The 72089-nt window shown below is 42.0% G+C and overlaps 1 pseudogene and 4 gene segments (V, D, J or C); all 5 read left to right on the plus strand.

The window, feature by feature from the left end:
* Nucleotides 1–348, plus strand: part of LOC133067073 (T cell receptor alpha variable 14/delta variable 4-like) — a 574-nt gene extending 226 nt beyond the window's left edge. Inside the window, 1 exon segment of the V gene segment in view lies at nt 29–348. Coding sequence covers nt 29–348 — 320 coding nt within the window.
* A 6504-nt stretch (nt 349–6852) lies between these two features.
* On the plus strand, nt 6853–7552 carry LOC133067074 (T cell receptor alpha variable 18-like). The segment is given in 2 exon segments: nt 6853–6999; nt 7128–7552. Coding segments are annotated over 2 exon segments (471 nt in total).
* Nucleotides 7553–21769: 14217 nt separating this feature from the next.
* Nucleotides 21770–29736, plus strand: LOC133067401 (T cell receptor alpha variable 19-like). The segment is given in 3 exon segments: nt 21770–22042; nt 22325–22519; nt 29684–29736. Coding segments are annotated over 3 exon segments (426 nt in total).
* A 19379-nt stretch (nt 29737–49115) lies between these two features.
* LOC133067075 (T cell receptor alpha variable 18-like) lies at nt 49116–49882 on the plus strand (annotated as a pseudogene).
* An 11142-nt stretch (nt 49883–61024) lies between these two features.
* LOC133067076 (T cell receptor alpha variable 18-like) lies at nt 61025–62404 on the plus strand. The segment is given in 4 exon segments: nt 61025–61252; nt 61380–61691; nt 62156–62201; nt 62302–62404. Coding segments are annotated over 4 exon segments (507 nt in total).
* The last annotated feature ends 9685 nt before the right edge of the window (nt 62405–72089 follow it).

Here is a 72089-nt window from a genome sequence, read left to right on the forward strand (position 1 = left end):
TTCTGATTCTATTTTTTTTTCCCTTTAGGACCCATTATTGCCCAGAAGGTAACTCAAGACCCAGAACCAATGTTAGTACAGGAGAAGGAGGCTGTGACCCTGGACTGCACATATGACGCCAGTGATTTAAGTTATAGTTTATTCTGGTACAAGCAGCCCAGCAGTGGGGCAGTGATTTTTCTCCTTCGTCAGGATTCTCATAGCAAGGAAAATGCCACAGAAGGTCGCTACTCATTGAATTTCCAGAAAGCAAGCAAATCCATCACACTTGTCATCTCAGCTTCACAGCTGGAGGACTCTGCAGTGTATTTCTGTGCACTGAGAGAGCCCACAATGAGACGCACGTAGGAGGGGCTTGTACCAAAACCTAGGGCTCTGCTCCACCTGCTGTAGGGGCCAGGGCAGGGAATTGGCAGCACAGATGGAAGTGGCTAGGATGACAGTACAGGTGTAGGGTTGGAGGGAAGACGCTCACCCTGAGAAAATACCTCTCTAGGTTCATAGACCGTGTTCAGAGCTATCATCAAAAGCACCTTTATTCCTGAGTCATTGTCTTGAAGGTAGACATGTAGCATTTTTAGCCAAAGATCAGAAAGAAAGAACAGCCACATAAGATATTTGCCATTTGGTGATCAGATTGAGCTAGAAGAATTGGCTAAGGAAGTTCAGAAACATATGATGAAAACATCAGTAAAAGTAGGTGTGAATTGTTGGTTTTTCAGTTCAATTTTTCAATAAATATTTATGGATTATATATTGTGTGGATGAAGAAAAATTCTCCTCTACCCTCTTTGTGTCCCTGGTTAGGCCTAAGAATTAAACTGACCTAAGGCAGATTAGAGGAGAAAAGCATGCAAATTTTGTTAAATTTGTACATGTACATGGGAGCCTTCACAAGAAAATGAAGACCTGAAGAAGCACCCAGAGCAGGGATAGTTTTTATACTTGTGTATGAAGAAACAATAGATCTGTGAAGAAATGACAAGACCATGGGCTAGTGATAGTCCACTTACCCCCTGTGTATCCCCATCTTTCCTGAATACAAAGAGCCTTGGTGCCATTATAGAATCTCTCTTCAAAAAAAGAATTCATTTAATGCTTTTAGGCAGAAAAAAAGGATCCTTTCCTGCATTTACTCAAAATAATTTTTATGTCAAAGAGGCATAATTTGGGTTAACATATTCTGGATTCCTTCAATTATGTTATAGGCATTGTTTTCAATAATGAAGGTCCTCTCAGAATGATGTCTCTTTTTATAGACCACACTGTTTTATAGTATTTCTGAATTAGTTTGATTTAGGTCTGTTTGGTGTGAGTCCATGGTACTCATATTTACTTTCTAAGGTGACTACTAGGCAACTTTTCTCAGTTTGTAAAGGACTTTTAGTATTTTTCTTTATATTTTAGTTTTTACCTTATCTTCAAACAAATTTCTCTATATATATTCCTACATGTTCATGTCTCTATGCATAATTAATTTAATTTTCTTTTTTATTTTTAATTTTCTTCCAAGTACAAAAATGTTATTTAGATTAAATAACTATAGTATGTAACTCAAGAAATTAGTATGAACAATAAAACAAAATAAAAGAAATCAAAGTGAAGGAATTAAAGATAAAGCAGAAATTGACTGATCACAGGAAAATAATAAAGTCAATAATAAAACCATAATCTGACATTTTGAAAAAGATTATTTTAATACTTGGAAGTGTATTAACAGATGGATTTGATCTGGAAAGATTCCCTTTCAACCTGGCATGATTCACATGAATCATGTGAATTAACATCTCACGGAAATATACCTTTTTTCCCTCTCATTTTTATCAACACAGCATGGATCCCGGTGAGAAATTTCAGTATAGTATTCATTAATTCTTAGTTTTCTGGTAAGCACTGGGAAAACACTAGTTGTCAAGACAGATGTGATTTCCGCTTTTATGGAGCTCATGTCCCAGGGGGCTGAGTGGTATCCAGTACCGGATAGCAGGCAAAAAGGACATCACAGCACAGACTGTGTGGCCTTAAGCAGGTGTTCACTGTGACTTTCTGTTTCCTCATCTGTGACGTGTGGAGGTTCGTTATGAAGCTGCTGTTGAGTTAACGTTAGTCGCTTAGTCGTGTGCAACTCCTCTGCGGCCCGTGGGCTGGAGCCCATAGGCTCCTCTGTGCATGGAAGTCCGCAGGCAAGAATACTCGAGTGAGCTGCCACTTTTTCCTCCAGGGGGTCTTCCCGACCAAGGGACTGAACCTAGGTCTCCTGTATTGCAGACAGATATTTTTTCCGTCTGCGCCACCAGGGAAGTCCTTTCCAAAATTTTACTGACCTCACAGGGGTACTTAGTTCACTATCCTTTTTGAATTCTTAATTATTCACCCCTCCCTTAGTTAAGAAAGGACTATTAGATGTTGTAGAAGTTATCAAAATGCTTCTCACATTGTCTCACAGTGTTAGAGTGATAAAAAGCCAAGGGTGCAGGAAGAGAGTAGAGTGACACGGGAAGTCACCGACCTTTAACGCATCAGAAATACTGTTCTATCAGAAATACTGTCGCTGGACGGGAGAGGGAGGAGGGAAAGGGAGAGAAATGCAGGCAGGGGGGAAGGCAGGCACCGACTTTGTTCTTTCATCCTGAACACTTTTGTATACATTTGATATTATCCTTAATAAAATGATGAATTGAAATTAGCCAGATTCAAACCCTGTCATCTTCATCACAGCACGACTTCTGAGGTACTCCTTAGCCTCTCTGTGCATCAGTTTCTTAACATGTAAAATGGCAATAATAGAACCTACTTCTTGGACTTAAGAATCAAAATCATCTATATATCTCTATCTGTTTAAAATCATTACAAAATTAAATTTTATATACATACTTGCCTGTGTGTTTTATATAAATAAAATTTTAAGCACAGGTATATATTATGGCATCTTGATACAGCAAGGATCACTCACTGATGACCATTATTAATATAAAAGGCTGAGTTTCTTTCAGTACCTACATCAGATTTTCATTCATGTCATTTTTTTACAACACAAAATTTCTCTTTATTTTTCAAGAAAGGAACCAAAGCTCAGTGAAAAGCCAGGGCCATGCTGGCACTGCTAGAAATGTCGCCTGTGGTCAATGTTCCCACCCTCAGCAGCCCCTCCGGACAAGCCCCTGGTCCTGACAGAGAAGAGCAGGTGACTTATGTTCAACATAAAAGTGCCCTTCTCAGGGCCAGGCAGGGCCACTTTAATTCCCCTGACTATATAACTGAAGGCATATTCTCCCGTATTTGTTGACAGATCAATGAAAAAATGCTCTAAGACATGATCAATATTCACTACAGCCTTCAAACTGATTTGGTTTCAGCCTTGCACACAGTTAATAAACATTCAGCAAAGTTCCACGTGTCAAGATAAAAGATAATGAAGAAATGACATTTTTTCACCTGAAAAAAAAATATTGCTATTGGATAACTTGTGAGACACAATATCTCTGTAAGTTAAGGAGGGATTATTCCTGTTTTTATTTTAAACACTTTTTCAATATATCTGAAACATGATTGATTGATGAATTAATTTTCCCTGAGATGATGTGATCACTGGCAAAGAGGATATTCCCATCCTGTATCCAGTTTGAAGGCAGACTGCCATTGGAGTGGAGTGAGTTTTTCACATGCTCCAAGAAACTAGGAGAAAGTATCACCCCCTCCCAAGGCAAGAACATCTCCCCTCGCTCCTCTGCTCATGAGCAGGAATGTGGAGCCACTTGGGGCAGTGCTCTGCATCTCTGCTACAATTGGGCCCATTGCACAGAGTGTACTGTCTGCATCTGTGCAGGCCGAACTCTTGTCTGCAACTTTGGGACCAGACTTTCTGTAAGCTCAGCGGGGGACACAGAAGGTGAAAAGAGATATATGTTTTATTTCTGGGCAGTCTAGGAGATGTGGTATAAACACTGAATCATTGTCATTTTATAATTTATAGGCACAACTATAAAAATGCAGAATTTAATAGTTATAATGGTTTAATATTCCTGGAGGATATAGTCTCCATCCTTATTTAACAGGGGCGATGTCTGAACACTCATCTGAAGGTAAACACAGATTTCCTCCAAACAGTCTCGCACACTGGGTGTTGGACACCTGAGCACTGGGGCTTTAAGATCTTGATAAACAGGACTTAGGAAGGGAAAGGGAGATGAAAAACAAAGCTAAATATGAACAGTGAAAGAAAAGTGTCCAAGCAAGTTTTATTCCCCTGGTGGTAACTGAGTCAGCTCTCTACTTCCGGTCTGATCCCTCATTCCACATCTCTGGGTCTGGGCTCCTGGGACTACAGACAGGGCAGAGGATTTTTTTTTTTTTTTACCTGCTCCTCAGTCAACTGAAAGCAGTTTGAAATAGGAATTACGTCTGGTTTTGGTTTCCATGTTGTAGACAACTCTGTAAATTTCCAGAATGAATGCTGGAGCCTAGGGATTCGTGAACATGCACAAAAGTTTAAAGAACCTCAGTGATCCATTGAGCCAGAGAGTCCTACCAGCATGATAACTTGACTCAAGATCTTAATTTTAGGGGGAACTTTGGACCAGGGTATAGGACTCTGCGCTCCCAGTGCAGGAGTCCTGAGTGTGATCCTTGATCAGAGAACTAGATCTCACAAGCCAAAATTAAGACCCAGCACAACCGAAAGCAAAAACAAAACAGAACAACTCAGCAAACAGTTGCGCATTAAAAAAATACCTTAATTTTAGAAAAACAGGTCATTTTTACTGTTGAGAAATTCTATGTCCATTAATAGGTATCATTTGAAGAAGATTGCTCTTGTGTTCAACTGACTTGGTCATTGCCATTTAGAAAAATTTATTTTTAATTGGAAGATAATTGGAAGCCTATAGGTAAAAGGATGACACTAGAACCTTTCCAAACAAAACACCATACACAAAAATAAACTCAAAATGGATTAATGACTTAAATGTAAGGCCAGAATCCATAAAACTCTTAGAGGAAAACATAGGCAGTACACTCTTTGACATACATCACAGCATGATCCTCTGTGACCCACTCCCTAGGGTATTGGAAATAAAAACAAAAATAAACAAGTCAAACTTAATTAAACTAAAAGTCACAGCCATTGTTCCTGGGTTGACAACACTGCCCTGAGAGCCTGTGTAAGGCAACCTCACAGCTGTCTGCAGCCACAACATCCCCATGCCTTAAAATGGATTATGTCAGCAAAGAACAATGTTTTCACTTCTTACCATAATACAGTCTTACTTTGCATAAGGTTAACCCAATCCTAGAGAAAACAAGCTATGAAATGGCCCCGTTAAATCTTCTGGGTTCACTTCACTAGCCCAGATAATTGCACAGGAAACTAGACAAATGGGCGGACAGGTACTGAGCAAACAGTTTCTTTCCATTGAGATTCCTGAATCCCTAATAAAACAAATAAACAGAAGACAGATGAATACCACACACATGCCTCTGGAATGAAGCTGCTGCTGCCGCTGAGTCACGTCAGTCGTGTCCAATCTGTGTGACCCCCAGACGGCAGCCCACCAGGCTCCCGTCCCTGGGATTCTCCAGGCAAGAATACCGGAGTGGGCTGCCATCTCCTTCTCCAGTGCATGAAAGTGAAAAGTGAAAGTGAAGTCGCTCAGTCGTGTCCGACTTCGTGACCCCATGGACTGTAGCCTACCAGGCTCCTCCGTCCATGGGATTTTCCAGGCAAGAGTACTGGAGTGGGGTGCCGTTGCCTTCTCCGAGTGCCTGGCTAATATATTCGGCATCTAAACTTGACATTCTAAAAAAAAAATAGTTGAGTTAAAACAACTATGTGACAAGAAATAAACGATAGTGTTTGTGTTTCAAGAACCAAGGTACCTAGTTAAGGTCACCTGTGCCTCATGAGGCTAACGGTGTAAGGTTGCTGTCACCCAGAATGGTCCAAATCCCCCCCCTACTCCGCCCCACCCCTCCCTTACCCTTATCTCTCTCTTTCTCTCTTTTTCGTCAACATTCCTCCTCTCTGTTACACACCTTTTAGGTGTTTCAGGATCTCCGTTCTCCTATTCTGTCTCAATCCCACAATGAGACAGCTGCACTATTTGTGGTAAATCCCTCATGCACTGGTGCTTAGAAACTGCCTCCGTGAAGTAAGCTGGGCAATGTTAGTGCTCATCTCACCTGTTTTCCCTATCTCAGTGCTACCTGATGTTCAAGGTCCAAAAATAGTTTTCTAGTTGGAAGATTAACTCTACTGTTATCAGTGAAAAAGAAGTCACGTATTTTATTTTTATTGTGCTTTACCAATCTGTCATTCCATGATAAATCAGGATAATAACCTTATAATTTAACTACACATTATTTGACCCCTGCCTTAGATAAAATTTTCTCCACGGCATGTTGACAGAGTCAACATGAATATAACTACTTCAGAGAAATGACTTGGGGAGAGGAGGAAGCACTTTCCATATACAGGGATCCTTCTCTGACCCATGGGAATCCGAGACATACACGAGGAAGAATCCTCTGACTATTCCACCTAGAAATTCTAACTGGGGTTTCTTGTGAAGCTAGAGATACCTGTGCCATGCAAAAAAATTATGGAAGTAATAATAGAGTATTTCCCTAAGCACGGTTATGTTTAGGACTCTCTTCTTAGAGTTCTGTCCCATTCTCCTGTATGTAATTCCACAAGCTGTTATCAGGAGGAATAGGTCAGACTAGACTGTAGCGCAATTCTCATGATCACCCCCAGAGGGCGGGGCTTCCTTCAGATGCGGTTCCTCATTGTGTTCAGGAGCTGGTTTCACTTGCCTACTTTGCAGCCACAATCAGAATATTTCCTCAGTACAGAAAGGGGCTCTCAGTTTCTGAGGGAGGAGCTTCTGTAACATCTAGCTGCAGGCTAGATCTGTTAGACTGCTGTATTCCAGCGAGGATCGTTTTCCTTTGCGAACATGCATTCTGCCACTCACTCAGTTTTTCTGATCATCTTAATATTCAGTAAGTAACATTTTATTCTAAATGTTAATGATTTTTCACTTACAACCATAGGTAAGTTTTGTTTTTCTTCTCTGACTGAAAACTCCTCTCCTGTACATTTCTATCATAACAATGTGATTTTCTTGTAGGAGAGACCAATGGTGACTCAGTGAACCAGACAGAAGGCCCAGTGACTGTCTCAGAGGGGGCTCTCATGACCCTGAACTGCACTTACCAGACCACATATTCGAATTCGTATCTTTTCTGGTATGTCCAGCATCTCAACAAAGCTCCTCAACTCCTCCTGAAGGGCTTAACAGCAGACAAGAAGGTGGAGCATGAAGGTTTTCAGGCCACTCTTGTGAAGAGGGACAGCTCCTTCCACCTGCAGAAACAGGCAGTGCAAGCATCAGACTCGGCTGTGTACTACTGTGCTCTGAGGGACACAGTGATGGAGGGCTGCAGGGGGAGCTGAGCACAAACCCAGATGCAGATGGGGCTCCGGCTGTGGGCAGACCCAGAAGGGGGTGTTGTTTCTCTCTCAGAAGTGCTGTCAAAGCACTTCCAGCTCTGATACTCCGGGCCAAGGACCTTGGAATTCTTGGGTTGCCTGACAGAGGAATCTGGGGCAGGACAGTGTAAAGAGGAACCTAAGCGCTTTGCTCCAGAATTGCCTGTTTTCAGCCCATCCACATGCCCCCAGATTGAATAGAATCCCTTAAAGTGACATTAACTCTTCAACAACAATTCAGACTGTATATGCTGAAGTATTCCACAATGTGTTAATGAAAATTCCAAGGCTCATTGTTGATGGATGACTGTGTGATCTGGAAGCTAGTCTCTGGTTTTTAAAATTCAGGCCAAAATTGTGTATCCTGCTGAGTTTCACCTGCAGACACTCCATCTTCAGTGACTGGAGCTTTATTCTCTCTTTCCTTGACTTTTCCATCCCTTCTGGTTGCTCCAGAAATGCTGCTGCCTAAGTAAGTTCCAAGAGGAGAGTTTCTGACAAGATATTCCTTCTGTCAAGGGCCCTGTGGATCAGAGCAGCCCTCTCTGTAAATATCGCAGGTGTTGTGTGTATTGTTTGTATTCATACTGAGTGCAGGATATTCTCTTTGATAACCTCATCTAACCTCAGGATAACCTCAGGATATTCTCTAATAACCTCATCTCGTGGAAATGAATGCCAAAGAATGTTCAAGTTACCATAAAATTGCACTCATTTCACATGTTAGCAAGATTATGCTCAAAATCCTTCAAGCTATGCTTCAGAAGTACATGAACCAAGAATTTCAGATGTAGAAGCTGAGTTTAGAAAGGGCAGAGGAACGAGAGCAGATCCGATATCTGCTGGATCACAGAAAAAGCAAGGGAATTTTAAAAACAAATCTACTTCTGCTTCATTGACTACTCTAAAGCCTTTCACTGTGTGGATCACAACAAACTGGAAACTTCTTAAAAAGATGGGGATACCCAAGAAACCTGTATGCAGTACAAGAAGCAACAGTTAGTACTGCACATGGAACAATGGACTGGTTCAAATTTGGAAAAGGAGTACTTCAAGGCTATATATTGTCACCCTGCTTATTTAACTTATATGCAGAGTACAGCATGCCAAATGCTGGGCTGGATGATTCACAAGCTGGAATCAAGATTGCCAGGAGAAATATCAACAACCTCAGAAGTGCAGATGATACCACTCTAATGGCAGAAAGCAAAGAGAAGCTAAAGAGCCTTTTGATGGGGATGAAAGAGGAGAGTGAAAAAACTGGAGTAAAACTCAACATTCAAAAAACTGAGATGATGACATCTGGTCCCACCACTTTATGGCAAATAGATGGGGAAAAAGTGGAAACAATGACAGATTTTATTTTCTTTGTTTCCAAAGTCACTGCAGATTGTGACTGCATTCATAAAATTAAAAAACTCTTGATCCTTGGAAGAAAAGATATGACAAACATAGACAGTGTGTTAAAAAGCAGAGACATTACTTTACCGACAAAGGTCCCTATAGTCAGAGCTATGGTTTACCTAGTAAGCATGTATGGATGTGAACGTTGGACCATAAAGAAGGCTGAGCGCTGAAGAATTGATGCTTTTGAACTGTGGTTTTGGAGAAGATTCTTGAGAGTCTCCTGGACTGCAAGGTGATCAAAGCAGTCTATCCTAAAGAATATCAACCCTGAACATTCATTGAAAGGACTGATACTGAAGCTATAAATTTCAATATTTCGGCCACCTGATATGAAGAACCAATTCACTGGAGAAGACCCTGATGCTGGGAAAGATTGAGGGCAAGAGGATAAGGAGGTGACAGAGGATAAGATGGTTGGATGGCATCACTGACTCAATGGACAGGAGTTTGAGCAAATTCTGGGAGCTCATGAAGGACAGGGAAGCCTGACGTGCTGCAGTTCCTGGGGTCGTAAAGAGTCAGACATGACCTAGGGACTGAACCACAGCACAAGCAGGGGAAATTAATTCATCAGTCAGTCATCCTTCAGATACATGGGGGAAGTATTTATGTTCTCTTAGTAGGCTATCTTGCAGAGGAGTGGGCTTTTCACCTGCTCAGGAGACTAGGAGAAATTGCCACCCACTCAGCGAGCAGGAGCATCTCCACACTCCTCTGCTCATGAGCGGGATATGGAGCCACTCTGGTCCCTGCTCTGTGTCCCTGCTATAGTCATGCCCATTGCACAGAGTCCCCTCATCTTCTCAGGATGATCTCCTGTCTGCAACTTCCAGGTGCAGACTTTCTGGAGGACAGTGGTGGGCACAGCAGGTAGGAAGAGATGGATGTTTTACTGCTGGGCAGTCTGTGAGGTGTGGCCAGGACACTGAATCCTTGTCATTTCATAATTTACAGGCCTGTGTGTATTGTGTCTGGTGCTCAGTTGCTAAGTGGCATCTGACTCTCTGCCATCCTGTGGACTGTAGCTGCCAGGCTCCCCTGTCCGTGGAATTTTCCAGGCAAGAACACTGGAGTGGGTTGCTATTTTCTCCTCCAGGGGATCTTCCTGACCCAGGGATGGAACTCTCATCTCCTCAATTGGCAGGCAGATTCTTTACTGCTGAGCTACTGGGGAAACGCAATGTATAGACACAACTCCTTAAATGCAGAGTTTAATAGTTACAGTAGTTTTATGGTCTTGGCAGATGCACTCACCATCGTCACTTAGGGTGGGTCTGGACACCCATCTGAAGGTGAGCACTGCCTTCCTCCCTGACATCCTAGAGTCCTGCTCACTGGGGCTGGTCACCTGTGCCCTGGGGGCTCAACATCTTGATAAAGAGGCCTAGAAATGGAGAGGGAGATGAAAGAACAAAAATAAATCTCAACGGTGGGGAGAAAAGTATTCTAGCAGGTTTAATTTCCCTGGTGGTAACTGCATCAGCTCTCTACTTCCAGTCTGGTCCCTCATTTCATGTATTGGGGTCCAGGCTAGTGGGAGTACAGACAGAGCATAGGATTTTTTTTTTTTTTGCTTATCTGCTTCTCAATCAACTGAAAGCAATTTGAGATAGGAATTGGATCTGATTTTGGTTTCCACATTGCAGACAACCCTGTGAATTTCCAGAATGAATGCTGGAAGCTAGGGATTCCTGAAAATGCACAAGAGTTTAAGACAATCTAGGTGATCTGCTGAGCCAGAGAGTCCTGCCAGCATGATAACTTCAACTCAAGATTCTAATTTTAGGTGGAGGGTTGGTTCAGTGAGTAGGACTCTGCACCCACATTGCTGGAGGCCCAGGTTCGATCCCTGGTCAGGGAACTGGATCCCACAAGCCTAACCTAAGACCTGGCGCAGACAAAAAACAAGCAAAAAGAACAATTCAGCAAACAGCTGTGCATTAAAAATGATCCCAGTTTTGGTAAGAACTAACAAAATTCATTTTAACTGGTGAGAAAATCTCTGTAGAGATTTGAAGAAGCCTGTTCTTGAGTTCCAGAGAAGACAATGGCTCCCCACTCCAGTGCTCTTGGCTGGAAAATACCATGGACGGAGGAGCCTGGTGGGCTGCTGTCCATGGGGTCACTAAGAGTCGGATATGATTGGGCGACTTCACTTTCACTTTCATGCATTGGAGAAGGAAATGGCAACCCACTCCAGTGTTCTTGCCTGGAGAATCCCAGGGACGGGGGAGCCTGGTGGGCTGCCGTCTATGGGGTCACATAGAGTCGGACACGACTGAAACGACTTAGCAGCAGCAGAAGCAGCAGCAGTTCTTGAGTTCAACTGACTTAGTCACAACCATTATTACTGGATTGACAGCACTGCCCTGAGAGCCCGTGTAAGGCAACCTCACAGCTGTCTGCAGCCACAGCGTTTCCATGCCTTAACACGGTTTATGTCAGCAAAGAACAATGTTTTGACTTCTTGCCATAATATAGTCAGACTTTGCATAAAATATACCCTATCCTAGAGGAAAGAACAAGCTATGAAATGACCCCATTAAATCTTCTGCTGGATTCACTTCACTAGCATAAATAATTGCACAGGGAACTAGACAAACAGGCTGACAGACACTGAGCAAACAGTTCTTTCCATTGAGATTCCTGAATCCCTAATAAATAAACAGAAGACAGATAAATACCACACACATGCCTCTGGAATGAAGAGTGCCTGGCTAATATATTCAGCATCTAAACTTGACATTCTAAAAAAAATACTTAGTTGAATTAAAGCAAGAATGTGACAAGAGGTAAAAAGATGTTTCAGGAACCAGGTTTCCAAAATACGGTCACCCGTCTCTCATGAGGCTGAAGGTGTGAGGTGGCTGTCATCCAAGTAGGGTCCAGGGCCCCAAATGAGGCCCCTTCAGGGAGGTTTACCAAGCTGATTTGGTCTTCTCTCTTTAATTACAGATCAGTACTCAGTCCAGGATTCACAGTGACTCCTCCCCCCACCTCTTTGCCCTCATCTTTCTCCCTCTCTCTCTTTTGCCCACATCCCTCCTCTCTGGTACACTCGTCCACAAATTTCTAGGTTCCTCAGGATCCCCAAAACATTATTCCATCTCACAGTGAGACAGTTGGGCCATTTTTGTTAAATCCCTCATGCACTGGTACCTAGAAGCTGCCTCCGTGAAGATGGCTGGGTGACGTCCTGGCTCATCTCATCTGTTTTCCTCACCTCTGTGCTATCTGATGTCCAAGATCCACAACTTGTCTCATATATTTTCTCCAGTTTGCTAGTTGAAAGGTGAACTCTACCTTTATCAGTAAAAAGAAGTAACAGCAATTTATTTTTTTAATTTTACAAATATGACATTTTATGATGGATAGGTGTAATAACCTGCTCATTCAACCACACATTAGATGAGATCTGCCTTAAATGATCAGGTGGCTTGGATGTGTAAAGAATCCACCTGAAATGCCGGGGATGCAGGAGACTCTGGCTCAATCCCTGTGTTGAGAAGATTCCCTGGAGGAGGGCATGGCAAGCCACTCTAGTATTCTTGCCTGGAAGATCCCATGGACAGAGGAGCCTGGTAGGCCATAGTCTCTAGGGCCACAAAGAGTCAGACACGACTGAGCGACTGAGCCCAGCAGAGGGCACAGGGATCGTTCATTCACCTGATCGTTCAGCCACACATTGTTTGAGACCTGACTTAGATAATGTTTCCAACATTATGTAACATTCCAACATTCCAGCAGCATGTTGGCTGTGCCTTGGGGATGAATAGAGCTAATTCAGGTGAAGGTCTTGGGGAGAGAAGAGAGTGCTTTCCATGCAGAGGGGTCCTTTTCTGACCCATGGAAATCATGGAGACGTATGTAAAGAAGAAACCCTCTGACTATTCCACCTACAAATTGTTAACTGGCATTCTTTGCAAAGCTAGTGATATCATACCACACAGAAAATAATGGATGTAATAATGGAACGTTTCCCAAAGCATGTTTGTGTCTAGGGCTCTACTCTTAGAGTCCTGTCCCATTCTCCTGTGTGTACCCCACAAACTCTCATCAGGAGGACTAGGTCAGGAGTAGGTCAGGATGAGGAGAGCGAAAAAGCTGGCTTTAAACTAAGCATTCAATAACTAAGGTCATGGCATCCAGTCCCATCACTTCGTGGCAAATAGATGAGGAAACAATGCAAACAGTGACAGACTTTATTTTCTAGGGCTCCGAAATCACTGTGAATGGTGACTGCAGACATGAAATTAAAAGACACTTGCTCCTTGGAAGAAAAGCTGTGACCAACCTAAACAGCATATTAAAAAGCAGAGACATTACTTTGCTGACAAAGGTCCATATAGTCAAACCTATGGTTTTTCCTGTAGTCATGTATGGATGTGAGAGTTGGACCAAAAAAGAAAGCTGAGCACCGAAGAATTGATGCTTTTGAACTATGGTGTTCAAAAGAGAACCCCTTGGCTCTTGAGAGCCCCTTGGACTGCAAGGGGATCAAACCAGTCAGTCCTAAAAGAAATCAGTTCTGAATATTCACTGGAAGGACTGATGTTGAAGTTGCAGCTCCAATACTTTGGCCACCTGATGTGAAGAGCCAACTCATTGGAAAAGACCCTGATGCTGGGAAAGATTGAAGGCAGGAGGAGAAAGGGACGACAGAAGATGAGATGGTTGGATGGCATCACCGACTCAATGGACATGGGTCTGAGCAAGCTCCAGGAGCTGGTGTTGGACAGGGAAGCCTGGTCTGCTGCTGTCCATGGGGTCACAAAGAGTTGGACACGACTGAGCTACTGAACTGAACTGAGGTCAGACATGACTGTGGTGTAATCTTTAAGATCACCACCAAAGGGCGGGGCTTCCTTCAAATGCGATTCCTTTTTGTATTCAGGAGCTGGTTTGACTTGCCTCCTCTGTAGCCACAAGACAGGTGACTGCTGCTGTGCAGAAATGGGTCCCCATTTTCTGAGTGAGGAGCTTCTGTAACATCCAGCTGAAGACTAACTTTGCTAGATTTGATGTTTCTAGGGAACAAGGACTGTCGCCAGAATGTTTTCTGCCACTCACTCAGTTCTGGTCATCTTCTTAATACTTGGTAAGTAGCATTTTATCCTAAAATGATTTCTCATTTTCCTATGATAACAGGTCAGTTTTATTTTTCTTCTCTGGCTGAAAACTCTCTTCCTGTACATTTCTACTATAACGAAGTGATTCTCTTGTAGGAGGGACCAATGGTGACTCAGTGAGCCAGACAGAAGGCCCAGTGACTGTCTCAGAGGGGGCTCTCATGACCCTGAACGGCACTTACCAGACCAAGTATTCATCTTCCTATCTTTTCTGGTATGTCCAGCATCGCAACAAAGCTCTTCAACTCCTCCTGAAGGGCTTAACAGCAGACAAGAAGGTAGAGCATAAATGTTTTCAGGCCACTATTGTTAAGAGGGACAGCTCCTTCCACCTGCAGAAACAGGCAGTGCAAGCATGAGATTCGGCTGTGTACTACTGTGCTCTGAGTGACACAGTGATGGAGGGCTGCAGGGGGAGCTGAGCACAAACCCAGATGCAGATGGGGCTCTGGCTGTGGGAGACCCGGAAGGAGGTGTTGTTTCTCTCTCAGAGATGCTGTCAAAGCACTTCCAGCTCTGATACTCCGGGCCAAGGACCTTGGAATTCTTGGGTTGCCTGACAGAGGAATCTGGGACAGGACAGTGTAAAGAGGAACCTAAGTGCTTTTCTCCAGAAATGCCTGTTTTCAGCCCATCCACATGCCCCCAGATGGCATAGAATCCCTTAAAGTGACATTAAGTCTTCAACAACAACTCAGATTATATATGCTGGAATATTTCACAATGTGTTAATGAAAATTCCAGGGCTCAATGCTGATGGATGACTGTGCAATCTGGAAACTAGTCTCTGCTTTTTAAAATTCAGGCCAAGATTGTGTATCCTGCTGAGTTTCACCTGCAGACACTCCATCTTCAGTGACTGGACTTTTATTCTCTCTTTTCTTGACTTTTCCATCCCTTCTGGTTGCTCCAGAAATGCTGCTACCTAAGTAAATTCCAAGAGGAGAGTTTCTAACAAGGTATTCCTTCTGTCAAGTGCCCTGTGGATCAGAGCAGCCCACTCTGTAAATATTGCAGTTGTTGTGTGTATCGTTTTTATTCATACTGGGTACAGGATATTCTCTTTGCTAATAACCTCATGTCAGGGAAGTGAAGGCCAAAGAATGTTCAGATTACCATACAATTGCACTCATTTCACATGTTAGCAAGATTATGCTCAAAATCCTTCAAGATGTACTTCAGCAGTACATGAACCAAGAATTTCAGATGTAGAAGCTGGGTTTAGAAAAGGCAGAGGAACCAGAGCAGATCCAATATCTGATGGATCACAGGAAAAGCAAGGGAATTAAAAAAATAAAAAATCTGCTTCATTGACTACACTAATGCCTTTGACTGTGTGGATCACAACAAACTGTGGAAAGTTCTTAAAAAGATGGGGATACCCAAGAAACCTGTATGCAGGACAAGAAGCAACAGTTAGTACTGCACATGGAACAATGGACTGGTTCAATATTGGGAAAGGAGTATATCAAGGCTATATATTGTCACCGTGCTTATTTAACTTATATGTGGAATACATCAGGTGAAATGCAGGGCTGGATGATTCACAAGCTGGAATCAAGATTGCCAGGAGAAATATCAACAACCTCAGATATGCAGATGACACCACTCTGATGGCAGAAAGTGAAAAAAAACTAAAGAATATCTTGATGCAGGTGAAAGAGGAGAGTGAAATAGCTGGATTAAAACTCAACATTAAAAAAAACTAAGATTACGGCATCCAGTCCCATTATTTTATGGCAAATAGATGGGGAAAATGTGGAAACAGTGACAGATTTAATTTTCTTGGGCTTCAAAGTCACTGCAAATGGTGACTGTAGCCATGAAATTAAAAGATGCTTGCTCCTTGGAAGAAAAGCTATAATCAGCCTAGACAGCATGTTAAGAAGCAGAGACATTACTTTACCAGCAAAGGTCCATATAGTCAGAGCTATGGTTTTCCCGGTAATCATGAATGGATGTGTGCCTGGAGCTATTATGGGAGATCCCACCCGTGACAAGGTCATGAGAAGAAGACCTGAAACGCAAGGCTGTTCAGGCTACAAGGGACCCTCCAGGTTGACCCCGGCCTCTACCCCATCCTGTATCCTTCCCCTCTTGCTGTTGTCCTTGTTCGTCTTGTTGCCGATCTTTGTGTTGCCTGCCGAGAGCTCTCCTGCTCCTCTTTCACTAAATAAAGACCAACACAGAACCCTAATCAATAAATCTCCTGGACGCTGGTTCCCTATGAAGGGGCCAGGAATGAAGGAAATGTTTCAAGTAAAAACCCTTCTGTTGGCACTCTGGCTTGTTTGGCAAATGCGTACTAATGCACATGGCTGCTCACAACACCTTAATCATAAACAGCATAAAGAACCTGATCACAAAAGGCCCTAAGGGTCACAGAGCCCTTCGGGGGGTGAGGAGGCCCTATTAGAGAACACAAAAATATTATTCTAAATGTGGTTATAGTTAAAGATTTAGAAAAATAAGAGCTTAGGATTGTTAATTTTAACCAGGATTGTTAAACAGAGGCTGCTTCACCAGAGCTGCAGAGTCTTTGTGTGGTAAACTTTTAAGATAAATTTAGCTGAGAACTTTTGCAAAAAGACTGACTTTTGTGTTAACAGGATTGTATTTCTACTATGTTGCAACCTGCTGTACCAGGAGACTGCAACTTTTCTGTTTTCTGCTAAGCTCAAGGCAAAATAGAACAGTAAAGAACAGACTACGGAAAACAGCTTTGCCTTCACCTAGGTCATAAAATGTTAATAGGCCTCAAGGCCAGAAGATAATGTACAAAGATCCACTATGAAAGAAGACTCTCATAAACAAAGAAGTATGCAGAAAACACCCTGGTTTTGTGAAGGACAAACTGACGTAATGTTAAACTAAACTTTGTATGCTTATCTTACACCTCCCTGTAGAAATGTACTAACTTAGGGTATAAAAGCTATGATAAAAAATAAAGCAACCCCAGACCCTGCTGCACACACCCCAGTCTGGTCTCTCTCTCTCTCTCTCTCGACGATGCCGTTCATCCTACGGGTACCCCTGGATCCTGCTGAGGCTGGACCCTGGCAGATGTGAGAGTTAGACCATAAAGAAGGCTGAGTGCCAAAGAATTGATGCTTTCTAGCTGTGGTGTTGGAGAAGACTCATGAGAGTCCCTTGGACTGCAAGGAGATCAAACCAGTCCATCCTAAAGGATATCAACCATGAATATTCATTGGAAGGACTGAGGCTGAAGCTGAAGTTGTGACCAGAATACTGAATCATTGTCATTTCATAATTTATAGGAGCGCATGATTTGCTAAGTTTTGTCTGACTCTTTGCGACCCCGTGGACTGTAGCCCACCAGGCTCCTCTGTCCATGGAATTTTCCAGGCAAGAATACTGGAGTGGGTTGCTATTCCCTTCTCCTGGGGATCTTTCTCACCCAGGGATCGAACCCTCATCTCCTCAATTGGCAGGCAGATTCTTTATCACTTAGCACGTGGGAAGTTCAATTTATAGATACAACTACTTAAATGCAGAGTTTAATAGTTATAGTAGTTTTATGGTCTTGGCAGATGTAGTCACCGTCATCACTTAGGGTGGGTCTGGACACCCACCTGAAGGTAAGCACTGCCTTCCTCCCTAACATCCTAGAGTCCTGCACACTGGGTGCTGGCCCCCTGTGCCCTGGGGGTTCAACCTTTTAATCAACAGGCCATAGAAATGGAGAGGGAGATGAAAGAACAAAAATAAATCTTAACGGTGGGAAAATAAAAGTATTCTAGCAGGTTTAATTTCCCTGGTAGTAACTGCTTCAGTTCTCTGCTTTCAGTCTGATCCCTCATTTCAAGTACTGGGGTCCACGTAGTGGGAGTACAGACAGGGCATAGGATTTTTTTTTTTTTTTTCTCACTTGCTCCTCAATCAACTGAAAGCAATTTGAGGTAGGAAATGTGTCTCATTTTTGTTTCGATGTTGTAGACAACCCTGTAAATTTCCAGAATGAATGTTGGAGGGATTCCTGAAAATGCACAACAGTTTAAGAGAATCTAGGTGATCTGCTGAGCCAGAGAGTCCTGCCAGCATGATAACTTCAACTCAAAATTCTAATTTGAGGGAGAGCGTTGGTTCAGTGACTGGGGCTCTGCACTCACATTGCAGGAGGCCCAGGTTCGATCCCTGGTCAGGGAACTAGATCCCACAAGCCTAAACTAAGACCTGGCCCAGACAAAAGAACAAAACAAGCAAAAAGAACAGCTCAGCATCAGATGTGCATTAAAAATGATCCCAGTTTTGGGAAGAACTAACAAAGTTCATTTTAACTGGTGAGACAATCTCAGTAGATAAAAAAGGCACATTTGAAGAAGACTGTTCTTGAGTTCAGCTGACTTAGTCACAGCCGTTGTTACTGGATTGACAACACTGAGAGCCCTGTAAGGTACCCTCACAGCTGTCTGCAGCCACAATGTCCCCAAGCCTTAAAATGGTTTATGTCACCAAAGAACAATGTTCTGACTTCTTACCATATTATAGTTAGACTTTGCATAAAGTAAACTCAATCCTAGAGAAAAGAACAAGCTATGAAATGACCCCATTAAATCTTCTGCTGGGTTCACTTCACTAGCACAAATAATTGCACAGGGAACTAGACAAACAGGCTGACAGACACTGAGCAAACAGTTCTTTCCATTGAGATTCCTGAATCCCTAATAAATAAACAGAAGACAGATAAATACCCCACACGTGCCTCTGGAATGAAGAGTGCCTGGCTAATATATTCAGCATCTAAACTTGATATTCTAAAAACAATACTTAGTTGAATTAATGCAAGAATGTGACAAGAGGTAAAAAGATGTTTCAAGAACCAGATTACTTAAGTAAGGTCACCTGTGCCTCATGAGGCTAAAGGTGTAAGGTTGCTGTCATCCAGGATGGTCCAACTCCCCTCCGCCACTCTCTCCCCCAAACCCTGCCTTGCGCTTATTTCTCTCTCTTTCTCTCTTCTTTGTCAACGTTCCTCCCCTTTGGTATAGAGGTCCACAAGTTTTAGGTATTTCAGGATCTCCGTTCTCCTATTCTGTCTCAATCCCACAGTGAGACAGCTGCACTATTTTGGGCTTTTGGTAAATCCTCCATGCACTGGTGCCTAGAAACTTCCTCTATGAAGTAAGCTGGGCAATGTTTGTGGTCATATCATCTGTTTTCCTTATCTCGGTGCTACCCGATGTTCAAGGTCCAAAAATAGTTTTGTAGTTGGAAGATCAACTCTACCATTATCAGTGAAAAAGAAGTCACATATTTTACTTTTATTATGTTTTACCAATCTGTCATTCCATGATAAATCAGGATAATAACCTTATCATTTAACTACACGTTATTTGACACCTGCCTTAGATAACATTTTCTCCACGGCATGTTGACAGAGTCAACATGAATATAGCTACTTCAGAGAAATGACTTAGGGAGAGGAGGAAGCACTTTCCATACACAGGGATCCTTCTCTGACCCAGGGGAATCCGAGATATACGCGAGGAAGAATCCTCTGACTATTCCATCTAGAAACTGTAACTGGGCTTTCTTGTGAAACTAGAGATAGCTGTGCCATGAATAAAATTATGGAAGTAATAATAGAGTATTTCCCTAAATACGATTATGCTTAGGACTCTCTTCCTAGGGTCCTGTCCCATTCTCCTGTATGTAATCCCACAAGCTGTTATCAGGAGGAATAGGTGACTCGACTGTGGTGCAATTCTCACGATCACCACCAGAGGGCGGGGCTTCCTTCAGATGTGGTTCCTGGTTGTGTTCAGGAGCTGGTTTCACTTGCCTACTTCGCAGCCACAAGACAGAATATTGCTGCTGTGCAGAAAGGGGTCCCAGTTTTCTGAGTGAGGAGCTTCTGTAACATCCAGCTGAAGACTAACTTTACTAGATTTGATGTTTCTAGGGAACAAGGACTGTCGCCAGAATGTTTTCTGCCCCTCACTCTGTTCTGGTCATCTTCTTAATACTTGGTAAGTAGCATTTTATCCTAAAATGATTTCTCATTTTCCTATAATAACAGGTCAGTTTTATTTTTCTTCTCTGGCTGAAAACTCTCCTCCTGTACATTTCTACTATAACAAAGTGATTCTCTTGTAGGAGGGACCAATGGTGACTCAGTGAACCAGAGAGAAGGCCCAGTGAGTGTCTCAGAGGGGGCTCTCATGACCCTGAACTGCACTTACCAGGCCACGTATTCAGCTTCCTATCCTTTCTGGTATGTCCAGCATCTCAACAATGCTCCTCAGCTCCTCCTGAAAGGCCTAACAGCAGACAAGATGGTAGAGCATGAAGGTTTTCAGGCCACTCTTGTTAAGATGGACAGCTCCTTCCACCTGCAGAAACAGGCAGTGCAAGCATCAGACTCGGCTGTGTACTACTGTGCTCTGAGGGACACAGTGATGGAGGGCTGCAGGGGGAGCTGAGCGCAAACTCAAGGGGAGCAGGAGGCTGAAGTCAGGAAGACGTATATTCTCTCCTTGATCAGAGTTTAGTATACATTTAGAGTTTTTCAGGAAAACCAGTCAAGCTCAGGTCTAATCCTAGAAACTCAGGGGTTTGGAATTGCTCTACAGGGATAATAGGGTGGATGTCGGTCTTAAAGAAGACCCAAGCTCAATCCCCAGAAGCACCCCTGTTCAGCCAGAAGGATTCCTCTGTGCTCTAGACTGACTTTAAAAAAAAAAAATCTATTTTCCTCATAAAGTATGATAGATATTAGATGTCACAAAATTAGTAGTTCATTTAGAGAAAAGAAATAGATGATTAAAAGCGCATCACCTGAAACATCATCATAAACCAACACAGAGGTACCAGGCATATCACATAGCAGTCTGCGTGTGGCTGAGATATAACGCTATTGAGGTGCTGTTTGCAGTGAAAGCCTTTGAACCGGAGCTGCTGCAGCCGTGGGATGAAAAAGCGTCTGTGACTTTTGAGTGGCCATGTTTCTTTTATTACTTACTTGTTTGTTTTATTTTTGGTCCGGCTGGGTCTTTGTTACTGACCTTGGGCTCTCTCCAGTTGCAGCGGGTGGAGGTTGCTCGTCATTGCGGTGCACGGGCTTCTCACCGCGGCGGCTCCTCTTGGTGCGGAGCGCGGGCTCCCGCTGCACCGGCTTCAGTAGCGGCGGCGCACGGGTCAGTAGCCGCGGCACGCAGCCTCTAGGGCTGCGTTTCTGATGTAAGGAAAGAAGGATGCTTGGTCTGGTGAGCTTGTACTCATTTTGGCTATAGGGTGGATATTTAAAAGCAAGATTATTTTAGCACACATTATTGATTCCTGTTAGACACATACAGCTGGACAAATTTTGTCCACCAGGAAGCTTGCTGTGATTGCATTAAACAGACAAGGAACCTTATCCAGTGTAAATTTCCACAGAAACCCATGCCTTGGGGTGTAGGAAGAAAAGTTACGACGATTGAGAGTAAACAGTTTTATCTTCCGGTATGAAAGAAAAACTTGCGAGCTTATTTCACTGTAGATTTGGGCTGCAGATCTCTCCTCCCCCAAAAAGAGCTATACAAAAATGGATGCCTATTTGTTCTCAGAGGTCACTATAATCATAATAAATTGTTTTTGTCACAAAACGTATGTCTATCCTAGATGCATTGACTGAATATGTATGCAGCCCTGATGTAATTGTTGTTAATTTAATTACAGCATGGCAACTCACTCTAATATTCTTGCCTGGAAAATGCCATGGACAGAGGAGCCTGGTGGGCTACAGTCCATGGAGTCACAAAGAGTCAGCTATGACCAAGTGACTTTCCAGTCTAAATAGGCAGCTTACAATCACCAACCACATCAACAAGCCATGACATGACTCAGGCAAACTGCTATCAGCCAGTTACATCTCCTGTTCTGCTGCAGAAGCGTCTCACAGTTCAGTCACTGTGCGTGTGCCCTCAGGCACGGCTCAGGCATCTACTCAGAGGAAGAACTTCCCACATGGGGCTCCCTGGCCTGCTCAGAGCTCTCATAGCCTCTGTCTGCCTTGGTAAGGCTGGTAAGAATGACCGCCAGCAGACTCAGCTCTGCTCAGCTCCCGTGTGTAGAGGTAGGGCAGGTGATTATTGTCTGTTGGGGTTTAGGAGAGTTGGTTAACCGGCAGAGGGATTAGAACTCTTAATCCTCTGTTCCTTGAAGCCCTCTGAGTTCCACCAGGAGAATCAGTCTCTTCCTTTCTGTCTCTCTCTCTCTCCATATAATATATCTATCTATCTATATACATATATATATATATATATATATATTTTTTTTTTTTTTTCCTTCTCTCTAGGATCCATCATGGCCCAGAAAGTAACTCAAAACCAGTCTGAAATTCCTGTGCTGGAGAAGGAGGATGTAACCTTGAACTGTGCATATGAAGCTGTTAGTTATTCTTATTATTTATTCTGGTACAAGCAACCACCAAGTGGGAAAATGATTTTCCTTATTCATCAGGAGTCTTACAATGAACTGAATACAACAAAAGGTCAGTATTTTTTGAACTTCCAGAAAACAACGAGTTCCATCAGCCTCACCATCACAGACTTACAGCTCGAGGACTCAGCGGTGTATTTCTGTGGCTCTGAGAGACCACAGTGATGCCGGTGCCTGAGGGAGCCCCACAGAAACCTCAGATGTCAACATGTGGAGTCCCCCATCTCTGAACACCTTTGTGAGATTCTCAGTAAGGACAGGAAAAGGTAGTGGGGTTAGAAGAGAAAACCTCACTGTAAGGAAAATGTTATCTCTTTGGCTCAGAGAGCATATCTCAAAATGAGATATGACATTGCTGTCACAAATGAATGCCATTTGTGATGTCATTCATCAAAAATACCTTTATCTTCAATTCTTTATCTTGCAGAAGATCGTTTGCCAAATTAAAAAAAAACTTTTAAATGGTGATTTTATTAAAGTACGAAATTTTAAAAAATTCAATAGTATTTGACTAAACCTGCGTTGAGTTGTTAGAGTTGTAGGTTCGTTGCACAAATATTCATGCATTGCTAAGTCTGGCCATCACTGTGGATCTGAAATATCTCTGAAAGGACACTTCTTGGAGCCTCCCTGTGCCCTGCCTCACCTGTGCCGTGAATGACTTGGAATGGTGTGCACAGAGTAACTGTTACCACAAATCTTCACCCCAAGGGGAAACGAAACCCTGCAGTTTGCTCAGAACTAACCGCATCACCTGGTCACATTCTCTATATGTGATTACAGAGTTATGTATGTTTAAGGTAGAAAATAGAATATGCAAAGAAGGAATGCTAAAAACAAAATAACTCACCAATTTTAGTAGTCAAAAAAACTCTATTAGAGATTCATACCTTATAGGATATTTCTATTCTGAGTTTTTACCTGACAGTACATTGTGAAATAATTATTTCACAGCAATATTTACAGGTCAACATCACACATTCTAATGGTGATATTCCAATGTGTTGTTTTATCATACTTTTGGGCTAATTCCATTTTACTAGATTTTTAGATTGTTTTACTGACTGTAGTAAACAATACTGGAATAAACACAAAGGTATTTGGTGTTTTTCTTGATGACTCCTAGGAGTTTAATAGGAGTTTACCATTAAATCTTTCTGATGTGGCTCCCTGCTCGTTTCTGTGACCCTGGAGTATAGAGCATTTTCACTCTGCAATTACTAAACAGTCATATTTTCCTGGCTTCACAAAATTCTTTTATAGGAAGGCTTTGCTTTATACTTTAGTCCCAGTTAACTCCAGATGGCTTTAATTTTGGATGATTGCACACCATGTATGTGCAGAGTAGCTGTCATATAACATCTAAAAGAGTTAAGTCTCTGCACTATTCTTGGTGACTTTAGGTGGGAATTAACCTAGTGGGTTTGCTTTCATCTGGAATTCCAAAAAGGAAGATACTCTTCCTTGTGTAAGGATTTTCTATCCCTATTGTACAAATTACAAGGATCCCAATAAAGAGCAACTTTCCAGAAAAGAAAGTATAAGTGTGTGTGTGCATGACATGCAAGTGTGTGACGGAGAGAGATGAGAGAGACAACACACTTACATAGCCAAGTCATCAAGTAATTAGTTAAAAGAGTTGAATTTTATAAAACATATTGGAAAGAAGGAAGTAAAATCATCTAGAGACCAACTTTTAATGAAGAAAATAGATGTAAGCAGTTTCAAGGAATAAATCAAACATATAAAAGAAGAAAAATGTATCCTAGAATTGACTCTTTGCAATCCCAATTTTTTGCAGGCTCATGGGATTTCCCAGGCAAGAATACTGGAGTGGGTTGCCATTTCCTTCTCCAGGGCATCTTCCTGACCCAGGGATTGAACTTGCATCTCCTGCATTGGTAGTCAGATTCTTTACCACAGTAAAGTGAGAGAAGTTGTCATTGCAACCTAATGTGAGCCTCAAAATCCTCCAGACTTCAGGGGAATATTTCAAACTATCTGAGTCAACCCTTTGAATCTCCTCTAACTTGAGAAAGATTGAAAAAAACACACACCACCACAGATTCACTTTTTTCTCTTTTGTTTTTAATATTTTTTAAAATTTATTTGGCTGTGCTAGCTCTTAGTTGCAGGACATGGGATCTAATTCCCTGTCTGGGGTCAAACCTAGGTCCCTGGCACTGGGAGTTCAGCATCTTAGCCACTGCACCACCTGTGAAGTCCCTATTTATTCTAACTCTTTAGTGAATTATCAGTTTTCTCATGTATCCTTATTGTGCAGAATAGGCTAAGGAAAGTTAAAAAGTGGGCTTTATATAAGTTTTGCAAGTGTCTTTAAGCATGTATTGTGGTCTCTGTCCATGTGTTCTCATGTATTGCAGGCTGTCTTCAAAGCCCAAGACAAAAGGGATGTCGCAATTAATATGCTTTTATGTATCTACATCTATATCTATAATTATGTATTGTATTTTTCAGTAGCTCAGTCATGTCCCACTCTGTGACCCAATGGACTGCAGAACACCAGGCTTCCCTGTCCTTTGCTATCTCTCAAAGCTTGCTCAAACTCATGTCCATTGAGTCAGTGATGCCATCCGACTATCATCCTCTGTCATTCCCTTCTCCTCCTTCAATCTTTCCCAGCATCAGGGTCTTTTCCAATGAGTTTGTTCTTTGCATCAGGTGGCCAAAGTATTGGAGCTTCAGCTTCAGCATCAATCCTTCCAATGAATATTCAGGACTGATTTCCTTCAGAACTGACTGGTTTGATCTCCTTGCAGTCCAAGGTACTCTCAAGAGTCTTCTCCAACACCACACTTCAAAAGCATCATTCCTTCAGCACTCAGTCTTCTTTATGGTCCAACTCTCACATCCACACATGACTACTGGAAAAATCATAGCTTTGACTATATGGACCTTTGTTGGCAAAGTAATGTCTCTGTTATGACTATAACTGTGAACTCCATAGGGTCAGGAAACGTGAATGCATTGTACATTACACAGTACATAGCACATAGTGGTTGTGTATTAAATATTGGTTGACTGAAGAAGAAGAATTAATTCATAAAATCAACAGGTATAGAGCTTCTACCCTTTGGATGCTGTTAGGTAATTGTGGATCTATTTTTTCTTGTAGTTCATTTCTCATCACCATAAGAATACTTCTGTTTATATGTGTCATAAGTTCCCTTTCTGTTTGAACAGATTTTCTTCATATGGTACTATTTTCAGGCTTGCAATTAAATTAAATGTTCTCCCTCCTGTTGGCATAGACAGAGCCATCTTAATCCCCTGAGTGAGTCTATAGTGAGGTGTATCGACTTGTTCTCTTGTAACCTTGGAAGTCCCTCTTATCAGGGATTCTTCTAGGTTTCAGCCAATGTTAACATTCCCCTCTATTATCTCTTTCTTGCTTTCATTTCTAGACTTTTTAATCTTCAAATTTTAGCCTCAAATATTTACTTGCTGTGGCTAAAGATATGAGTCCTATTAAGCTAAGGATGGTAGTGGGCAAGGAGGGAGCAGTGGTCCAGACTGAAAGAAAGTCACAGTTACCTTAGTTCTCTTTGAGTCCCAATACTTTTCCTTTCCATCCTAATTTCTAGGGTTCAAAGTAAATGACCTTTGTATAACAGGTAGTCTCCATACTCTAGATATTGCCCATGAGTACAACTGATGGTGTCAAACTATCTGTTTTTATCTATCTTTACCATTGCCATGATTTGTGCTGCTTCTTTGTCCATTTTTTCTTTCAAATCTAAAGACCAAGCTTAGGGATAAATACTCCTACCATTGGGAGTCTTAGCCTAAGACAAGAAAAGTGCCTTGTCTGTTTTTCTAGTTTCTGTTTTCAAGGGCTGACTTATTTTGATCAAGAACAATTTTAAGCTCCTGGATTCACAACCCTTAAGAAAAGTTTTAGAAAGTGTTATCCTCAATTGTAATATTGGTATTTAAAAAATTGTTATTTAAAAGACTCTGCCCCTGGGACAGTAGAAAGAAGAATTACTAAATCCTTGGAGAAATGAGCTGTTTGACCTTGGAATGCTGAGTGTGAAAAAAGGTCAATGGAAGCCTGTAATTTTAGCAAAAATTAATAACAGAAATAGGGAATTTTCATTCTTAGGACAATTTGTAAAGAATATTCTCTTCTTCAAGAAACACATGCTCAATTATAGGAAAGAAGTTACAGACAAGGAATGAGATTCTGACTTTTAGCTCAGTTTGATGACTTAAAAATTGATAAGCATTTTTCTCAGAGAACTTTAAAGTTTAAAGAAATGTGAATGTTAGAAGAGATTACAGTTATCTTCACTCATAAGACAGATGTAACCATTTTCTGAATCTATACTAGAAAGCATTGCCCACGATAGAGGATTTCAGAGGTGATGAATTGAGAAGGGCTTGGCTTTGTACTACAATTTTAACTTTACTCTATAGGTAGAGAAATCACACTAAGTATAAAAAGGGAAAGTCACAGGCTCAAAGAACAAATTTTTTTTTCACTCCTCTATGAGATGTCTTCAATCCACATTTTGGTTATGTTGCTTCGAATTAGTTACTTGATAACAGCAAATAGGTAAAGCCTGAAACAAAGATGATGATACAGCCCTTTAAAAAAAATATTTTAAATTAGAAAAATTAGCTCAAAATGGATCATGGACTTAAATGTAAAATATAAAACTATGCAACTCTAAAAAAAATTAAGAGAAAAACTTCAGGGTTGCAGCTAAGTAAATCTTAGATTTGACACTGAAAGCATGATACACTCACACACACATGCACACACCAAACTGAACCAAAATTAAAAACCTTTCCTCTGTAAAAGACCAGGGATTTTCCAGGCAAGAGTACTGGAGTGGGGTGCCAATGCCTTCTCTATGGGGTGTCATAGAGCCAAGCAAATTAAGCAAGGCTAGTTTTGCTATACTTATCTTCTGCTACCCACTCTGCCCTGTGACTTTCTGACCTGTCTGATGTCTATATTGGAGAGCTCTTCTTTCCCTCTGCCATGATCGCCTGTTCTGTCCTCCCAAGATCTATCAAGTTCTTGACCCTGAAGAACTTGGTTATGCTTGGTCCCTGAAGCCAGGCATAAAATTATTTGAAGAAATGGATTTCTTAACTTATATTCCCAATTCTCTGTCAAAGAGGTCTCCAGACAGATGCACAACTATTCTATCCCTCTGCTTCTCTCAGCACTCTGGTCTTTTTAATGTCTCACCTTTGAGACTCTTGTGTACCATAGAGGGAAACACAGTCCATTACACCAATGCCTCTGCCACTAAGCCCCTTCAGCCATGTCCGACTCTGTGCGACCCCATGGACTATAGCCTGCCAAGCTCCTCTGTCCATGGGATTCTCCAGGCAAGAGTACTGGAGTGGACAGCCATGTCCTCCTCCAGGGGATCTTCCCTACCCAGGGATTGAACCCACGTCTCTTACATCTCTTGCACTGGCAGATGGGTTCTTTACCAGTAGTGCCCCCTAAGAAGCCCCATTACACTGATGTTTGGGCTCAACTCTCATAACCCTTGGTAGCAGTTTAGCTTTAAAGTGCATTCAAGGAACAATGACATGATTAAAATTGCAGGCAGACAAGGCTTTTCTGATGACTGCTTTAGACTTCCTATGTACTGTGCCCACCAACATAAAAGATGTCCTTCCCTCAATATTTCTCTTTGTAGCCCCTACTTCATAGTCACAGAGCAGAATCAGTCAGATGCACTTGCAAGGTGAATGGGGAAATTGCTGGATAGGATCAGAAGAGCGGTGGAATTGAGGTCAGGTGGTCATCGTGTACATTCCTGTTTCTCTTCCATCAATCAAAATCTCATTGGAGACACTCTATTTTTTCATGATAATTATGTTTGAGGTTTACATAATTCTCCTAATTTTATTTAATTGTTTTTATTCCCTCAAAAAGATTCAATAAATAAGCAATGCATTCAGTGAGATATTCCTTCTTTGTGACAGCTTCCTTATAAATGAATTCTCAATCACGGAAAACTTTGTGTCCTGATTTTTGGCTAGGGGAATTGGGTCACTGACTCTGATCATTTTTTCAGACTTTATTTTCCCCAGATGAAGCCCTTATTTTTCTCTGAAGTATCCTTTCCCTTTCTTTACTCCTTTCTGACCTGTCTGATTGCTGGGGCACGTTAAGTGGAGGCAATGCCGTGAGAGTGAAATGTCTAGATACTTCTGTACCTGTGATCAGCAATGTCTTAGGTAGTAGGGCACTGGTCTCAGCAGCAATGCTAGCATCTTGCTAAAAAACTAGAAAGACATGTCTTTGCTCTCCTATCTCGTTGTACTCCTCTTCATTTAGGACAGATGGGACTCAACCTGCTACTTTCTTCTCAGCTATTTGGGGGCTAGAGAAAAGGCTTTCTCAAAAGAACTAGCTTCCTTAGAGGTCCACTGATCTCTGCATGCAAAGCTTTCTTTACGACCTATAGTTTTCCACTCTTCATCCTGAAGTTCCTTGCTACTGACCCCAGATTTATTACGAGCCCCAGTGGAAGAACTCACTTGAGCTCTGTTGGCACAGCGTTGGCTGGCTTCAACAGAAAGCTCCTTGGCTAAACACAGGGGATCAGGAACATTTTTAATCTACACTCTTTCTAGAATTGCCTTCTTTTTAGTTCAAATGCTTGTTACTTTGTTAATGAACTGTTTTAAAAATGACTGTAGATCTAAAATTCTAAGGGCCCATTCCTGGTGTGAGGAAGGTCAGAATCAATGATGATGAATGGAAAATAACTCGGTATGGTAATGCTTAAGCATTTCATTAACAAACCTAAAGAAGCTTAAATTTCTGTGAGGTCTGATCTGCTAATATTTTCCTATACTCTTTCTGACTTTCATGCTTAGAAAATTCATGACCATACTAAATTTATCAAAAAATAGCTATTACTTAAAAATATTAATTATCTATATTTAGAATTTATTTAGGAACAGATGCTAAGGTAGGTGTCCAAGTTTATTTGTTAATTTCTAAATGATTCTCCATTTCTGAGGGCATGTTTTATTGAATATACCATCTTTTTCTTATTTTTTAATAACTAAATTTTCATAAGCAATTTGTGTGTTTGGACCTTCTATTATGTTCCATTGATGTCTGGATCTTTCTGGCAACAAGCATCTTTACTTAACATAGCATTACACTTAGTCTTACTAACTGTGGAGGAAATTCCTCTCCATTTGGTTTCAGAATTGGTCTTCCTGAAGCCTGAGATTACCTGCAGTATCATATTTGGCCTCTAGAGGGAGATGCTACACAACTTGAACTTGATGGAAAGCCAGAAAGCCACCAGCCCTTTGAGGAAGAGCTTTTACTTTGCTTGCCCTGTAAACCCACTCACTGCTCTGTCAGGGTGTCCATGTGGCTGAATTGTTTCCAGGAAAAACCTGCAGAAAGGAGCCTCCTGCTTCCTCAGAGCTCAGACATGATATGCGCCCTCATCTCGGCGCTTGTGATGATATTCACACTTGGTGAGTAAAGTCTCTTTTTATTTTATCTTACTATGGTCTTCTGATTTAGAATTGGCTTAACAAAATAGTCTCCTCTGTTTGCAAGTCAATCCCTGACCCAGAATTTGTGTTACAGGAGAAACAAGAGCCCAGACAGTAACTCAGCCTGAGAGCCACATCTCTGTGTCTAAAGGGGACCCAGTGCAGGTGAAGTGCAGCTATTCGTATTCTGGGAGTCCTTGGCTCTTCTGGTATGTCCAGTACCCCAGAGAGCGCATCCAGTTACTCCTGAAACACTCCTCAAGAGAGAGCATCCAGGGTTTCTCCGCTGACCTCAACCAGGCTGAGGCATCCTTCCATCTGAAAAAACCCTCAGCTCAGGAGGAAGACTCAGCTGTGTATTACTGTGCTCTGGGTAACACAGTACCTGGCTTCACAAGAGAAGCAGAGCGTAAACCCCTTACAGAAAGCAATTTCATGTTCCTTAATTGACCACCGTGGGGCATTGTCTCCCTGGAGACTGACACTGAATTTACCTCTCAGATACAGAGTTGTCATCAGTTGCCAACTAGCTGTAGAATTTTTTAAAAGGGGATTCTCATTACCTACTCTGTATAAGTTAATTTTTAAATAGCAAGTGTATTATTTTAGATATTAGTACCTAGAAAAATACTTCTGAAATAAAACTATGTAACAGCATGAAAATCCTCTTCTTGGCCCAGATGGGCTCCCCAGGTTTAAGTGACACAGTCCCATTTCTCCGACTGTGCTGCTACCTCATCCACACCCACGTGTATCATCACCACATGCTGAAGTTCCTTAAAAGTGGAATGGTGCCTCCTGACATGTGACTGCTGATCTTTCTGCAGCTGATGCCTTTCTTCTCATGTACTTGATGGACTCATACTATCCGAGTAGGGGCAATCAGGAGAAAAATCATGGCAAGTTGAAAAAGGAAAGTTTAATATAAAGAATTATTAACAAATAGCAGAGCATTATTTATTAATGAATGCTAAAGAACACTAGAAAGAACTCTAAAGAACACAAGAATAGCATCTGTAGGGAGACACTTATCTTTAGGACTATGCCAGAGTTTCACAGAAAGTTACACATTATAATATGTACTCTCTTCTCCTACCACAGTGGTGACTTAGGCTTCACTGGGGAGTGTGTGACTGTAGCCGGCTGGATGGGAAAGTTTGCCGAGGTGCCAGAGAAAAAGACTAACAAGCAGAAGAACAGGTCCCAGGGCTCTGGCACAGTTTGTAGGAAGCTGGCAAAGGAGTACTGCTGAACTTGCTCGGGTGCCTGTGAATCTTGCCAAGAAGCCACCCGGGGGCTGTCACTAAATGTTGCTGGAAGGGAGCATCACAGGTGTCCCTCCGGATGGCCAAGCACCACAGGAGCAAGAAGTGTGGGACACGCGCCAGGACCTGGAGGAGAAGCTGCCTCTTCTGCAGGGTCCTTTCCGCTCTCTCTACTGACAAAGCTTCACATCCTGCCAGCTGGCAAAGGAGAAATGTTTACAAGGTCCATGATCAGAATTACACTCTGTATCTATGAAGAGGGAATTTGTAGTTCAAAGGCAATAAGTTGATAACTGGCACATCTTTCATACACACTCCTCCTCACACAGTTGAAATTTCAAGCAAGGGTGAAATGACTGTTTCTATCTAACAAGCTAAGTCTGTCCTTTGAACAAGTAAGGACATTCTCATCCTTTCCCCCAAATGAGGAGACCTGTGGTCCCAACAGTCACTATGGATCACTAGCTGTATTAATTACTTCTAAAATTCAGAGGAAATTCCACTGAAAATTCTGTTATATGCAGACTAAATTGTAAAGTTAATCTCTCTCAAGTTGTATATAGAATAAGTATAGTGAGGAGAAGGAAGAAGAAAATGGCAGTGTACACAAAGGAACACATGAAAGTAAAGAGCAAGAAGAAAATGTAGAAAACTACTACATTCTTTGATTCCCGATTTGGTCGTGATGCTGCAGTTGATATAAATGACTTTTTTTTATTACACATTTTATATTTTCCCTGCTCACAGCCATAACCTCTGTGAATTGGGTTAGTTACCTAGTGGTGTGACACTATTCTTCATCCTCAAAGGATCTGAATACTCAAAAACCTTGTCTTTTTATTGGTTGTTGCAATTTAACATTAACCATTAGTACTGGGCATGGAAGTGCCAAGAGGCTCCCCTAGGAAATCTCCTGGGTTCTAGACGTAGTCCTCTTTATATTTGATATGTAGCAACAACCCCATTTCTCCTTGGTAATTGGTATCAACCACTCTAGTCAGTAGAGAAACCTCATTTTCTATTCATTGGTTGTGAGACGTATGTAGCCCAAATAGCCACATGGAAGTCTTGTCTTCCAGTTCAGTGAAACCATTGCTGTGTTCCCTGGGGAAAGCATTATTTCTTTTAGAGAATAAGAACTAATACAACTCAAAGTTACAAACATTACATGCAAAAATCTTGCTAGTGAGCTACTGAAAATAACAGTGAAGGACCCACTCCCAGTGCCACCTCCTTGATTTCTGGAATCACGCATTCTGGCGATGGGGGAGACAACACCATTACTTATCTCTGCTGTAAAGCACACACTGCAGCCGATGAGACAGAATGCCGTCTTTTCAGAGTTGTTTTTCAACCGGTGCTATTACAGAATCAATGTGTGTGAGAGTGCTCAGTCGTTCAGTCCCCTTTGGGACCCCATGGACTATGGTCCACCAGGCTCCTCTGTCCCTGGAATTTTTCAGGCAAGAATACTGGAGGGGGTTGCCATTTCCTACCCCAGGGGATCTTACTGACCCAGGGCTCAAACCTGTGTTTCTTGCATCTCCTGTATTGGCAGGTGGATCCTTTATCACTGTGCCACCTGGGAAGCCCGTAGAATCAATAAGCCATTCTAAATTTTATCAGGTCAGCCATTTCTGGATGATAGGGTATGTGGTAAGAAAAATAATCCTGTGGGCGTGTGCCCATGGCTGTAATCTTTTGCTCTGAAAATAATTTCTTCCTCAGAAGAAATGCTGTGGGGAATATCTTGCTGAAATTAGGCATTCTGTGAGTTTATGAGGATGACGCTAGCAGAGTACAACAGCAGGTGTAAGTGTCTATTCCAGTGAGAACAAATCTCAGCCGTCCCCATCATAGGCGATATCTAATGTAATCCAGTCGTCACCAGGCATCTGGGAAGTCTCTCTGGGGAATGACACCACATCAGGGACTCAGTATGAGTCTGTGTCATTGACAGATTAGGCCCTGAGCAGTAGCATTAGTGAGGTCAAACTTGATAAGTGCAAATCAGTGTTTCTGAGCTCAGGCATAACTTTCAGACTGCTAGCAAGGCCGGATCATGAAGTCATGAGACCAAAGTGATGAAGCAGGTTGCAGTGAGATGGTCCTTCCTCTGCAATCTCTGCAACTTTTGAGAGTAGTTTGAGAAGGATCAGTGTTAGCTCTTCCTTAAATGTTTGGTAGACTGACTCTATAGCTTTAGAGTCCAGTTCTCTAACCGTATTGGAGATTCTAAGGCAAACCCAATATTAATTAACTTATTCCTTTTCTCTTTAATTCAGCCAGAGTCTGTTTCTGTTACTCATAAATAAGAACCTTGACTGATATACAATCTCATCCCAGCATTAGGCAAGTTAGGAAAAAAGAAGAAGGACATGGTATCAGAAGTGACTGTGAGAAGTCTAACCGTGCTCCTCAGAGGGGTTCTGTAAATACTGGGCATCAGTGTTCTTTCTTAATTGAGTTTTAGTGCATAAGATTGTAGCTGTTCTCACTCTAGGCTGGAACTGGAGTTCAAAAGGCAGAGAATAGAACAGCTTGGCGATTTCCTCTGACCCAGCCCTAACACACTTCATCTTCCTCGAGTGGTTTTCTTTGCAGGATGATGTTGCCCCCACAAGATGGCATTGTTTCTCTCCTCAGACTCACTTTGTTTGAAATCAGCACGTTTGTATTGAAAGCAGAAGATTAAGCTTCCTTTGATTGGCTGGGTACGAAACCTGAGACTCTCCCTGGGACTCAGAGGGACTAGATGAGTACACTCAAAAAGAGAGCTAGACTGAGGAGCCTGGCTTACTTCAGGACAAGAGCTGCATCTTCCATGATCCCCCTAAAGAAGAAGAATGGAGAAGCTTCTGGCTTTGTCTTTGGTGATTCTGTGGCTTCAGCTGGCCAGTGAGTTGGGGCTCTTGGTGATGGGAAGAGGGTGACCAAAGTTCAGAGCCCACAAGACTGAGAGGCAAAATCTCTTTAACTGGGAAAAGTGAAAAGTGAAAGTGTTAGTCACTCAGTCCTGTCTAACTCTTTGTGACCCAACGGACTGTATACCGCCAGGCTCCTCTGTCTGTGGAACTTTCCAGGCAAGAATACTGGAGTGGGTTGCCATTCCCTGCTCCAGGAGATCATCCTGACCCAGGGATCAAACCCACATCTCCTGCATTGGAGGCAGATTCTTTACCACTAAGCCACCAGGAAAGCCTGTTAATTGGGAAATGTACCCACAAATTATGGAAGGAAATGCAAACACTAATGAGTGAAAATACAGTGACTGACTCCTGGCCTCTGTCCTTGTGTTTCTGCCTAGAGGTGAATAGCCAGCAAGGAGAACAGAATCTTCAGACCCTGAGCATCCAGGAGGGTGAAAATGTCACCATGAACTGCAGTTATAAAAGTATTACTTTAACTGCCTTACAGTGGTACAGACAGGATTCAAGGCGAGGCTTTGTTCATCTGATTTTAATGCATTCAAATGAGAGACAGAAATATAGTGGGAGACTACACTTCACACTTGACAACTCCATCAAAAGCAGTTCCTTGTCCATCACGGCTTCCCAGGCTGAGGACGCGGCTACTTACCTCTGTGCTGCAGACCCACAGTGCTCCGCGGGCACCCGCAGCCCCAGCACAAACCTGCCAGAGCTGTCTCTTAGAAGCCGCAACAGTGTGCAGAGTTGGTGGTTTTGTCTTCCCACAAAGGAGAGTCTGCAAACGGCTAGCAACACGAAAGGGAGCTCCTCTCAAATTCCTGATGTTTTCGGTAGCGTGTCAGACTATAGCAAAGGGCGTGAGGTTTAGAACGGGAAACTGAAATGCCAGATTCAGCTCTGCCCATCCTGGCTCTGTCTTTAGCCATATCATCGGTGTAGCAGCCTTCAGTTTCCTCAGTTTAAACAAAGGATTTACACTGGATAAGCCTAAAGACCCTTCAAGTTCTAATTTAACCAGGTCACCTCTGGAGGATGAAGAAGGACTTCTCCGTATAGAAGGGCTAATCTGTTATATGTGCAGCCCCCTCAAGACCTAGGTGGGGCTTTAAGATGCATGAGATGATTTTAGTATTTCTCTAATTCCTGTATAGGAAACAGTAGTTCATCAGACATTAGAAATAAAAAGGATTTAGAGCTGTTACAATGAAACGTTTCACTTTAAAACTGAGGAGTGAAAACGTTATGTAATAATAAACACAAAAATCTCAGTCTTTGGAGTAAAAGAGACAAAGATGTGCATCTGATTCTGCCGTTTACTATTTGTATGATTTCTAAGCTTCAATTTCTTCATTAAAGAGATGGGAATTTATCCGAAAGTCAGAATTTTTCCTCTTACAAGTGAGAGATGTATGTTTTCTTCTATCAGCCCCTAAAACATTGTTTTTTGAAAGTGGATGCTTCTGTTTATTATCACATATATAACAGTTTTCCATCCACTGTATTCTTGTTCCTGGTAAGAGTAGTTTTCTTGATACAGTTTTGATGCTACTGAAAGTGTGTTTGTGGACAAAGGGCATTTGTATTTATGTGACACCTGGTGGAAAATGTAGGAGGGCAGGGGAAAGGTTGGTAGGACTGTGGTTCCCACATTCCAGACCTTAAACCACCACCATCACCTATATCAGAATCACCTAGAAAACCTTTGAAGATCTGGGTTATTAGGAGCTTACTCAATCAGACTGATGCAGTGATGTATTTTTAATGAACATCATTTATATCAGATATTGGTTCAGCTTCATATCACAAAAAACTCAGGTAACGTTTTTAACAAGCTGGAATTTACTTCCCTCTCATATAAAGAAGCTCTATCACATGTACCATGTGCAGTCCGGGGCTGGTATACCAGCTTCATAATTTTGTGAGGAATCAAGGGTCTTCTTTCTGGCTGTTTCTTGTCCTTAAATTGTCACTTTTGTTTATATACTTTGCCGAAACAGCAAGAAGTCTATCCATTTTTTCCACCTTCCAGGAAGAATGTCAAGAGGCAACTGAGCACATGCTGGCCATGTCAACCATTTTCAGAAGCTTCACCCCGCAGCTCCTACTCACATTTCATTCACGAGTGTTAGTCCGTGTCTCCACCTTTCTTACATCGGCAAAGGAGCCTGGGATATCAAGATTTTTTCAGTCTCTGCATATTTGTTGCTCACAACAAAATTGTTGTTCTCAGTTCAATTCAGTTTAGGCGCTCAGTTGTGTCTGACTCTTTGTGATCCTGTGGACTGCAGCACGCCAGGCCTCCTTGTCCATCACCAGTTCCCAAAATTTGCTCAAAATGATGTCCATTGAGTCGGTGATGCCATCCAACCATCTCATCCTCTGTCATCCCCCTCTCCTTCTGCCTTCAATCTTTCCCAGCATCAGGGTCTTTTCCAGTGAATAGTTCTTCACATCAGGTGGCCAAAGTATTGGAGCTTCAATTTCAAGCATCAACCTTCCAATGAATATTCAGGACTGAATTCCTTCAGGACTGACTGGTTTGATCTCCTTGCTGTCCAAGAGACTCTCAAGAGTCTTCTCCAACACCACAGTTCAAAAGCATCAGTTCTTCGGTGCTCAGCTTTCTTCATGGTCCAACTCTCACATCATACATGACTACTGGAAAAATCATAGGTTTCACTATATGGACCTTTGTTGGCAAAGTAATGTCTCTGCTTTTTAATATGCTGTCTAGGTTGGGGTATCAGGATCTTTTCAATCTCAGCATGTTGTCACTCACAACAAAATTTTGGTTCTACCATAATTGAAAAAGACATGTGTACCCCAGTTTATTTAAGCACTATTTACAATAGCTAGGACAAGGAAGCAACCTAGACGCCCATTGACAGATGAATGGATAAGGAAGTTGTGGTACATATGCACAATGGAGTATAACTCAACTATAAAAAGGAACACGTCTGAGTCAGTTCTAATGAGGTGGATGAACTTAAAGCCTATTGCACAGGGTGAGGTAAGCCAGAAAGAGAAAGACAAATATCATGTATTAATGCATATATATGGAATCTAGAAAGATGGTGATGATGAAACTATTTGCAGGCAGCAAAGGAGACACAGACATAAAGAACAGACTTTTGGTCACGGTGAGGAAGGGAGAGGGTGGGAAGACTTGAGAGAGTAGTACTGAAATATATACGTTACTATATGCAAAACAGTTAGCCAGTGGGAATTTGCAGCATCATGCAGGGGACTCAAAGCTCTTTTAACAACCTAGAGGGGTGGAGGGGGGAGGCGGGTGGGAATGAGGTTTAAGAGGGAGGGGACATGTGTACGCCTGTGGCTGATTCATGCTGATGTATGGCAGAAACCATCGCTAGAGTATAAAGTAATTATCCTCCAATAAAAAATAAAAAAATAAAGTATATAATCAACAAGGACCCTCTGTAGTGCACAGGGAAGACTGTTCTATGTTCTGTAATAACCTAAGTGGGAAAAGGTTTAAGAAAGAATAGGTCCATGTTTATGTAACTGAATCACTTTACTGTACACTTGAAACTAACATGACACTGTCAATCAGCTATACTCCAACATAAAATAAAAATTTAAAAATTTGTAGTTCTATTAGAAATTGTAGAAAATTAGCATTCTATAGGCAAATAGCAGTTTCTGCTGTACTCTCTATATGGGGTATATTAAGACTCATGTAGGGTTTTTTGTTGTTGTTGTTGGTTTAGTGATATTCATTTTTGAAATACTGTCTCCAGTCTGCTTCCCAGCTCTGTTGACTTTGCTTCCTAAAAGTCCTCTAGAAGATGTCACAATCCCCACAACCCAACTCACCTCCACAATCCTCATTAAAAATCCATCTTAGTCTCTTGTTCAACACTCGACACACCCCATCACTCTTCCATGTATTCCCTTGTACCATGGTGACAGCGATTTTGCCAGAGTGCAGATTTTAGCCTGTCAGTCACCTGGATCTGCATTTGCTCTGAGGATAAAGAAAAGCTGCCTCTCCAGCTTCATTTCATTGTGTCCTAATCTCTCTGTCTCTGTCTCTCCCTCTGTCTCCAACAATACTGATATTAAGTTTGTCAAAAGCACAATTTTCCTCTTATATAACCCATTCATAGAAATTTTAGGTGATTTTCTTATTTTTTTCTTTTCCTAAAATTCTTTTCCTTGCTTCAAAAGAGTTAAAAACATAGTAAATGCCTACTCATTCTTATACATTTGTCCAAGAGTCAGTAGCTAAGGAAAGCTTAGTGGATATTTATAGAATTACAGATCTTTGCATTTTCAGGTTTGTGATTTATTTTTATTTCTTTCATTATTTGTGTAAGGTCTATTTTCAGTCCTACTCTGTGATCTCCTTAATGGCAGTGTCCATAACAGTGTTTTTCATTCTTGAATCAGCATCAGTGTATCTTAGGCATTTGTTGTTGTTGTTTAGTTGCTAAGTCATGTCCAGCTCTTTGTGACCTCATGGACTATAGCCTGCAAGACTCCTCTCTCCACTGGATTTCCAGGTGAGAATACTAGAGTAGGTTGCCATTTCCACCTCCAGGGGATCTTCCTGACCCAGGGATCGAATCCACATCTCCTACATTGGCAGGTGGATTCTTTACCACTGAGACACCCAGGAAGTATCTTTGGCATTAGCATCATTCAATTTCCTTCTTCTTTTCTATCCATTACTGTGTTCTTTATTTTAAACCTCCTCAAAAAGCTATGATAATATTTAGTGAAAAAAGTAATCTTTAGAGGTTTATGGATAAATTCTTGGAGTATAGATGGGATTGGCAAATGATAGCCACAGGGCAAAGTAGCTTGATACTTATGTTTATAAGTAAAGTTTTGTTGGAAGACAGCCATGCTCATTTATTTATGCATTGATCATGGATGCTTTGTGCTATACCAGCATAGTTGTAGCAGAGACTGTATGACTTCAAAACCTAAACTATTTACTATTTGACCCTTTATGAACAAAAAAGTCTGCCAACCTACAGGGTGTAGGAATTACATTAGAATTTTTCAATTTGGATTTTTTTGTTTGATGACAACAAATTAAATAATAAAGGCATATTTCTAATCATCTGTTGGGCCAATTTAGAATACTCCCCATCTTTCTGAAGATTTTGTGTTATGTCATTTTTTTAAATCTAATTAAAGACAAATGTAATAATGACACTTTACAAATAAAAGCATCATAGATCTTTAAATGGATAAAAGTTTTAAGAATATTTTTTAAACATTTAAAAAGTTTGAATGTATCAACATGCAATTCAGCAGAAAAAAGAGTAGCAGTAAATGCACAATATTTTTTTCAGTGCTGATTTTTTGATGCTTTGTTCAATAATAGATTTATATAATGCTGACTTAAATGGATATTTTTGAATAGAAGTAAAAATACTGGAAATCAGTAATCACAATAATTCAGACAATAGTGTGGAGAAGGCAATGGCAACCCTCTCCAGTACTCTTGCCTGGACAATCCCATGGACCGAGGAGCCTGGTAGGCTGTGGTCCATGGGGTCTCTAAGTGTCAGACACGACTGAGCATCTTCACTTTCACTTTTCACTTTCATGCATTAGAGAAGGGAATGGCAACCTACTCCAATGTTCTTGCCTGGAGAATCCCAGGGGTAGGGGAGCCTGGTGGGCTGCCGTCTATGGGGTCGCACAGAGTCAGATACAACTGAAGTGACTTAGCAGCAGCAGCAGCAAATAGTGCATTAAGCTCCAAATTATCTTAATCAGGTGAATTGTTGAATGACACAATCTATAGCTTTCTTCTAATGAGTTTTCACCACCTCTTTAGTTTCATCAAAATATCACTCCTCTCCTCACATTAATGTTTTAATATGCATTTTATTAACTTTATATTTTGTATGTATGGGCTTCCCTGATAGATCAGTTGGTAAAGAATCCGCCTGCAATGCAGGAGACCCTCGTTTGATTTCTACATCGGGAAGATCCATTGGAGAGGGGATAAGTTACCATTCCATATTCTAGAGCTTTGTTTGTAGCTCAACTGGTAAAGAATCCGTCTGCAATGCAGGATCTGGGTTTGATCCCTGGATTGGGAAGATCCCTGGAGAAGGGAAAGGCTACCCATTCCAGTATTCTGGCCTGGAGAGCCCCATATAGTTCATGGGGTCGCAAAGAGTCAGACTCGACTAAGCGACTTTCACTTTGGTGATTAAGAACTGTGAAACGAAGACATTTATACTTAACCTGAGTTTTGTATGTATAAAAGTGCTATAGTATTTTTAAATAGTCAGTATGAGAGTGGTCTCTTACATGAAGAACTGTGCCTTAGTTCGAGAAATACTTAATGCCCCTGTGTTCAGACCCTAGACATGCCGCTGGAAGAAGCTCACCATACCGCAGGCCTGAGAACTATTTCTTGTAGAGACTATACTTCATAAACAGATCATTGTACACCTGGACATGTTCACTCATTCACTTATTCATTTATTTTTCAAATATTTTTAAACCATTTGCTCTGAACTAGTGTTCTGTGTATTTTGAGAAGTTGGCCACTGAGATTAATAAGATTAAGCTCCTGATCAGATGCATCAAACCTAGTTTGAAAAACAACACACAAATGTTACTGGATTGATAGCACTTCCCTGAAAACCCGTGTAAGGCAACCTCACACCTGACTGCAGCCACAAAGTCTTCATGCCTTAAAATGGTTAATGTCAGCAAAGAACAATGTTTTGACTTCTTACCATAATACAACCATACTTTCCATAACGTAAATCCTAGAAAAAGAAGCAGCTGTGAAATGACTTTGTTATATCTTCTGCTGGGTTCACTTCACTTGCACAAATAATTGCACTGGGACCTAGACAAACAGGCTGATAGACACTGAGCATACAGTTCTTCCCAGTGAGATCCCTGAATCTCTAATAAAATAAATACACAGGAGCCTGATAAATACCACACACATGCCTTTGAAATGAAGCAAGCCTGGTTAATATTTTAAGCATCTAAACTTGATTTTCTAAAGACTCTACCAAAAAATTACTAGAGCTAATCAATGAATATAGTAAAGTTGCAGGATATAAATTAACACACAGAAATCCCTTGCATTCCTATACACTAACAATGAGAAAACAGAAAGAGAAATTAAGGAAAGAATACCATTCACCACTGCAACAAAAAGAATAAAATACTTAGGAGTATATCTACCTAAAGAAACAAAAGACCTATACATAGAAAACTATAAAACACTGATGAAAGAACTCAAAGAGGACACAAATAGATGGAGAAATATACCGCGTTTATGTTGTGGAAGAATCAATACTGTAAAAATGAGTATACCACCCAAAGCAACCTATAGATTCAATGCAATCCCTATCAAGCTACCAACGGTATTCTTCACAGAATTAGAACAAATAATTTCACAATTTGTATGAAAATACAAAAACCTTGAATAGCAAAAGCAATCTTGAGAAAGAAGAATGGAACTGGAGGAATCAACCTGCGTGACTTCAGGCTCTATGACAAAGCCACAGTCATCAAAACAGTATGGTACTGGCATTAAGCCAGAAATATAGATCAATGGAGCAAAATAGAAAATCCAGAGATAAATCCACATACCTATGGACACATTATCTTCGACAAAGGAGGCAAGAATATACAATGGAAAAGAGACAACCTCTTTAACAAGTGGTGCTGGGAAAACTGGTCAACCACTTGTAAAAGAATGATTTTCTAAAAAAAAAAAAAAAAATACTTAGTTGAATTAAAACAAGAATGTGACAAGTGCTATCATCCAAGTATGGTCCAGGGGCCCCAAAGGAGATCTTTTTCAGGAAGGTTTACCAAACTCCCTGAGGTTTCTCTCTTTTATTGCAGATTATTACTCAGCCTAAGATTCACCTTGGATCTCTGCCCTCTGCATGCTACCCCCTTGCCTCTATCTCTCTCTCTTTCTCTTTTTTCCCCCACATCTCTCCTTTCTTGTCCAGTGGTCCACACATTTCAAAGTTCCATCTCAATCCCACAGTGAGACAGTTTTGGTAAACCCCGTCAGTACTGGTGCCTGGAAGCTGCTTCCATGAAGTAAGCTGGGCAGTGTTAGCCTTCATCTCATCTGTCTTCCTTATCTCTGTGCTACCTGATGTCCAAGGTCCAAAATTTGTTTCATGTATCTTGTCCAGTTTTCTAGTTGTAAGGTCAATTCTACCTTTAACTGTGAAAAAGAAGTAACGGTAATTTTTTTTTTTTTTTTTTTTTTTAGTATTTTTACAAATGTGTCATTTTATGATGGTAGGGTATGTAATAATAACCTTATCATTCAACCACACATTATTTGAGACCTGCTGTAGATAAGGTTTCCTCCATGGCATGTTGACTGAGTCTTGGGGATGAACAGAGCTAATTCAGGTAAAGAACTCGAGGAGAGCAGGGAGCACTTTCCATTCAGGAGGATCCTTCTCTGATTCATGGGTATCTTGGAGACACATTGAAGGAAGAAATCTCTGACTATTCCATCTAGAAATTGTAACTGGAGTTTCTTGCGAAGCTAGAGATACCTGTACCATGCAAAAAGTCATGGAAGTAATGATAGTTTGCCTAAGCACGCTTATGTTTAGGACTTTCTTCTTAGGGTCCTGTCCCATTCTCCTGTATGTACCCCACAATCTATTATCAGGAGAAATAGGTCAGACTCGACTGTGGTGCAATTCTCACGATCACCACCAGAGGGCGGGGCTTCCTTCAGATGCCGTTCCTCGTGTTCAGGAGCCAGTTTGACTTGCCTACTCTGTAGCCACAAGACAGAATACTGCTATGGTGCAGAAAGGGGCTCTCCGTGTCTGAGTGAGGAGCTTCTGTAACATCCAGATGGAGACTAGATTGGTTAGAGTGGCGTATTCCAGGGAACAAGGACCGTTTTCTTTTGCCAGCATGCATTCTGCCACTCACTCAGTTCTTCTGATCATCTTGATATTCAGTAAGTAACATTTTATCCTAAATGTTAATGATTTTTCATTTTCCTATGATTATAGGTAAGGTTTATTTTTCTTCTCTGACTGAAAACTCTTCTCCTGTGCATTTCTATGATAACAAAGTGATTTTCTTGTAGGAGGGACCAATGGTGACTCAGTGAGCCAGATAAAAGGCCCAGTGACTGTCTCAGAGGGGGCTCTCATGACCCTGAACTGCACTTACCAGACCACATATTCAGATCACTATCTTTTCTGGTATGTCCAGCATCACAACAAAGCTCCTCAACTCCTCCTGAAGGGCTCAACAGCAGACAAGAAGGTAGAGCATGAAGGTTTTCAGGCCACTCTTGTGAAGAGGGACAGCTCCTTCCACCTGCAGAAACAGGCAGTGCAAGCATCAGACTCGGCTGTGTACTACTGTGCTCTGAGGGACACAGTGATGGAGGGCTGCAGGGGGAGCTGAGCGCAAACCCAGGTGCAGATGGGGCTCTGGCTGTGGGCAGACCCAGAAGGGGGTATTGTTTCTCTCTCAGAGGTGCTGTCAAAGCACTTCCAGCTCTGATACTCCGAGCCAAGGACCTTGGAATTCTTGGATTGCCTGACAGAGGAATCTAGGATGGGACAATGTAAAGAGGAACCTAAACGCTTTTCTCCAGAAATGCCTGTTTTCAGCCCATCCACATGCCCCCAGATGTCATAGAATCCCTTGAAGTGACATTAACTCCTCAACAACAATTCAGATTGTATATGCTGAAATATTTTACAATGTGTTAATAAAAATTCCAGGGCTCATTGTTGATGGATGACTGTGTGATCTGGAAGCTAGTCTCTGGTTTTTAAAATTCAGGCCAAGATTGTGTATCCTGCTGAGTTTCACCTGCAGACATTTCATCTTCAGTGACCGGAGCTTTATTCTCTCTTTCCTTGACTTTTCCATCCCTGCTGGTTGCTCCAGAAATGCTGCTGCCTAAGTAAGTTCCAAGAGGAGAGTTTCTGACAAGATATTCCTTCTGTTAAGGGCCCTGTGGATCAGAGCAGCCCACTCTGTAAATATTGCAGGGGTTGTGTGTATTGTTTGTATTCATACTGGGTACAGGATATTCTCTTTGCTAATAACCTCATCTCAGGTAAATGAATGCCAAAGAATGTTCAAATTACCATAGAGTTGCACTCATTTCACATACTAGTAAGATTATGCTCAAAATCCTTCAAGCTATGCTTCAGCAGTACATGAATCAAGAATTTCAGATGTAGAGCTGGGTTTAGAAAAGGCAGAGGAACCAGAGCAGATCCAATATCTGCTAGATCACAGAAAAAGCAAGGGAATTTAAAAAAAAATCTACTTCTGCTTCATTGACTACGCTAAAGCCTTTGAATGTGTGGATCACAATAAACTGTGGAAAATTCTTAAAAAGATAGGGATACCCAAGAAACCTGTATGCAGGACAAGAAGCAACAGTTAGTACTGCACATGGAACAATTGACTGGTTCAAAATTGGGAAAGGAGTACATCAAGGCTATATATTGTCACCCTGCTCATTTAAATTATATGTGGAGTACATCAGGTGAAATGCAGGGCTGGATGACTCAAAAGCTGGAATCAAGATTGCCAGGAGAAATATCAACAACCTCAGATATGCAGATGACACCACTCTGATGGAAGAAAGTGAAAAGAAACTAAACAACATCTTGATGCAGTGAAAGAGGAGAGTGAAAAAGCTGGATTAAAACTCAACATTAAAAAAAAAACTAAGATTACTGCATCCAGTCCCATCATTTTATGGCAAATAGATGGGGAAAATGTGGAAACAGTGACAGATTTAATTTTATTGGGCTTCAAAATCATTGCAAATGGTGACTGTAGCCATGAAATTAAAAGATGCTTGCCCCTTGGAAGAAAAGCTATGACCAACCTAGACAGCATGTTAAAAAGCAGAGACATTACTTTACTGGCAAAGGTCCATATAGTCAGAGCTATGGTTTTCCCAGTAATCATGAATGGATGTGAGAGTTGAACCATAAAGAAGGCTGAGTGCCAAAGAATTGATGCTTTTTAGTTGTGGTGTTGGAGAAGACTCTTGAGAGTCCCTTGGACTGCAAGGAAATCAAACCAGTCCATCCTAAAGGATATCAACCGTGAATATTCATTGGAAGGACTGATGCTGAAGCTGCAGTTCCAATATTTTGGCCACCTGATGTGAAGAACCAATTCACTAGAGGAGACCCTGATGCTGGGAAAGATTGAGGGCAAGAGGATAAGGAGGTGACAGAGGATAATATGGTTGGATGGCATTACTGACTCAATGGACGTGAGTTTAGCAAACTCTGGGAGATAGTGAAGGACAGGGAAGGACACACACCTGCAGTATTTACAGAGTGAGCTGCTCTGATCCACAGGGCCCTTCAGAAGGAATATCTTGTCCGGAAGCTCTCCTCTTGGAACTTACTTAGGCAGCAGCATTTCGGGAGCAACCAGAAGGGATGGAAAAGTCAAGAAAAGAGAGAATAAAGCTCCTGGCATGCTGCAGTTCATGGGATCGTAGAGTCAGACATGACCTAGGGACTGAATGGCAACAAAAACAGGGAAAATTAACTCATCACGTGAGGCTGTCACGGCTAATGCCATGACAGGCAGCCTAGATAGGAGTAGGCCTGGTTTCCTGGGGTAACATAATTATCAGGCCTCCTGGAGCCAGCCAATCAACATATGCCTAGCAAGAAAAAAGGGAACCTATCAGGGGAAAGCTGAAAGCCCCACGTTGGGCCAACAAAAATTACCTTGCAACTGTGTAACCAGTCCGCTTGAGCCAACTACCTACTGTGTAACCAATCCACTTGCGCCAACTACCTGCTGCTTTTTTTGACCTAATAAATACCGAGAGAACTGGGGCTCGGGGCCTTTCATCCTCACACACCTGGTGAGGGCGGGAGGCCCTGGCTCGAGTCAGTAATAAATTCCCCTATTGCAAGTTGCATTGTTTCAAGGAGTCTTCTTTCCCGACCGGGGACTTGGATTATGGGCAGAACAATCAATCAGTCATATTTCAGACACATGGAAAGAGTGTTTATGCACTCTTACAATAAGCTATCTTGGCAGCAGAGTGAAGAAACTAGGAGAAAGTGTCACCCATTGCTCAAGAAACTAGGAGAAAGTATCACCCACTCCCAAAGCAGGAACATCTCCACACTCCTCTGCTCATGAGCAGGAATGTGGAGCCACTTGGTCACTGCTCTGCATCTCTGAATAAAATCACGCCCATTGCACAGAGAGTCCCCTCATCTTTTCAGGCTGAACTCCTGTCTGCAACTTCGAGGACCAGACTTTCTGGAAGGACAGTGGAGGGCACACAGGTGGGAAGAGATGGATGTTTTACTGCTGGGCAGTCTGTGAGATGTGGCCAGAATACTAAATCATTGTCATTTCATAATTTATAGGCTTGCTTGATTTGCTAAGTTTTGTCTGACTCTTTGCGACCCCGTGGACTATAGCCCACCAAGCTCCTATGTCCATGGAATTTTCCAGGCAAGAATACTGGAGTGGGTTGCTATTTCCTTCTCCTGGGGATCTTTCTCACCCAGGGATCGAAACCTCTTCCCCTCAATTGGCAGGCAGATTCTTTATCACTTAGCACCTGGGAAGCTCAATTTATAGACACAACTACTTAAATGCAGAGTTTAATAGTTATAGTAGTTTTATGGTCTTGGCAGATGCACTCACCATGGTCACTTAGGGTGGATCTGGACACCCACCTGAAGGTAAGCACTGCCTTTCTCCCTGACATCCCAGAGTCCTGCACACTGGATGCTGGCCACCTGTGCCCTGGGGGTTCAGCATCTTAATAAACAGGCCTAGAAATGGAGAGGGAGATGAAAGAACAAAAATAAATCTTAACGGTGGGAAAATAAAAGTATTCTAGCAGGTTTTATTTCCCTGGTAGTAACTGCTTCAGTTCTCTGCTTTCGGTCTCAGCCCTCATTTCATGTACTGCGGTCCAGGCTAGTGGGAGTACAGATGGGGCATAGGATTTTTTTTTTTTTTTTTTTTTTGCTCACCTGCTCCTCAATCAACTGAAAGCCATTTGAGGTAGGAAATGTGTCTCGTTTTTGTTTCCACATTGTAGACAACCCTGTAAATTTCCAGAATGAATGTTGGAGTGATTCCTGAAAATGCACAAGAGTTTAAGAGAATCTAGGTGATCTGCTGAGCCAGAGAGTCCTGCCAGCATGATAACTTCAACTCAAGATTCTCATTTTAGGGAAAGCGTTGGTTCAGCGACTGGGACTCTGCACTCACATTGCAGGAGGCCAGGTTTGATCACTGGTCAGGGAACCGGATCCCACAAGCCTAAACTAAGACCTGGCACAGACAAAAGAACAAAACAAGCAAAAAGAACAGCTCAGCATCAGATGTGCATTAAAAATGATCCCAGTTTTGGGAAGAACTAACAAAGTTCATTTTAACTGGTGAGAAAATCTCAGTTGGTGAAAAAGGCACATTTGAAGAAGACTGTTCTTGAGTTCAGCTGACTTAGTCACAGCCGTTGTTACTGGATTGACAACACTGAGAGCCCGCGTAAGGCACCCTCACAGCTGTCTGCAGCCACAACGTCCCCAAGCCTTAAAATGGTTTATGTCACCAAAGAACAATGTTCTGACTTCTTACCATATTATAGTTAGACTTTGCATAAAGTAAACTCAATCCTAGAGAAAAGAACAAGCTAAGAAATGACCGCATTAAATCTTCTGCTGGGTTCACTTCACTAGCACAAATAATTGCACAGGGAACTAGACAAACGGGCTGACAGACACTGAGCAAACAGCTCTTTCCATTGAGATTCCTGAATCCCTCATAAATAAACAGAAGACAGATAAATACCACACACATGCCTCTGAAATGAAGAGTGCCTGGCTAATATATTAAGCATCTAAACTTGACATTCTAAAAAACAATACTTAGTTGAATTAAAGCAAGAATGTGACAAGAGGTAAAAAGATGTTTCAAGAACCATGTTACCTAAGTAAGGTCACCTGTGCCTCATGAGGAAGGTGTAAGGTTGCTGTCACCCAGGATGGTCCAACTTCCCCCCACTCTCCCACCCAACCCCTGCCTTGTGCTTATTTCTCTCTCTTTCTCTCTTTTTTGTCAACATTCCTCCTCTCTGGTACAGAGGTCCACAAGTTTTAGGTTTTTCAGGATCTCCGTTCTCCTATTCTGTCTCAATCCCACAGTGAGACAGCTGCACTATTCTTGGTAAATCCCTCATGCACTGGTGCCTAGAAGCTGCCTCCATGAAGTAAGCTGCCCAATGTTAGTGCTCATCTCACCTGTTTTCCTTATCTCTGTGCTACCTGATATTCAAGGTCCAAAAATAGTTTTCTAGTTGGAAGATCAACTCTACCATTATCAGTGAAGAAAAAGTCACATATTTTATTTTTATTGTGTTTTACAAATCTGTCATTCCTAGATAAATCAGGATAATAACCTTATCATTTAACTACACATTATTTGACACTTGCCTTAGACAACATTTTCTCCACGGCATGTTGACAGAGTCAACATGAATATAACTACTTCAGAGGAATGACTTGGGGAGAGGAAGAAGCACTTTCCACACAGAGGGATCCTGCTCTGACCCCCAGGAATCCGAGACATACGCGAGGAAGAAACCTCTGACTATTCCATCTAGAAATTGTAACTGGGGTTTCTTGTGAAGCTAGAGATACCTGTGCCATGCAAAAAATTATGGAAGTAATAATAGAATACTTCCTTAAGCACGTTTATGTTTAGGACTCTCTTCTTAGGGTCCTGTCCCATTCTCCTGTATCTAATCCCACAAGCTGTTATCAGGAGGAATAGGTCAGACCTGACTGTGGTGCAATTCTCACGACCACCACCAGAGGGCGGGGCTTCCTTCAGATGCGGTTCCTCGTGTTCAGGAGCTGGTTTCACTTGCCAACTTTGCACCTACAAGACAGAATGTTGCTGCTGTGCAGAAAGGGGCTCTCCGTGTCTGAGTGAGGAGCTTCTGTAACATCCAGATGGAGACTAGATTCGTTAGACTGGCGTATTCCAGGGAACAAGGACCGTTTTCCTTTGCGAACATGCATTCTGCCACTCACTCAGTTCTTCTGATCATCTTAATATTCAGTAAGTAGCATTTTATTCTAAAGCTTAATGATTTTTCACTTTCCTATAACTGTAGGTAAGTTTTGTTTTTCTTCTCTGACTGAAAACTCCTCTCCTGTGCATTTCTATCATAACAAAGTGATTTTCTTGTAGGAGGGACCAATGGTGACTCAGTGAACCAGACAGAAGGCCCAGTGACTGTCTCAGAGGGGGCTCTCATGACCCTGAACTGCACTTACCAGACTGCTGATTTTACTCCCTATCTTTTCTGGTATGTTCAGCATCTCAACAAAGCTCCTCAACTCCTCCTGAAGAGCTTCACAGCAGACAAGAAGGTAGAGCATGAAGGTTTTCAGGCCACTCTTGTGAAGAGGGACAGCTCCTTCCACCTGCAGAAACAGGCAGTGCAAGCATCAGACTCGGCTGTGTACTACTGTGCTCTGAGTGACACAGTGATGGAGGGCTGCAGGGGGAGCTGAGCGCAAACCCAGATGCAGATGGGGCTCCGGCTGTGGGCAGACCAGGAAGGGGGTGTTGTTTCTCTCTCCAGTGTGCTATGCTAGAGGTCTTGTCAAAGCTCTTCCAGGTCTGCTCCTCAGAGCCAATTGGACCTAGGAATTCTTGGGTTGCCCTACAGAGAGGAATCGGGCAGGACAGTGTAAAGAGGAACCTAAGTGCTTTTCTCCAGAAATGCCTGTTTTCAGCCCATCCACATGCCCCCAGATGGCATAGAATACCTTAAAGTGATATTAACTCTTCAATGACAATTCAGAAATATGCTGAAATATTTTACAATGTGTTAATGAAAATTCCAAGGCACATTGTTATTGTTAATGGATGACTGTGCGACCTGGAAGCTAGCCTCTGGTTTTTAAAATTCAGGCCAAGATTGTGTATCCTGCTGATACACAACAAGCTGTGGAAATTTCTAAAGAGATGGGAATACCCAAGAAACATGTATGCAGGACAAGAAGCAACAGTTAGTACTGCACGTGGAACAATGGACTGGTTCAAATTTGGAAAAGGAGTAGGTCAAGCCTATATATTGTCACCCTGCTTATTTAACTTATTAGGTGAAATGCAGGGCTGGATAACTTACAAGCTGGAATCAAGATTGCCAGGAGAAATATCAACAATCTCATATATGCAGATGATACCACTCTAATGGCAGAAAGCAGAGAGAAGCTAAAGAGCCTCTTGATGAGTGTGAAAGAGGAGAGTGAAAAAGCTGGAGTAAAACTCAACATTCAAAAATGTGAGATTATGGCATCTGGTCCCATCACTTCATGGCCAATAGATGTGGAAAAAGTGGAAACAATGATACATTTTATTTTCTTGGGCTCCAAAGTCACTGCAGATGGTGACTGCATTCATAAAATTAAAATACTCTTGATCCTTGGAAGAATAGATATGACAAACCTAGACAGTGTATTAAAAAGCAGAGATATTACTTTGCCGACAAAGGTCCCTATAGTCAGAGTTATGGTTTACCCAGTAATCATATTAATGTGAAAGTTGGACCATAAAGAAGGCTGAGTGCTGAAGAACTGATGCTTTTGAACTGTGGTTTTGGAGAAGATTCTTGAGAGTGTCTTGGACTGCAAGGTGATCAAAGCAGTCAATCCTAAAGGATATCAATCCTGAACATTCATTGGAAGGACTGATGCTGAAGCTAAAGTTCCAATATTTGGGCACCTGATGTGAAGAACCAATTCACTGGAGAAGACCTTGATGCTGGGAAAGTTTGAGGGCAAGAGGATAAGGAGGTGACAGAGGATAAGATGGTTGGATGGCATCACTGACTCAATGGACAGGAGTTTGAGCAAATTCTGGGAGCTAGTGAAGGACAGGGAAGCCTGACGTGCTGCAGTTCGTGGGGTCGTAAAGAGTCAGACATGGCCTAGGGACTGAACAACAGCAAAAGCAGGGAAATTAATTCATCAATTGGTAGTATTTCAGACACGTGGGGGAAGTATTTATGTACTCTTACAATAAGCTGTCTTGACAGAGGAGTGGGCTTTTCACCTGCTCAGGAGACTAGGAGAAATTACCACCCACTCAGCGAGCAGGAGCATCTCCACACTCCTCTGCTCGTGAGCGGAATGCGGAGCCACTCTGGTCCCCGCTCTGTGTCCCTGCTACAGTCGTGCCCATTGCACAGAGTCCCCTCATCTTCTCAGGCTGAACTCCTGTCTGCAACTTCCGGGAGCAGACTTTCTGGAAGGACAGTGGTGGGCACAGCAGGTGGGAAGAGATGGAGGTTTTACTGCTGGGCAGTCTGTGAGGTGTGGCCAGGACACTGAATCCTTGTCATTTCATAACTTACAGGCCTGTGTGTATTGTGTCTGGTGCTCAGTTGCTAAGTGGCGTCTGACTCTCTGCCATCCTGTGGACTGTAGCTGCCAGGCTCCCCTGTACGTGGAAATTTCCAGGCAAGAATACTGGAGTGGGTGCTATTTTCTCCTCCAGGGGATCTTCCTGACCCAGGGATTGAACTCTCATCTCTTCAATTGGCAGGCAGATTCTTTACTGCTGAGCTACTGGGGAAACCCAATTTATAGACACAACTGCTTAAATGCAGAGTTTAATAGTTATAGTAGTTTTATGGTCTTGGCAGATGTACTCACCATCGTCACTTAGGGTGGGTCTGGACACTCACCTGAAGGTGAGCACTGCCTTCCTCCCTGACATCCTAGAGTCCTGCACACTGGGGGCTGGCCCCCTGTGCCCTGGGAGTTCAACATCTTAATAAAGAGGCCTAGAAATGGAGAGGGAGATGAAAGAACAAAAATAAATCTTAACGGTGGGGAGAAAAGTATTCTAGCAGGTTTAATTTCCCTGGTGGTAATTGCACCAGCTCTCTACTTCCAGTCTGATCCCTCATTTCATGTACTGGGGTTAAGGCTAGTGCGAGTACAGACAGGGAATGGGATTTTTTTTTTTTTTTTTTGCTTATCTGCTTCTCAATCAACTGAAAGCAATTTGAGATAGGAATTGGATCTGATTTTGGTTTCCACATTGCAGACAACCCTGTGAATTTCCAGAATGAATGCTGGAAGCTAGGGATTCCTGAAAATGCACAAGAGTTTAAGACAATCTAGGTGATCTGCTGAGCCAGAGAGTCCTGCCAACATGATAACTTCAACTCAAGATTCTAATTTTAGGTGGAGGGTTGGTTTGGTGAATAGGACTCTGCACTCACATTGCTGGAGGCCCAGGTTCGATCCCTGGTCAGGGAACCGGATCCCACAAGCCTAACCTAAGACCTGGTGCAGACAAAAAACAAGCAAAAAGAACAATTTAGCAAACAATTGTGCATTAAAAATGATCCCAGTTTTGGTAAGAACTAACAAAATTCATTTTAACTGGTGAGAAAATCGCTGTAGAGATTTGAAGAAGCCTGTTCTTGAGTTCCAGAGAAGACAGTGGCTCCCCACTCCAGTGCTCTTGGCTGGAAATCCCATAGATGGAGGAGCCTGGTGGGCTGCTGTCCATGGGGTCACTAAGAGTCGGACACGACTGGGCAACTTCACTTTCACTTTCATGCATCGGAGAAGGAAATGGCAACCCACTTCAATGTTCTTGCCTGGAGAATCCCAGGGACGGGGGAGCCGGGTGGGCTGCCGTCTATGGGTCGGACACGACTGAAGCGACTTAGCAGCAGCAGCAGCAGTTCTTGAGTTCAACTGACTTAGTCACAACCATTGTTCCTGGATTGACAGCACTGCCCTGAGAGCCCGTGTAAGGCGACCTCACAGCTGTCTGCAGCCACAGCGTTTCCATGCCTTAACATGGTTTATGTCAGCAAAGAACAATGTTTTGACATCTTACCATAATATAGTAGGACTTTGCATAAAATAAACCCTATCCTAGAGGAAAGAACAAGCTATGAAATGACCCCATTAAATCTTCTGCTGGGTTCACTTCACTAGCACAAATAATTACACAGGGAACTAGACAAACAGGCTGACAGACAGTGAGCAAACAGTTCTTTCCATTAAGATTCCTGAATCCCTAATAAATAAATAGAAGACAGATAAATACCACACACACGCCTCTGGAATGAAGAGTGTCTGGCTAATATATTCAGCATCTAAACTTGACATTCTAAAAAAAATACTTAGTTGAATTAAAGCAAGAAGTGACAAGAGGTAAAAAGATGTTTCAAGAACCAGGTTTCCTAAGTAAGGTCACCTGTCCCTCATGGGGCTAAAGGTGTTGAGGTGGCGGTCATCCAAGTAGGGTCCAGGCCCCAAAAGACGCCCCTTCAGGGAGGTTTACCAAGCTCATTGGGTCTTCTCTCTTTACTTACAGATCAGTACTCAGTCCAGGATTCAGTGACTCTTCCCCCCACCTTTTTGCCCTCATCCCTATCCCTCTCTCTCTTTTGCCCACGTCCCTCCTCTCTGGTACACTGGTCCACAAATTTCTAGGTTCCTCAGCATCCCCAAAACATTATTCCATCTCACAGTGAGACAGTTGGGCCATTTTTGTTAAATCCCTCATGCACTGGTGCCTAGAAGCTGCCTCCGTGAAGAGGGCTGGGCAATGTCCTGGCTCATCTCATCTGTTTTTCTTACCTCTGTGCTACCTGATGTCCAAGATCCACAGCTTGTCTCATATATTTTGTCCAGTTTTCCAGTTGGAAGGTTGACTGTACCTTTATCAGTAAAAAGAAGTAACAGCTATTTATTTCTTAATTTTACAAATATGACATTTTATGATGGACAGGGGTAATAGCCTGCTATTTCAACCACACATTAGATGAGATCTGCCTTAAATGATCAGGTGGCTTGGATGGGTAAAAATCCACCTGAAATTCCGGAGATGCAGGAGACTCTGGCTCAATCCCTATGTTGGGAAGATCCCCTGGAAGAGGGCATGGCAAGCCACTCTAGTATTCGTGCCTGGAAAATCCCATGGACAGAGGAGCCTAGCAGGCTGTAGTCTCTAGGGCCACAAAGAGTCAGACACGACTGAGCGACTGAGCCCAGCACAGGGCACAGGGATCACTCATTCACCTGATCGTTCAGCCACACATTGTTTGAGACCTGACTTAGATAATGTTTCCAACATTATGTAACATTCCAACATTCCAGCAGCATGTTGGCTGTGCCTTGGGGATGAATAAAGCTAATTCAGGTGAAGGTCTTGGGGAGAGGAGGGAGCACTTTCCATGCAGAGGGGCCCTGTTCTGACCCAAGGTAATCATGGAGACGTATGTAAAGAAGAAACCCTCTGACTATTCCTCCTAAAAATTGTTCACTGGCATTCTTTGCAAAGCTAATGATATCATACCACACAGAAAATAATGGATGTAATAATGGAACATTTCCCAAAGCATGTTTGTATTTAGGGCTCTACTCTTAGAGTCCTGTCCCATTCTCCTGTGTGTACTCCACAAACTCTCATCAGGTGGACTAGGTCAGGAGTAGGTCAGGATGAGGAAAGTGAAAAGCTGGCTTTAAACTAAGCATTCAAAAACTAAGGTCATGGCATCCAATCCCATCACTTCATGGCAAATAGATGGGGAAACAATGGTAACAGTGACAGACTTTATTTTCTAGGGCTCCAAAAACATTGCAAGTGGTGACTGCAGACATGAAATTAGAAGACACTTGCTCCTTGGAAGAAAAGCTGTGACCAACCTAAACAGCATATTAAAAAGCAGAGACATTACTTTGCTGACAAAGGTCCATATAGTCAAACCTATGGTTTTTCCTGTAGTCATGTATGGATGTGAGAGTTGGACCAAAAAAGAAAGCTGAGCGCCGAAGAATTGATGCTTTAAACTATGGTGTTCAAAAGAGAACCCCTTGGCTCTTGAGAGCCCCTTGGACTGCAAGGGGATCAAACCAGTCAGTCCTAAAACAAATCAGCTCTGAATATTCACTGGAAGGAGTGATGTTGAAGTTGAAGCTCCAATACTTTGGCCACCTGATGAGAAGAGCCGACTCATTAGAAAAGACCCTGATGCTGGGAAAGATTGAAAGCATGAGGAGAAAGGGACTGCAGAAGATGAGATGGTTGGATGGCATCACCGACTCAGTGGATATGGGTTTGAGCAAGCTCTGGGAGCTGGTGTTGGACAGGGAAGCCTGGCCTGCTGCTGTCCATGAGGTCTCAAAGAGTTGGACATGACTGGGCTACTGAACTGAACTGAGGTCAGATATGACTGTGGTGTAATATTTAACATCACCACCAGAGGGCGAGGCTTCCTTCAAATGCGATTCCTTTTGTATTCAGGAGCTGGTTTGACTTGCCTCCTCTGTAGCCACAAGACAGATGACGGCTGCTGTGCAGAAAGGGATCCCCATTTTCTGGGTGAGGAGCTTCTGTAACATCCAGCTGAGACTAACTTTGTTAGATTTGATGTTTCTAGGGAACAAGGACTGTCGCCAGAATGTTTTCTGCCTCTCATTCAGTTCTGGTCATCTTCTTAATACTTGGTAAGTAGCATTTTATCCTAAAGTGATTTCTCATTTTCCTATGATAACAGGGAAGTTTTATTTTTCTTCTCTGGCTGAAAACTCTCCTCCTGTACATTTCTACTATAACAAAGTGATTTTCTTGTAGGAAGGACCAATGGTGACTCAGTGAACCAGACAGAAGGCCCAGTGACTGTCTTAGAGGGGGCTTTCATGACCCTGAACTGCACTTACCAGGCCACATATTCAGATCACTATCTTTTCTGGTATGTTCAGCGTCTCAATAAAGCTCCTCATCTCCTCCTGAAGGGCTCAACAGCAGACAAGAAGGTAGAGCATGAAGGTTTTCAGGCCACTCTTGTTAAGAGGGACAGCTCCTTCCACCTGCAGAAACAGGCAGTGCAAGCATCAGACTCGGCTGTGTACTACTGTGCTCTGAGTGACACAGTGATGAAGGGCTGCAGGGGGAGCTGAGCGCAAACCCAGATGCAGATGGGGCTCCGGCTGTGGGCAGACCCAGAAGGGGCTGTTCTTTCTCTCTCAGAGGTGCTGTCAAAGCACTGCCAGCTCTGATACTCTGGGCCAAGGACCTAGGAATTCTTGGATTGCCCGACAGAGGAATCTGGGACGGGACAGTGTAAAGAGGAACCTAAGCGCTTTTCTCCAGAAATGTTTGTTTTCAGCCCATCCACATGCCCCCAGATGGCATAGAATCCCTTAAAGTGATATTAACTCTTCAACAGCAACTCAGATTATATATGCTGAGATATTTCACAATGTGTTTTGAAAATTCCAGGGTTCATTGTTGGTGGATGACTGTGTGATCTGGAAGCTAGTCTCTGGTTTTTAAAATTCAGGCCAAGATTGTGCATCCTGCTCAGTTTCACCTGCAGACACTCCATCTTCAGTGACTGGAGTTTTATTCTCTCTTTTCTTGACTTTTCCATCCCTGCTGGTTGCTCCAGAAATGCTGCTGCCTAAGTAAGTTCCAAGAAGAGAGTTTCTGACAAGATATTCCTTCTGTCAAGGGCCCTCTGTATCAGAGCAGCCCACTCTGTAAATATTGCAGGTATTGTGTGTATTGTTTTTATTCAAACTGGGAACAGGATATTCTCTTTGCTAATAACCTCATGTCAGGGAACTGAATTCCAAAGAATGTTCAAATTACCATACAGTTGCACTCATTTCACATGTTAGCAAGATTATGCTCAAAATCCTTCAAGCTATGCTTCAGCAGTACATGAACCAAGAATTTCAGATGTAGATGCTGGGTTTAGAAAAGGCAGAGGAACCAGAGCAGATCCAATATCTGATGGATCACAGGAAAAGCAAGGGAATTTTAAAAGCAAATCTACTTCTACTTCATTGACTAGGCTAAAGCCTTTTCCTGTGTTGATCACAACAAACTGTGGAAAATTCTTAAAAAGATGGGGGTCAGTTCCCCCTCAGCCTCCGCCGCCGCCGCCCCTCTGCCAGCGCTCCGGCGCCACCACGGGCCGGCGGTCCGCGGGAGGGAGCGAGGTGGCGGGCGGCCGGGCGAGCGGCTGACGGGGGCGGCGGGGCGGCCGGCGGGTCCTGCAGCGCTCGGCGGCGGCGTGTTGTCTCCATGGGGTCGGCCCCCCGCGCCCCTGCGCTCTGAGGTGAAATTTTATATTTAAAAAAAAAAAAAAAAAAGATGGGGATACCCAAGAAAGCTGTATGCAGGACAAGAAGCAACAGTTAGTACTGCACATGGAACAATGGACTGGTTCAAAATTGGGAAAGGAGTACATCAAGGCTATATATTGTCACCCTGCTTATTTAACTTATATGTGGAGTACATCAGGTGAAATGCAGGGCTGGATGACTCAAAAGCTGGAATCAAGATTGCCAGGAGAAATATCAACAACCTCATATATGCAGATGACACCACTCTGATGGCAGAAAGTGAAAAGGAAATAAAGAACATCTTGATGCAGATGAAAGAGGAGAGTGAAAAAGCTGTATTAAAACTCAACATTAAAAAAACTAAGATTACAGCATCTAATCCAATGATTTTATGGCAAATAGATGGGGGAAATGTGGAAACAGTGACAGATTTAATTTTCTTGGGCTTCAAAATCACTGCAAATGGTCACTGCAGCCATGAAATTAAAAGATGCTTGCTCCTTGGAGGAAAAGCTATGATCAACCTAGACAGCATGTTAAAAAGCAGAGACATTACTTTACCGGCAAGGTCCATATAGTCAGAGCTATGGTTTTCCCAGTAATCATGAATGGATGTGTGCCGGGAGCCATTATGGGAGATCCCACCCGTGACAAGGTCATGAGGAGAAGACCTGAAACGCAAGGCTGTTCAGGCTACAAGGGACCCTCCAGGTTGACCCCGGCCTCTACCCCACCCTGTAGCCTCCCCTCTTGCTGTTGTCCTTGTTGGTCTTGTTGCGGATCTTTGCATTGCCTGCTGAGAGCTCTCCTGCTCCTCTTTCACTAAATAAAGACCAACAGAGAACCCTAATTAATAAATCTCCTGGACACTGGTTCCCTATGAAGGGGCCAGGGATGAAGGAAATGTTTCAAGTAAAAACCCTTCTGCTGGCACTCTGGCTTGTTTGGCAAATGCATACTAATGCACATGGCTGCTCACAACACCTTAATCATAAACAGCATAAAGAACCTGATCACAAAAGGCCCTAATGGTCACAGAGCCCTTCGGGGGGTGAGGAGGCCCTATTAGAGAACACAAAAATATTATTCTAAATGTGGTTATAGTTAAAGATTTAGAAAAATAAGAGCTTAGGATTGTTAATTTTAACCAGGAATGCTAAACAGAGGCTGCTTCACCAGAGCTGCAGAGTCTTTGTGTGGTAAACTTTTTAAATAAATTTAGCTGAGAACTTTTGCAAAAAGACTGACCTTTGTGTTAACAGGATTGTATTTCTACTATGTTGCAACCTGCTGTACCACAAGACTGCAACTTTTCTGTTTTCTAAGAACTAAGCTCAAGGCAAAACAGAACAATAAAGAATAGACTACTGAAAACAGCTTTGCCTTCACCTAGGTCATAAAATGTTAATAGGCCTCAAGGCCAGAAGATAATGTACAAAGATCCACTATGAAAGAAGACTCTCATAAACAAAGAAGTATGCAGAAAACACCCTCGTTTCGCGAAGGACAAACTGACATAATGTTAAACTAAACTTTGTATGCTTATCTTTCAACTCCCCTTAGAAATGTACTAACTTAGGGAATAAAAGCAAGAATGTGACAAGAGGTAAAAAGATGTTTCAGGAACCAGGTTTCCTAAGTAAGGTCACCAGTCCCTCATGGGGCTAAAGGTGTGAGGTGGCGGTCATCCAAGTAGGGTCCAGGCCCCAAAGGAGGCCCCTTCAGGGAGGTTTACCAAGCTCATTGGGTCTTCTCTCTTTACTTACAGATCAGTACTCAGTCCAGGATTCACAGTGACTCCTCCCCCCACCTTTTTGCCCTCATCCCTATCCCTCTCTCTCTTTTGCCCACATCCCTCCTCTCTGGTACACTGGTCCACAAATTTCTAGGTTCCTCAGCATCCCCAAAACATTATTCCATCTCACAGTGAGACAGTTGGGCCATTTTTGTTAAATCCCTCATGCACTGGTGCCTAGAAGCTGCCTCCGTTAAGAAAGCTGGGCGATGTCCTGGCTCATCTCATCTGTTTTTCTTACCTCTGTGCTACCTGATGTCCAAGATCCACAGCTTGTCTCATATATTTTGTCCAGTTTTCTAGTTGGAAGTTCAACTCTGCCTTTAAGAGTAAAAAGGAGTAACAGCAATTTACTTTTTAATTTTACAAATATGACATTTTATGACGGATAGGGATAATAATCTGCTCATTCAACCACACATTAGATGAGAACTGCCTTAAATGATCAGGTGGCTCAGATGTGTAAAGAATCCACCTGAAATGCGGGAGATGCAGGAGATTCTAGCTCAATCCCTGTGTTGGGAAGATCCCCTGGAGGAGGGCATGGCAAGCCACTCTAGTATTCGTGCCTGGAAAATCCCATGGACAGAGGAGCCTGGCAGGCTGTAGTCTCTAGGGCCACAAAGAGTCAGACACGACTGAGCGACTGAGCCCAGCACAGGGCACAGGGATCACTCATTCACCTGATCGTTCAGCCACACATTGTTTGAGACCTGACTTAGATAATGTTTCCAACATTATGTAACATTCCAACATTCCAGCAGCATGTTGGCTGTGCCTTGGGGATGAATAAAGCTAATTCAGGTGAAGGTCTTGGGGAGAGGAGGGAGCACTTTCCATGTAGAGGGGTCCTGTTCTGACCGATGGGAATCATGGAGACGTATGTAAAGAAGAAACCCTCTGACTACTCCTCCTAAAAATTGTTAACTGGCATTCTTTGCAAAGCTAGAGATACCATACCACACAAAAAATAATGGATGTAATAATGAAATGTTTCTCAAAGCATGTTTGTGTTTAGGGCTCTCCTCTTAGAGTCGTGTCCCATTCTCCTGTGTGTACCCCACAAACTCTCATCAGGAGGACTAGGTCAGGAGTAGGTCAGGATGAGGAGAGTGAAAAGGCTGGCTTTAAACTAAGCATTCAAAAACTAAGATCACAGGATCCAGGCCCATCACTTCACGGCAAATAGATGGGGAAACAATGGAAACAGTGAGAGACTTTATTTTCTAGGGCTCCAAAATCACTGTGAGTGGTGACTGCAGACATGAAATTAAAAGACACTTGCTCCTTGGAAGAAAAGCTATGACCAACCTAGACAGCATATTAAAAAGCAGAGACATTACTTTGCTGACAAAAGTCCAGATAGTCAAACCTATGGTTTTTCCTGTAGTCATGTATGGATGTAAGAGTTGGACCAAAAAAGAAAGCTGAGCACTGAAGAATTGATGCTTTTGAACTAAGGTGTTCAAAAGAGAACCCCTTGGCTCTTGAGAGCCCCTTGGTCTGCAAGTGGATCAAGCCAGTCAGTCCTAAATGAAATCAGTTCTGAATATTCACTTGAAGGACTGATGTTGAAGTTGAAGCTCCAATACTTTGGCCACCTGATGGGAAGAGCTGACTCATTAGAAAAGACCCTGATGCTGGGAAAGCTCGAAGGCAGGAGGAGAAAAGGACGGCAGAAGATGAGATGGTTGGATGGCATCACCGACTCAATGGACATGGGCCTGAGCAAGCTCCGGGAGCTGGTGTTGGACAGGGAAGCCTGGCCTGCTGCTGTCCATGAGGTCTCAAAGAGTTGGACATGACTGAGCTACTGAACTGAACTGAGGTCAGATATGACTGTGGTGTAATCTTTAACATCACCACCAGAGGGCGGGGCTTCCTTCAAATGGGATTCCTTTTTGTATTCAGGAGCTGGTTTGACTTGCCTCCTCTGTAGCCACAAGGCAGATGACGGCTGCTGTGCAGAAAGGGGTCCCCATTTTCTGGGTGAGGAGCTTCTGTAAGATCGAGCTGAAGACTAACTTTGTTAGATTTGATGTTTCTAGGGAACAAGGACTGTCGCCAGAATGTTTTCTGCCACTCACTCAGTTCTGGTCATCTTCTTAATACTTGGTAAGTAACATTTTATCCTAAAGTGATTTCTCATTTTCCTATGATAACAGGGAAGTTTTATTTTTCTTCTCTGGCTGAAAACTCTCCTCCTGTACATTTCTACTATAACGAAGTGATTCTCTTGTAGGAGGGACCAATGGTGACTCAGTGAACCAGACAGAAGGCCCAGTGACTGTCTTAGAGGGGGCTTTCATGACCCTGAACTGCACTTACCAGGCCACGTATTCAAATTTCTATCTTTTTTGGTACATCCAGCATCTCAACAAAGCTCCTCAACTCCTCCTGAAGGGCCTAACAGCAGACAAGAAGGTAGAGCATGAAGGTTTTCAGGCCACTCTTGTTAAGATGGACAGCTCCTTCCACCTGCAGAAACAGGCAGTGCAAGCATCAGACTCGGCTGTGTACTACTGTGCTCTGAGTGACACAGTGATGGAGGGCTGTAGGGGGAGCTGAGCGCAAACCCAAGGCGAGCAGGAGCCTGAAGTCAGGGAGAGGTATATTCTCTCCTTGATCAGAGTTTAGTGTACATTTAGAGTTTTTCAGGAAAACCAATGAAGCTCATGTCTAATCCTAGAAAGTCAGGAGGTTGGGAATTGCTCTACAGGGATAATAGGGTGGATGTCAGTCTTAAAGAAGACCAAAGCTCAGTCCCCAGAAGCACCCCTCTTCAGCCAGAAAGATTCCTCTCTGCTCTAGGCTGACTTTCCAAAAAAATCTATTTTTCTCATGATGTAAGATAGATATTAGATGTCACAAAATTAGTAGTTCATTTAGAGAAAAGAAATAGATGATTAAAAGCGCATCACGTGAATCATAGTCATAAACCAACACAGAAGTACCAGGCAAATCACATTGCAGTCTGCGTGTGGCTGAGATATAACGCTATTGAGGTGCTGTTTGCAGTGAAAGCCTTTGAACCGGAGCTGCTGCAGCCGTGGGATGAAAAAGCGTCTGTGACTTTTGAGTGGCCATGTTTCTTTTATTACTTACTTGTTTGTTTTATTTTTGGTCCGGCTGGGTCTTTGTTACTGACCTTGGGCTCTCTCCAGTTGCAGCGGGTGGAGGTTGCTCGTCATTGCGGTGCACGGGCTTCTCACCGTGGCGGCTCCTCTTGGTGCGGAGCACGGGCTCCCGCTGCACCGGCTTCAGTAGCGGCGGCGCACGGGCTCAGTAGCTGCGGCACGCAGCCTCTAGGGCTGCATTTCTGATGTAAGGAAAGAAGGATGCTTGGTCTGGTGAGCTTGTACTCATTTTGGCTATAGGGTGGATATTTAAAAGCAAGATTATTTTAGCACACATTATTGATTCCTGTTAGACACATACAGCTGGACAAATTTTGTCCACCAGGAAGCTTGCTGTGATTGCATTAAACAGACAAGGAACTTTATCCAGTGTGAAATCCACAGAAACCCATGACTTGGAGTGTAGGAAGAAAAGTTATGACGATTGAGAGTAAACAGTTTTATCTTCCGGTATCAAAGAAAAACTTGCGAGCTTATTTCACTGTAGATTTGGGCTGCAGATCCCTCCCCCTCAAAAGAGCTATACAAAAATGGATGCCTATTTGTTCTCAGAGGTCACTATAATCATAATAAATTGTTTTTGTCACAAAATGTATGTCTGTCCTAGATACATTGACTGAATATGCATGCAGCCCTGATGTAACTGTTGTTAATTTAATTACAGCATGGCAACCCACTCCAATATTCTTGCCTGGAAAATGCCATGGACAGAGGAGCCTGGTGGGCTACAGTCCATGGAGTCACAAAGAGTCAGCTATGACCAAGTCTAAATAGGCAGCTTACAATCACCAGCCACATCAACAAGCCATGACATGACACAGGCAAACTGCTATCAGCCAGTTACATCTCCTGTTCTGCTGCAGAAGCGTCTCACAGTTCAGTCACTGTGCGTGTGCCCTCAGGCACGGCTCAGGCATCTACTCAGAGGAAGAACTTCCCACATGGGGCTCCCTGGCCTGCTCAGAGCTCTCATAGCCTCTGTCTGCCTTGGTAAGGCTGGTAAGGATGACCGCCAGCAGACTCAGCCTGCTCAGCTCCCGTGTGTAGAGGTAGGGCAGGTGATTATTGTCTGTTGGGGTTTAGGAGAGTTGGTTAACCGGCAGAGGAATTAGAACTCTTAATCCTCTGTTTGTTCCTTGAAGTCCTCTGAGTTCCACCAGGAGAATCAGCCTCTTCTGTCTCTCTCTCTCCATATTATATATATATATATATATATTTTTTTTTTTTCTTCTCTCTAGGATCCATCATGGCCCAGAAAGTAACTCAAAACCAGTCAGAAATTCCTGTGCTGGAGAAGGAGGATGTAACCTTGAACTGTGCATATGAAGCTAATAGTTATACTTATTATTTATTCTGGTACAAGCAACTACCAAGCGGGGAAATGATTTTCCTTATTCATCAGGAGTCTTTCAATGAGTTGAATACAACAAAAGGTCAGTATTTTTTGAACTTCCAGAAAGCAATGAGTTCCATCAGCCTCACCATCACAGACTTACAGCTCAAGGACTCAGCGGTGTATTTCTGTGCTCTGAGAGACCACAGTGATGCCGGTGCCTGAGGGAGCCCCACAGAAACCTCAGATGTCAACATGTGGAGTCCCCGAGCTATGAATACCTTTGTGAGATTCTCAGTAAGGACAGGAAAAGGTAGGGGGGTTAGAAGTGAAAACTTCACTGTAAGGAAAATGCTATGTCTTTGGCTCCAAGAGTTTATCTCAAAGTGTCTATCATCAAAAATACCTTTATCTTCAATTCTTTATCTTGCATCATTTACCAAGTTAAAAAAGAAAGAACTTTTAAATGATGATTTTATTGAAGCATGAAATTTGGCTTTAAAAAATTCAATAGTATTTGACTAAATCTGCATCTGAGTTGTTAGAGATTTAAGTCCACTGCACAAATATTTATGCATTGCTAAGTCTGGCCATCATTGCGGATCTGAAATATCTCTGAAAGGACACTTCTTGGACCCTCCCTGTGCCCTGCCTCACCTGTGCCGTGAATGACTTGGAATGATGTGCATAGAGTAACTGTTACCACAAACCTTCACCCCAAGGAGAAACAAAACCCTACAGTTAGCTCCAAACTAACCTCATCACCTAGTCACATTCTCTATATGTGATTACAGAGTTATGTATGTTTAAGGTAGAAAATAGAATATGCAAAGAAGGAATGCTAAAAACAAAATAACTCACCAATTTTACTAGTCAAAAAAACTTTATTAGAGATTCATACCTTATAGGATATTTCTATTCTGAGTTTTTACCTGACAGTATATTGTGAAATAATTATTTCACAACAATACTTACAGGTCAACATTGTTGGGGTCCTTTAATGGACCGGAACCTTGTGGTACGGAGTCGACGATAAGAAAGTGAAAGAGAGAAAGAGGCTGATATCCCTTGGTTTACGCAGAGGACCAATAAAGTCCTTGACACAGGACTTGCATCGCTCACGAAGGCACCAGGCGCCCTCTCGAGTGGTTCTTAGAAGCCTGAGCAGAAAAGTGAGCACGATGGGTCTCCACACTCCAGAGAGTCAGCCAGAAAAAGAAAGAGAGAAAGAGAGAGAGAGAGAGACAAAAAAGACCCGGGGACCTAAGCTCTGATGAAACAAAGGTGCTTTAATGATTTTCCTATGAGTATATATAGGCTGTGGTACAAGAAACTTCTTTCAGGAATGATAGAGGTCAGAAAACCAAACGTACAGCAACCGTTACCAAGGGAACAAGGGGTAATGTTAGTCACAAGGTCAGGACACAATCCATATCTCAAGAAAGGGGAACAAGACTAGGCAGTTTTGTCCTAAAGAGAATGTTTACTAAAGGAGACCCAAGCCTGCCTCACACAATGACCTCAGTCCCTGGGAGCAGCATGCTGTTCTGCTTGAAGAGGGACAAAGGACTCATGAGAGACAGCACATAGGAATCCTCCCATCAAACATTCCCTGACAATTCCCCCTTATTTATTTATAATATTTGTAAGAAGAGTTCTGACCATCAGAGTTTGTTCAGTTTTGACAATCTTTGCATGAAGGCAACAGTAGACAACAAATATAATTGTTAAGACAATCACCAAAATTATAGTTCTAGACCCAATGCTATGAGTAAGGCTTTGAAACCATCTATGTGGGTCTAGCCCAGATAATTGATCAGCCAATTGTATAGCTAAAGTTCCCATACTAGTGGAAGAGGGCAGATTATTAGAAAAGGTTTTACATATTTCTTTTTTGTAATAACTGTACATTCAGAAAGGCATTATCATATATGTTTTAAAAGTGAAACTTGATTTGTTTCCAGTTGTAGCCACTATTATAGAAATGAACAGGAGTAACAGGAAATTGAGTAGAATTTCAATCACATTTTAGCATCATCTGTTTTTGGACATTTGTTCATTGATCTCTAACCCATTTGATGGCTGTTCTCAGTTCCTGTATTTTTTTTTTAATATCCTCATCTATTTGAGCCTGAGTGGCCCACATAATATGAGCATCTTTAGTCCAATTTTGGATAAAATTATGTGTTTGAATTGAGGTTTGTAAAGTAACGCTAGTGATGGCAGCAATTGTGCAAATAGTTATTAACCCTATAATGCCAAAAATTAGCCATCTAATGACTCATTTACATCGCTAGAACAATTTAGTAAATAACTGGGAAGCAAGTCTAGCCTTGGGACCTTCTCCCAGGGCCATTGAAGATTTATTGGTAACCATAGATTATGTTGAGATTGAAGAATCAAAACGGAGTCATTTTTTAAGGAAATAGAGGAGTTAAGACAAGTATATAATTTACAATTTATGTAAGTTACAGAACGTAAAGTCTTATTGAATTGAAAATTTCTTATAGCTACAACAAAAGGAAGTGGAACACAGGCTTGTATAAAATATGATTGATTATAGTGAAAGAAATAATTGTTATAGCTATGATTGGTCCCTGTGGAATGTCTGGTCCAAGTCCCAAGTTCTTTGATGTTTGCAGCAAGTTTTCAGATGTCCCATTGTTTAGGCCCAATCTGGTTATCAAGGATGATTTGAGGACGAGGTGGGGGCCATTCTTTTTTTTTTTTTTTTTTTAATTATTTTTATTAGTTGGAGGCTAATTACTTCACAACATTGCAGTGGGTTTTGTCATACACTGACATGAATCAGCCATGGAGTTACATGTATTCCCCATCCCAATACCCCTCCCACCTCCCCCACCCGATTCCCCTGGGTCATCCCAGTGCACCTGGCCCGAGCACCTGTCTCATGCATCCCACCTGGGCTGGTGGTCTGTTTCACCATAGATAATATACATGCTGTTCTCTTGAAACATCCCACCCTCACCTTCTCCCACAGAGTCCAAAAGTCTGTTCTGTACATCTGTGTCTCTTTTTCTGTTTTGCATATAGGGTTATCATTACCATCTTTCTAAATTCCATATATATGTGTTAGTATTCTGTAATGATCTTTATCTTTCTGGCTTACTTCACTCTGTATAATGGGCTCCAATTTCATCCATCTCATTAGAACTGATTCAAATGAATTCTTTTTAATGGCTGAGTAATATGCCATGGTGTATATGTACCACAGCTTCCTTATCCATTCATCTGCTGATGGGCATCTAGGTTGCTTCCATGTCCTGGATATTATAAACAGTGCTGCGATGAACATTGGGGTGCACATGTCTCTTTCAGATCTGGTTTCCTCAGTGTGTATGCCCAAGAGTGGGATTGCTGGGTCATATGGCAGTTCTATTTCCAGTTTTTTAAGAAATCTCCACACTGTTCTCCATAGTGGCTGTACTAGTTTACATTCCCACCAACAGTGTAAGAGGGTTCCCTTTTCTCCACACATTCTCCAGCATTTATTGCTTGTAGACTTTTGGATAGCACTCATCTTGACTGGTGTGTAATGGTGCCTCATTGTGGTTTTGATTTGCATTTCTCTGATAATGAGTGATGTTGAGCATCTTTTCATGTGTTTGTTAGCCATCTGTATGTCTTCTTTGGAGAAATGTCTGTTTAGTTCTTTGGCCCATTTTTTGATTGGGTCATTTATTTTTCTGGAATTGAGCTGCAGGAGAATTATTTTCTCCCAATCTGAGGGCTGTCTTTTCACCTTACTTATAGTTTCCTTTGTTGTGCAAAAGCTTTTAAGTTTCATTAGGTCCCATTTGTTTATTTTTGCTTTTCTTTCCAATATTCTGGGAGGTGGGTCATAGAGGATCCTGCTGTGATTTATGTCAGAGAGTGTTTTGCCTATGTTCTTCTCTAGGAGTTTTATAGTTTCTGGTCTTACATTTAGATCTTTAATCCATTTTGAGTTTATTTTTGTGTATGGTGTTAGAAAGTGTTCTAGTTTCATTCTTTTACAAGTGGTTGACCAATTTTCCCAGCACCACTTGTTAAAGAGGTTGTCTTTTTTCCATTGTATATCCTTGCCTCCTTTGTCAAAGATAAGGTGTCCATAGGTTCGTGGATTTATCTCTGGGCTTTCTATTCTGTTCCATTGATCTATATTTCTGTCTCTGTGCCAGTACCACACTGTCTTGATGACTGTGGCTTTGTAGTAGAGTCTGAAGTCAGGCAGATTGATTCCTCCAGTTCCATTCTTCTTTCTCAAGATTACCTTGGCTATTCGAGGTTTTTTGTATTTCCATACAAATTGTGAAATTCTTTGTTCTAGTTCTGTGAAAAATACCGTTGGTAGCTTGATAGGGATTGCATTGAATCTATAGATTGCTTTGGGTAGAATAGCCATTTTGACAATATTGATTCTTCCAATCCATGAACACGGTATGTTTCTCCATCTGTTTGTGTCCTCTTTGATTTCTTTCATCAGTGTTTTATGGTTTTCTATGTATAGGTCTTTTGTTTCTTTAGGTAGATATACTCCTAAGTATTTTATTCTTTTTGTTGCAATGGTGAATGGTATTGTTTCCTTAATTTCTCTTTCTGTTTTCTCATTGTTAGTGTATAGGAATGCAAGGGATTTCTGTGTGTTAATTTTATATCCTGCAACTTTACTATATTCATTGATTAGCTCTAGTAATTTTCTGGTAGAGTCTTTAGGGTTTTCTATGTAGAGGATCATGTCATCTGCAAACAGTGAGAGTTTCACTTCTTCTTTTCCTATCTGGATTCCTTTTACTTCTTTTTCTGCTCTGATTGCTGTGGCCAGAACTTCCAACACTATGTTGAATAGTAGTGGTGAGAGTGGGCACCCTTGTCTTGTTCCTGATTTCACGGGAAATGCTTTCAATTTTTCACCATTGAGGGTGATGCTTGCTGTGGGTTTGTCATATATGGCTTTTATTATGTTGAGGTTTGTTCCTTCTATTCCTGCTTTCTGGAGAGTTTTAATCATAAATAAGTGTTGAATTTTGTCAAAGGCTTTCTCTGTATCTATTGAGATAATCATATGGTTTTTATCTTTCAATTTGTTAATGTGGTGTATTACGTGGATTGATTTGCGGATATTAAAGAATCCTTGCATTCCTGGGATAAAGCCCACTTGGTCATGATGTATGATTTTTTTAATATGTTGTTGGATTCTGTTTGCTAGAATTTTGTTAAGGATTTTTGCATCTATGTTTATCAGTGATATTGGCCTGTAGTTTTCTTTTTTTGTGGCATCTTTGTCTGGTTTTGGAATTAGGGTGATGGTGGCCTCATAGAATGAGTTTGGAAGTTTACCTTCTTCTGCAATTTTCTAGAAGAGTTTGAGTAAGATAGGTGTTAGCTCTTCTTTAAATTTTTGGTAGATTTCAGCTGTGAAGCCATCAGGTCCTGGGCTTTTGTTTGCTGGCAGATTTCTGATTATGGTTTCGATTTCCTTGCTTGTGATGGCTCTGTTAAGATCTTCTATTTCTTCCTGGTTCAGTTTTGGAAAGTTATACTTTTCTAAGAATTTGTCCATTTCTTCCAAGTTGTCCATTTTATTGGCATAGAGCTGCTGGTAGTAGTCTCTTATGATCCTTTGTATTTCAGTGTTGTCTGTTGTGATCTCTCCATTTTCATTTCTAATTTTGTTAATTTCTTTCTTCTCCCTTTGTTTCTTAATGAGTCTTGCTAATGGTTTGTCAATTTTGTTTATTTTTTCAAAAAACCAGCTTTTAGCTTTGTTGATTTTTGCTATGGTCTCTTTGGTTTCTTTTGCATTTATTTCTGCCCTAATTTTTAAGATTTCTTTCCTTCTACTAACCCTGGGGTTCTTCATTTCTTCCTTCTCTAATTGCTTTAGGTGTAGAGTTAGGTTATTTATTTGGCTTTTTTCTTGTTTCTTGATGTAAGCCTGTAATGCTATGAACCTTCCCCTTAGCACTGCTTTTACAGTGTCCCATAGGTTTTGGGTTGTTGTGTTTTCATTTTCATTCATTTCTATGCATATTTTGATTTCTTTTTTGATTTCTTCTATGACTTGTTGGTTATTCAGAAGCCTGTTATTTAGCCTCCATATGTTTGAATTTTTAACAATTTTTTTCCTGTAATTGAGATCTAAACTTACTGCACTGTGGCCAGAAAAGATGAATGGAATGATTTCAATTTTTTTTGAATTTTCCAAGACCAGATTTATGGCCCAGGATGTGATCTATTCTGGAGAATGTTCCGTGTGCACTTGAGAAAAAGGTGAAGTTGATTGTTTTGGGGTGAAATGTCCTATAGATATCAATTAGGTCTAGCTAGTCCATTGTGTCATTTAAGGTTTGTGTTTCCTTGTTAATTTTCTGTTTAGTTGATCTATCCATAGTTGTGAGTGGGGTATTAAAGTCTCCCACTATTATTGTGTTACTATTAATTTCCACTTTCATACTCGTTAGCCTTTGCCATACATATTGTGGTGCTCCTATGTTGGGTGCATATATATTTATAATTGTTATATCTTCTTCTTGGATTGATCCTTTGATCATTATGTAGTGTCCTTCTTTGTCTCTTTTCACATCCTTTATTTGAAAGTCTATTTTATCTGATATGAGTATTGCGACTCCTGCTTTCTTTTGTTCTCCATTTGCATGAAATATTTTTTTCCAGCCCTTCACTTTTAGTCTGTATGTGTCTCTTGTTTTGAGGTGGGTCTTTTGTAGACAGCATATATAGGGGTCTTGTTTTTGTATCCATTCAGCTAATCTTTGCCTTTTGGTTGGGGCATTCAACCCATTTACATTTAAGGTAATTATTGATAGGTGTGGTCCCGTTGCCATTTACTTTGTTGTTTTGGGTTCACGTTTATACAACCTTTCTGCATTTCCTGTCTAGAGAAGATCCTTTAGCATTTGTTGAAGAGCTGGTTTGGTGGTGCTGAATTCTGTCAGCTTTTACTTGTCTGTAAAGCTTTTGAATTCTCCTTCATATCTGAATGAGATCCTTGCTGGGTACAGTAATCTAGGTTGTAGGTTATTCTCTTTCATTACCTTAGGTATGTCCTGCCATTCCCTTCTGGCCTGGAGGGTTTCTATTGATAGATCAGCTGTTATCCTTATGGGAATCCCTTTCTGTGTTATTTGTTGTTTCTCCCTTGCTTCTTTTAATATTTGTTCTTTGTGTTTGATCTTTGTTAATTTGATTAATATGTGTCTTGGGGTGTTTCGCCTTGGGTTTATCCTGTTTGGGACTCTGTGGGTTTCTTGGACTTGGGTGGCTATTTCCTTCCCCATTTTAGGGAAGTTTTCAGCTATTATCTCCTCGAGTATTTTCTCATGGCCTTTCTTTTTGTCTTCTTCTTCTGGGACTCCTATGATTCGAATGTTGGGGCGTTTCACATTGTCCCAGAGGTCCCTGAGGTTGTCCTCATTTCTTTTGATTCTTTTTTCTTTTTTCCTCTCTGCTTCATTAATTTCCTCCATTTTATCTTCTGCCTCACTTATCCTATCTTCTGTCTTCGTTATTCTTCTCTTGGTTCCCTCCAGAGTGTTTTTGATCTCATTTATTGAATTATTCATTTTTAATTGACTCTTTTTTATTTCTTCTAGGTCCTTATTAAACATTTCTTGCATCTTTTCAATCTTTGTCTCCAGGCTATTTATCTGTAACTCCATTTTGTTTTCAAGATTTTGGATCATTTTTATTATCATTATTCTAAATTCTTTTTCAGGTAGATTCCCTATCTCCTCCTCTTTTGTATGACTTGATGGGCATTTTTCATGTTCCTTTACCTGTTGGGTATTTCTCTGCCTTTTCATCTTGTTTAGATTGCTGTGTCTGGAGTGGGCTTTCTGTATTCTGGAGGTCTGTGATTCCTTTTTATTGTGGAGGTTTTACCCAGTGGGTGGGGTTGGACGTTTGGCTTGTCAAGGTTTCCTGGTTAGGGAGGCGTGTGTCGGTGTTCTGGTGCGTTGAACTTGATTTCTTCTCTCTGGAGTGCAATGGAGTGCCCAGTGATGAGTTTTGAGATGTATCTATGTGTTAGGTGTGACCTTGGGCAGCCTGTATGTTGGCGTTCAGGGCTATGTTTCTGTGTTGCTGGAGAATTTTTGTGGTATGTCTTGCTCTGGAACTTATTGGCTCTTGGGTGGTGGTTGGTTTCAGTGTAGGTGTGGAGGCTTTTGGATGGTCTCTTATTACTTAAAGTTCCATGTAGTTAGGAGTTTTCTGGTGTTTTTGGGTTTTGGGCTTAAGTCTCCTGCCTCTGGGTTTCAGTTTTATTCTTCCAGTAGTCTCAAGACTTCTCCTACTATACAGCACTGCTAATAAAACTTCTAGGTTAATGGCGAAAGATTCTCCCCTGTGAGGGACGCCCAGAGAGGTTCACAGAGTTACATGAAGAAGAGGAGAGGGAGGAGGGAGATAGAGATGAGCAGGAGGAGAAAAAGGGGGACTCAAGAGGAGAGAGATTGATCTA

The sequence above is a fragment of the Dama dama genome, chromosome 12 (assembly GCF_033118175.1).
Source record: "Dama dama isolate Ldn47 chromosome 12, ASM3311817v1, whole genome shotgun sequence".
Taxonomy (NCBI): domain Eukaryota; kingdom Metazoa; phylum Chordata; class Mammalia; order Artiodactyla; family Cervidae; genus Dama; species Dama dama.